Genomic DNA, 72,089 nt, shown 5'->3' on the forward strand with positions numbered 1-72,089 from the left:
CAACAATAAGCCAAATAAAAAATACAATGGAGAGCATCAACAACAGACTAGATCACTTGGAAGACAGAACCTCAGAAAATAAAGAAAAAATATACAATCTTGGAAAAATGGCCTCACAGTGAAGATGGTAAAAAAAAAAAAAAACATGAACAGAATACTCAAGAATTATGAGATACCATCAAAAGACCAAATTTAAGATTTATTGAGATAGAGGAAGGTTCAGAGATTCAAATCAAAGGAATTCACAATCTCTTCAATGAAATAATAGCAGAAAATTTCCCAAGCATAAAAATGAATTGGAAAATCAAATACAAGAGGCCAAATGTACAAAATTATAATATATCTACACCAAGAAACATTACAATGAAAATGCCCAGCCTACAGAATAAGGATAGAATTTTAGAGGCCACAAGAGAAAAAAAAATCAAATTACATATAAGGAAGACCAATTCAGATCACAGCAGATTTTTCAACCCAGATCCTCAAAGGCAGGATATCCTGGAACAACATATTATCAGTTTTTAACTTGATTTAGTTTCTCCTTTGATTGGCTTTTTCTTTAGTGTATTTCTGCCCTATGCTGGTTTTCACTTTTTTTTATTTCATCTTCATGGAATATTTTGCTGAGAATGTTCTGTATTGCAGGCTTTCTAGTTGTGTATTATTTTAACTTTTGTTTATCATGGGCAGTTTTTATTTTATCTTCACATCTGAAGCTTAATTGTTTTGTATATAAGATTCTTGCTGGCATCCATTTTCTTTTGGAGTTGGTATATGTTGTTCCAGGAGCTCCTAGCATTGAGGGTGTGGGTTGAGAAATCAAATGAGATCCAAAATAGTTTCCCCATAGGTAATCTCATAATTTTCTCTTGCGGCTATTAAAATTTTATCCTAATTCTCTGTGTTAGGCATTTGTGCATTCATGTAGGTCTCTTGTAATTTTGTTAATTTGGGGATCCTCAAAGACTCTTGTATTTTACTTTCCATTTCATTTCTCAGTTTGAGGAAATTTTCTGTATTATTTCACTGAAAAGATCATGCATTCCTTTGACTTGTATATATGTGCCTTCTTCTATACTGATAAATCTTACATTTTGTTTTTTTCATATTGTCCCATAATTCTTGGAATTTCGGTTTGTGGTTTCTTACCATCATCTCTTTGTGGTCAACTTTATTTTCAAGTGCTGCAGTCTGGCTGGGCACAAAATAACCAAGCCGCCACAATGCACTTGTAGGTTCAAAACAGGAACTCCTTTATTGCCCAAACACCCACAAACGCCACCCACAGGGTCCTTCCAGGAACACCACCAACCGGAAATCCCTCCTCCGGAACTTCTTCAACCAACGTGAACTCCCCAGGCATCCCTGCAAGAACTCCAAAGTAGCTTGGTGCCAGAGGTGAAGAGCAGGGGTCTAATATACAATTGAATACGCAGCTTACCATAACCATCATCATCTCAATGGCTCGCTACCATCACCTCTCAACCACTCCCTTCTGGCAAAAATACCATGCGTCATTCCAACTAGGCTGTGGCTCTCGGCATTCAAGATTATAGAATTTCTGTTTGATTTCATTTCATAATCTGTCTTTATTGAAGTTATATTTTACCTCCTGAAATTTGTCTCTGATTTCACTCTTTCCATAATACTTTATGTGGCAGATCAGCTTAACTACACACATTCTGAACTTCTCTGATATTTCTTCCACTGTTTTGTCAATGTATTCTGTTGTTCTAGCATCTTTCTTTCTCTGGGGTACTTTGTTCCCTTGTTTTTTCATGTTGTTCATGTGGCTTCTCATACTGTGGATCTGAGGCAGCACAGTTTCTACCCTATAGACTTCTATTGTCCCCTAAAGTCTTCAGTATCTCACCTAAGAAGGAGATCAATATTAACAGCACCCAATGCAAACAATATATACCCTTAAACTTAATAGCTCTTACTAAACGTCAACAGTTTTGTCACAATAAACAGAAATGGTGTGATCAATTGTAGTTTAACATATAAATAGTATGTTTGCAAAAGGGTTTACACCTCTTTTGCAGAGAGATTCCATTTAGGAGACTGTGTGCATGTCATTAATAAGCTTCCTTTTTGATTCAAATCCTCCACTATTTGCTTTTCCTTCGGTTCACCCACTTTCCCAGCTGTCTCAGCCAAGCATCCTGTACCTCTTGGTTCCTCAGGGTGTAGATGAGAGGGTTCAACAAGGGTATGACCACAGTGTAGAAGAAGGTGAAAAACTTGCCATTCTTTGAAGCAAAGTTGCTCTTAGGGTCAGTGTACACCATGGCCACTGTCCCATAAAACATGAAGACCACGAGGAGGTGGGAGGAGCAGGTGGAAATGGCTTTCTTCCTTCCTTCCTCTGACTTCATGCTCCTCACAACCTGAGCTATGCAGCCATAGGAAGCCAGGATCAGCCCCATAGGGACCATGGTGAAGATGACAGCTGTGATGGTCATCTGCCACTCATTGGCAGTGGTGTCTCCACAGGCAAGGTGCATGAGGACAGGCACCTCACACAGAAAGCCATCCAGGAGGTGATGGGGGCAGAAGGGCAACTGGAAGATGGTGGAAGATTGGAACAGAGACACTATTAGACCAGACAGCCAGGCTAGGAAAACCAGCTTCCAACAGAGTGGACGGTGCATGAGGACAGTGTAGCGCAGGGGCTGGCAGACAGCAATGTAGCGGTCAAAGGCCATCTCCACTAGCAGTATACCTTCTGTGGCTCCAACACAGAGGAACACACTCAGTTGGATTACACACCCTGTGTAGGTGATGCTCTTGTCTGGCCCCCACAGGTGGGACAACATCTGGGGCACAGAGGCAGTGGTTAAGCAGAGATCCAAGAAGGAAAGATTGCCAAGAAAGAAGTACATGGGGGTGTGGAGATGGGGGTCCATGCAGGACAGCAGGACGATGCTGGAGTTGCTGAGGATGGTCACGGTGAACAAGAGGATCATAACCCAGAAGAGCATCCTTTCCAGCTGAGGCCACTCAGAGATCCCGAGCAGGACGAAGCCCACAGGGAAGCTCTGGTTGGTCCTCCCTGTGGTTTTTGGCATCAGGGCTCGAACATAATGGTAAGCAAGATTTTGTGTATAAAATTTGGAGAAAGACTCTACTGCCATTTATTTGGAGAGGAAAATTGGATGCAATGACTTTCTTATAAATGTCTGTTTAAACCAAGGTGGTTTTGCAACACCTCTTGTAACTGTTCTGTAAAATCTGCAGCCCCTGCATTCCCAGATGAAAACTTTACATGATCACCTTAGAATACTTACACGCTCCTTCCAGATTATACACTCAGCCATGTTTATACATGGAATTAAAGTGGAAAAAGTTTAACTTTCATTTATCTATGTTTTCCTCCAAAAGAAGCAGATATTATTTACCATTATTTGGTGATATTAATAGAAATGCATGGGCTATAGATTATCCCAGAACCAATAGTCCTGTTCCCCCAGTGTAATCTTCAGTACCGTTCTCTGAGTGATTGAATCAGTACCTGGGCATAGAAGAGATACCAATGTTTAAGGAGTGTAAAGTGGGTTGGGCACCACTTCCTTGGCCTTAAGTAACTTAAATTAAAGAACCAAGCATAGCAACCCCATCACTGTTCTTACCTGATGAATGGCTACAACAACCATTGCCATAGAGGATTCTGTTCCAGAAGAAAGGGGGTGACAGGGTCCTTCCAGAAACAATACTGACATTCCCAGAGCTGGTGAAACTGAAATCACTATAACTGCTGCTTGATTCTACCCTATATATGTTTATCATTGTAATCCTCAAAAACCAACTAGGGATAAAGTATAAATATCAAGAAATTACTATTCCTGAAAAATAGAGATAGACCGGGTGCAGGGACACATGCCTATAATCCCAGAGCTCAAGTCAGTGAGTCCCTGTCTCCAAACAAAAAACAAAAAAGGGCTGGGTATGTGGTTCAGTGGTTAAGTGCCCTTGGGTCCAATCCCCAGTACCAAAACAGAGAGAGAGAGAGAGAGAGAGAGAGATGAATGGGGAGACGGGGATAGAAAGACAGGGGGTGCACCAAGTGAGATGTTTATGAAATTGGTATTATTTAAACATTTTCTACTTGGCAAGGAGGAAAAGGTTTGGCAGAGGCATTGGTTAAATAAACTAACTGGGACACAGAACTTAGCACCAGAATACTGTTTTTTTTTTTTTTTTTTGTCTTCCCAGAAATGTAGAAATCTTCCAAAGAAATCAGAAACGTGAGAGGCAGAGGACATAAAACTTGTGTTAGGTGAAATGGAATTGGAGTTGTTCATTTGGAAATTAGCCTTTGAATGCGGCCAAATAGTGTAAAATCTTATGGAACATTCTAGAAACCTATCACTGTTCTTCAGTAATTGATTCTCATGAGCCAGGTGCTTTGCTCAGATCTGTGGACATACTGTGAACAAGAGATGAAATTCTTGCTTTGGTGCAGCTCAGAAGTCCATGGAGAAAGTACATCAATGAACAAATAAATCATAAGGGCCCCATTTTTTGAAACAATGTTTTCTACAAAAGCAAACAAGGCTGGCTGTCATAACTGCAGAAGGCGGTGAAGGAGGCTAGAAGCGGAGATGGCTGCTACCATAAGGAATGGAAGCCAAGCGCTGAGCAGGGCACAGCCTGAGAGCCCAGCAGGGAGGGCAAGGGGACAGGAGCAGAGGCCCCAGGCCCGCAGCTGAACTCGCCCCTCTCCTGGGGTGCCCACCACGTCCCAGGACTGACCTGCACTGTGTTGTGTTAGGAGTTCCCCCTCCTCCAGGTGCCCCATCCCACGAGTCTCACGTGACCACTTACTTATGCTGACTCTGGCACTGGACTAGAGCTTGCAGGTTATGCACTGGGATTTGACTTTTGAAATGACTCCAACAGGTTCTGGTTCTTCATACAAAAGAGAAAAGTAAGTTGAGGTCAGTGATATTATGTGTTTATTTTTAAAAAAATTGTATTGAATTATATTTGTAAAAGATTATATGCTTTCTTTATAAATGAATTTTGTGACTACTACAAATAAAGATACATTAAAAAGAAGCAATAAAATCAACTGTAATCCCACTGTAACTTCAATAAAATATTTACTATAGAGGTTTGAGTTCTTATTTTCATAATACATTTTATTAGATGTGATGTGAAAATATATGTCACTGTTTTTCATAAAGGATGCCAGATATGGATTAGAATCCCAAGTCCAGGATCTTTACAGTTGTGCATGCAGCCTCACGTCTTTAAACTCCTTCATAAGTGTCAATCCTTGAGTGTGATTCAGAGCTTCATACTACTTGACCTTAGTGCCAGACTTTTTGTAATGATTTTAATCATATTTTGGATGTATTTTCTATTCATGTTTTTCTTATCTAAACACTGAGAAAAATGTCTGTGTAAATAATTCCTCCATTCTTGCCATGAGTGCATTTTTTATGAGAGCAACCCAACTCTTTCCAAACTCTATAATGACAGAGCTTCCAAACGGGGATGGGGGATGCCCTCCCCCTGCCCCACATGCAGGGCTGATTTTTACCTAACTCATCACACCACCAGTAAATAACCTCTGTATCTCCTCTCTGTAATTCAGAACTAAGATGGTAAGGCCCTAATGGGCATGTGATTTACATTTTCATTACAAATCTATTATTTTGTATTCAGGATCATCTGGGAATTCTTCCTCACTAAAATAAAATATTTATGATTCTATTTAAATTTATGTAGTTTATTTTTCTAAAGAGTACATAAGTTAATAGTACTCATTCCCTGATAATAGGAATTAACCTTTAAGCTTATACATGTATATAAATATGCTTTAGCTTATTTGATATTTTAGCCTTCATGCTTAGCCTTGGGTTATTATATGAACAACACAAATCCCCAATTAAAAGCATTTAATATTGTTTACCATCCTTTCTTCTTCTGTGTGATTTTTTTCTTTCTTCATTTTTATTGGTATTTCATTCATTGCCTTTTTTATAGTTTAGGTAAATTTTTACCAAGACATTTGTGTCCTTGTTTTCTAATATCATTCTCTGCACCTAAAGTTTAAATCAATTGGATTTTGAAATGCTGAAAATGAAATGTAAATGCAATTCCTAACTTATTAAATATTCAGAGTACTTCACTGAGACCCCTCTTTCATCTCACTGAAACAATGGCCATTTTGCACTGGTATTTTCCAAAAGCCACCATCATCCAGGTTAAGGCCCCAAACTACCTCATCTGCTGAGGGAGAATCTGCCCTGCTCCTGCCTCCCTCTGGAATTATCACATTTGGGCTCAAGAACACCTCAGCTGTTACATCAAGTTATCTTACAAAAAGAAACGTGCATTTCAATTCTAACTAGCTATAGTTTTACTATGACTGATTGTGATTCTTACGAGCACATGTAAAGTGAAGAAATGTGTGATGATTAATCACTAGGCTTGCTTGACAGTGACGCTTCACTAAATAATCCTCCACCTCACTTCACACCTCTCAATATGAGGTGTTTTAAGTTCATTGCTGTGGTGTGGAAATGAAAATGTGCTAAGATATTTCTGCAACAGTAGTGAAAACAGGTGTGTGTGTGAGTGTGTGTGTGTGTGTGTGTGTGCTGTAGCATGAAAAGTCTACAACACAAACATGATATTCTTGAGGTTGATAATTTGTGTGTTTTTAATATATTCTGCTCCACAGTTACACATAGCTTCAATCCCCTTCAAGTCTGAGACCTGTTATGCCTTCTGAGCCTTTTCTAGTTTTATTTATTCTATTTTCATATCTACTTTCTATCTCAGAAAGTCAGCAGCTTACCAGTTAGGAAGCAGATCAGCAACAGAGCTGGGCAAAGCAGGGTCCAGGTGAGGCGTCACCTGCAGACCTACCTGTCTTGGGACTTTTCTCAGCCCTGAGTATCTCTGTATTTAAATACAAGGAGGGCACAGATAATAGCAGCTGGGAAGAAAAAGGGCAACAACTTTTTTTCCATAAAGAAAAAAAAGTGATTAGAAGAAATTGTCTCTAGGGCATCGTTCCTCACAGTAATTAGTGGGCAGTCCCAATATGTGGCAAAGTTGAAAGAACAAAAATAAAATAAAATGAATTAAATGTTTCCCTTGTCTTCAGTGAATAAATTCCCTACTCCTTTAACTGTTTCACTTGACTATTTAAATTCATTGCCATGAACACTGATCAATTGGTTTAATGATTATATGTTCTAAAGGTTGCAAGAGGGGATGGTTTATTACTCTTGACATCAAGTTCAATGAGTGCCTGATGCAACCCACCCTGCATCAGCTGTGAAGACAGAACAGAGACAGGAGAAAGACAAAAAAGGCCAAACAGCTCTGTTGCCTGTCTGACCTCAATTGCAAGTATTATTCCAAAACTAAAAACAGAGATATTGGACAATTCAAAGAAAAGTTACATCAGACAGAAACACATTGTAATATGAGGGTTGGGATGCTTAATGACAAAGTAGAAGATAAAGACAAAGAGGTTCATCCCAGACAACCTAAGCAGACAGTTAAATTTATTTTTAGATATCTTTTAAAGCCATTAAAATATATTGACTTCTTGATTTGTTTTGTAGCAATTTTGCTTTTAGTCTATAGAGATAAGTGTTTTGTGTATTTATTTTGTATCCTATTAATTCTTGAATTTGTTTATTATTTCTAACAGTTTTGGGTGGAGTCCATCAATTATCCCAGGAATCATCCATAACATACCAGGTGTAGGAGGCACAAACTCATCTCAAAAAAAATTCTGAATATAGACCTTGATGGCTTGGAATAAAAACATTCTTCTTTTAAGTGTAAGATACTTCAGTGTAGGAAACATCATAATCAAATGTAAAAAAAAAATGAAGGAAATGTGAGAAGAAAGTCAACAACAGCATGATTGTGGGAGACCAACCTTGCATGTTACTGAGTCACTTTCTGGCTGAGTGATTGAGGTGTTTGGCAGCAGCCATGCCAGACTGCCCTGCCCTTCCTGGGTTCCAAGGACATTGTCTTGCTACATCCCCATGGGTGGAGCTATGCTCACCTGTTCCTTTGTAATATAACCCCTTGCCCTATTTAGGATAGAGGGTTCCATGGAAATGCCTTTTTGTGTCCCCTTATCTTACTGTGCCCTTGGGTGTGGCCTACCAGGTGTCAGTCAACCTGCTGACAGTGGGCATCATGAAGCTAGACTCAGCCCTCTGAAACCTGACCCCTTGCCTCATTTGAATAGCTTCTTCTCAATAAAAGTGGTCAGAGCATGCTCTCTCTCTCTCTCTCTCTCTCTCCTTCTGAGGACCCTTAAAGTCAGAGGAGCTGTCACAGCAACCCCAATGAAAAAGGTATTTGTGTCTCTTGTGTGGTTATTTTGAACAGCCCAGTTAGCCCAGTTCCCCTGGAGTGACCCATGAGTGTTTTAGTCATGAACAAAACCCAGCAATTGGCATCCCTGGGTGGACAAAAAGATCTAAGTGCTTAAGCCCCTGGGGAAAAAGCCTCACATGATAGAAAATTACAATCAGAATTGATGATAAAAATAATTTTCTTTAAAGAAAAATGTAATATTAGGTGATGCTATTGTGAAATAGAACTCAAATATTATGTATGAGGTATCCAAGGAGAAATATAAAACAAAAATTGAAGCTAACATTGTAAGTCAGCAAACTTGGGATTTCAAATAAAACAGAAAAAAATAAAATTATGTCAAGAATAACTTAAATATAGAAACTGCTGCAGATGTTTAATAATTTGAAAAAGACTACTTAAAATCTTGAGCAAAATAAGAAAAAATTCAAAATATTAAAAGAGAAATAACTAATTTGGAAGACAAAAAAATAAGAAAATATAATTAATAAATTTGAAAATATAAACGAATAGAAAGAGAAATTCAAACAAAAGTATTATTCAAAATTCTAAACCACATTGCTTGCCTCAGGATACACCGACAGGCCACAGTTTGTGTGCTCACATTGGAGTTCTTTGTAGTAAACCATGCCAAACTGAATGAAATTCTTACTGAATCTTGGTTTGGATTTCATTGAGATTTGGGACATTTAGAAGATGTCTATCACTCTTTGGCTTTGGATCCTGCCAGAGGTCCTGGGGCACAAGAACAGCTCCCCTAGGTACTATGGACCTCCTGCCACTGGTATTCTTGAGACAGGGTCTTGCTAAGTTGCTCAGGTCCATGCTTAGTTGCACAGATTTGCCATGAACTTGTGATCCTCCTGCCTCAGCCTCACACTGAAATTACAGGCGCATGCCAACCTGCCCAGCCTTTCCCCCATTTTCAAGTGGAACAGTCTCAGGAACAAGCAGGTAAAGGATGCTGTGGGGACAGAAATGCAATGACAGTAGTTCTCAGGGAAATTATAAAGCTGCCTGTCAGAATTTGCCTAACTTTACTGTTAAGATTTATGATTAGATGAAGGTCTTCAAATCTGGGCTTTACAAGTTACACTGCCTACCCTGGTATCACTTAATTAAGACCCATGAAAGTTTTAATATAATAATTTTGTGACTTACACTATTATTTCTATCCATCCCTGAGCACAGGCCTCCCACCTCCACAGAGGCCATCATGACTAGGAGGAGCAGGCCCCCAACTCACTTGCCCCACTCTGGAGAGTGCTTGATGAATGTTGTGTTCATGAGGAGTCTGCGACTGGCTCTGGACTGAATGATGCTGCTGGCCTCTCTGAGGTCCTGAGGGATGGGAAAAAAAAAACAATTCCAGTAGTCCAGGGACAGTCCAAGGCCAATAAGGACAGGATTGCATGGCAGGTCATAGTGCTCCTCTCCCTCCATGGCCTGCAGGGAGGTGAGCACGATGACTCCCGGACCCCTCTGGGGCTCCAAGAAGCAGATTCCTCTTATTTATTATTCTTAACTTTCTTTCCTGATTTCTTAATAATTCCTTCTTATAAATATAAAAACAGAGGAGTCCTTTTTATCTGGGATCCCTCACTTGTGGAACACTGCTGATGGATTGAAGAGAAGGTGTCCATCCACATAATTTTTTCTCCATTAAACTTTTTTCTAGGCATCTGACTTAGTATTCTTTTATAATGCTTTTTGCATTTTGTACTTTCTTCCTAGACATAGGGAAGGTTATACTAGAAATGATAGTTAACCTGTGAAAGCTAGACCGATCACCAGTACACCTGAGATTGTTCTTATTTTAGAAACTACATTGTTCTGATGACCAACACCAGGTCCTGCTCACTATGTCTCACATGAAATGTCCATAAAGGAGTGGAGGCTGCTGGCCTTGGCCCAGGGTCTGCTGAAGATCATGAATGAGACAAGGAGATGATGCTCACGGGTCATTCTGTGACAGTCCTTCATTAGGCTTCCCTCTGTGGCTCATCATAATCAGTGTTCCTTCCCTGTGCTGGGCTCTGGGCCTTAGTTTGGTCTGTACCAATACAAGTACAAAAGGTTAAAGATTCCTTTGTAACTTTTGAATTTTCAGGAATGTAGGATCACCCTTTAGCTATACAATACTGACCAAGTCAAATACTGAATCCTGTCTCGGACATTTCCCTTCTTTTCATTGTCCATGGGACTCAAAGTCAAATAAGGTGTATAGACATAATAAGTAATGTTGTCTCTACTGCAGATGAAGTCACTTACATTGTACTCTTTTCCTAGCCTCGGAGCCTCCTGGGACCATACAGTAACATGCCTGCTTATTGGGTCTTTCAATCTCACAGACCTAGTGGCCTAAAGACCAAGGTGGCCATCATTCCTATGGCTATAGATACAGGGTCTTTGTTCTCTCTTTTTCTGGATCAACACAGATTTATTTTCTTCCTTATTTTTCCTTTAGGACAGGCACAAGATGGGGGATGAGTAGTTAAAGACAATATGGAAAATGGCAGCACAATGTGGGGTCAAATGCATGGAGTTCTGCATTCAAGGCATACGTTAAGAGCATCTGAGTGGCAAACCATCCCCCATGCTAGGCATGTGAGTGGCAAACCTCTTAACCCATAGGCACAGACCTGGGCATGAGGCCCTGTGTTGCACTCCCTGTTCTTACTCCAAGGCCCGCTCCTCGATTGGTCACTGCAACGACAGTTGGCCAAAAATTGTAATGGTGGAGGCATGTAATCTGCTTGACTAGTGCCTGAGTATATATACATGGTAACTGCAAATAAAATCAGACCCGCTTCCTGCTTGGTCTCTGGAGGTCTTCAATAGTGACTCCACAGCCATATTCTCCTCTACCCCGTTCTGTGGACCTCCTCACTGGAGAAGAGAGCGACCACAAAGTACAAGAAAAGAAGATTACATAATAATTGCTTTGATCAGAATATAGACTAACATTCTCAATAAAACCTAGCAAAAAGTCCAGCAACACATCAGATGGATTATAGACCACATTCATGTGTACTTTCTCCCAGGATGCAAAGAAGCCCCTATAGAAGATCACTATCAAATCCCACATTGTGTTAAAAGAGAAAAGGGAAAAACATCTATCAGTGGACATGGATTTTTTAAATGCTGGTGTATATATATAATGGACTCTTATCCATTGACTTAAAGAAATGAAATAGTGGTAAATGCTAAAATGTGGACTAATTTTGAAAACACCAGGCAGAGTTAAGACATAAAAGCAACACATATTGAATTATTCTAGTCAAACAAAAAGTCTAGGACATATAAATTAAAAACTGGAGATTATACACAGTGGTTTCCAGTGACTGTAATTAATGATAAGCAGATATAGTGTGTGTAATATATTAGATGGTTCATTTGAAGAAATAGAAATATTTGGTAACAAGATATAGTTGGATGTTGTGCAATTTTGAAATATAGTATATAACACTGAATTGATAACCATGGACTGTTACCAATGTTAACTTTATGTTATGTGGATTTCATCTCAAGGATAAATAATGATGCTGCTGACCTGGAGATACTGTTAGGGGTTTCCCATTTACAGGTGGGTGGGTGAGAGAGAGTTGCCTACCACCCTTAATGTTAACTGATCCCTTGTAAATATATCCCCTCACTCACACTGAGGTAAAGGAGGGCAGAGACTAAAACTCACAATGAGCACCATCAGTCTCTCCTCAGTGTTACTTGATTTCCAATAATGACTTAGGGCTATGCTCAGCAGAGGAGTTCCACTGTGATATCCACTGCCCACCCTGTCACATGGCCAGGTCCTCTCTCTTGGGCTCTGGAGGTGCTGCTGCCTGGTGATGTGCTCAGGCCTCCTGCTGTCTCAGCAGACTGAGCTCTGGACTCCCAGGGGCCCTGCTCCCACTGGCCAGGCACCAGGTTCACATAAAGCAGAGATGACTGAGCTCCCCAAATCCCACATGGTACAGAGCTGGCTGGACTGACCCATCTGGCTGCAGACACAGTGGATGGGAGATGCTAAGGAGAGACAGAGTTCTGCTCCAAGGTCGAAAACAGGCGAAACTCAGGAGTGAGTACTTGGCAATTAGAGTCCAAACTCATTTGAGCCTCATTTTGATGCTGCTCAGCAAATTTCCATCTCATTCATATTGTGAGGTATCCCAGGAAATGCTTGGTTAATTGTGCAAGAATAACAGTCACAGAGAAGTCTTGTAAACAGTGTAGTATTTGCTGTACTTTCTACTGCTATATCTATAGAATATAGAATGTAAGCTGTTCCCACTTACAGAGGGAAGCACTTGGAGCAGTCTCTCTACATACATCTGGCATTAAACATTTGCTATCATTTCCTTGTACTTATTTTTTGAACCCTCAAAATATCTGGTCCTTGTTTTTTCCTCTTTTTTTGTCCCCAACTTTTGAGTTTTTCAAGGGAATTTCAATAAGAATTTTTCACCCATTAAAGGAGAATGTAGTTCTGAACACTCTAAAAATATGGAGGTCAAACTACAAAAATTAAAGCCTATTTGTTATTTCTCAAAATCTAGGTTCATAAAGTAATAATGTTTTGAAGATCTTCAGAAAACTCTGAGGACCTATGAAAGTTAGGTGGTGATTCATATATTTACTCTATCACATATATAGTCTGAAGTTTTCTAGGAGACTCACCCATGAGAAAATTAAGTTAAATTTAGAGAAGTTTTCAAGTTGTAGTTAAACCACATAAGCAAAGAAGGACATCAAATAAGTTGATATAATGCAAAATACTTACTAGAGAAATTACTAAATTCTGTTGCAAAAACAAAAACAGTAAATGGTTTAGTATAAAAAAAGTGAAACAAAGAAAATGTCTCAAGTGGTTCTATGTCAGCTTCCAAATCCTAACAGATAGTTGATTTTCCAACTAATATTTGTCACAAATGCCTGGAGTTGGTCAGCAATCACCCATGAAGTACCCAGAAGTTAGCATAGAAGGGGGCAAAGCTGCTGTTTTTTTAACATGGAATTATCACATCACCTATCACATTCTCAATTTGTCATATATATTTACACCTTAGGTATTGTGTTATTATATTTGTCCTCTAATGGTAATCAATTTATTTTGAAATACCAATATTTTTTCTCTTTTCAAATCCTCAAGGTCTGAAATACCTGTCACCATATTTATGTCCTTAGTAATATTTGTTGGGTGAGTACTGCTTTAAAGACATCTCGATTTGCAAGTGCACTTGACCTCACACCACCCTGCACTGTGTGTGCTACAGCAGTGCAGAAGGGGCAGAGCCTGCTTGGGAGCCCTTCACCTGTAAATCAGGAGCATAAAGAAAGCCAGTCTAAGTGAGTGGTCTGAACAATGAACCAGGTGCTAGGTTATTAACCATTGCACAGGAAGTCATGCACTGCTACAAGATCCCAAATCAAGGAATTTGCACCAGTGACTTGGGATGATGAATATATATTGATGGGCTGAAAGGTTTTATACCATGGTGATTTCTAACACTCAACAAAATTGGAAAAAAAAAATAGAGATTATGAAGGTTTCAGAGGAAAGATTCCAGTGTAGTCTCCTTTAAAGCCCAATATCAACTAAAGGGAAAAGGAAATTAATACATCGCAGTAAAAAAAGTCAGCAGTGAACAAGAGGGTCCCTCAGGCTGAATGTCAGGTGTGTGTCAGGAGGAACAGATTGCAGGTAGACTGACCCATTGAACTTCACACTCACAACCAAATTAACAGCAACCTACCTGAGTCTGACCACTCACCTATTACCCTGGAAGACACACAGACTTCCAGAGGAGCTCAGGCAGGATGAGAAGGAAGGTCTTTTTTCTAAGAGCATGTATGGCTAACCTGGCAAGGGGCTGAGGAGGACCCCGGTTTGCAGAGGGCTGAAAAGATGAAGATGCAGGTGACTAAGGAGTGAACTGGTCTGAACTGCTGCAGAAGTGTTGAAACTATGAGCAAAACCTTCCTTTTAGGGTTTACAGCCAGTTTCAGTTTGTGGGATTATGATGTGGATAAGAAATCAATATAATAGAAGGTGTCACCAAGACTAAGGCAAATTATGTGTTGGACAAAAGAAGCTTCAACTTCATGGTGCTGAACATGAAATAAAAATAGAACAAAGTAAAAGTAGAAGTTTAAGTCAATGCCAGCTGGGCTGGAGCCTAGAAGTTGAAAACTCCTTATGCTGCTCAGTTGGAGAGGAAAGAGCCTCAGTGGGGGCTGGGACTGGTCTGGCTGAGGTCCTGTGGCCATAACGCAGCACCATGCATGTCCTGGGGGAGCAGCAGTAAGAGTGGGAGACTGCAGGCAAGTCCAAGTGCAGTCAGGTCACCTCAGTTTTCACAACACTGGACCTGTGAGCCTGGGTGGGGAAGTGAATTCTTGAGATGCTCTCCAAATGAGCCGAATTTTTTCGTGTTCATGGAGATATATTCTCCACCATTATAAATAGTTTCCTATACATTAAAAAAGTAGAAAGTAATTATTATTTGAATTATTAAGGGTGAATACAATGGCACAATAATGTGGAAATTATATTCATGGAATAAATTAAAGGTAAATAAATCTGAGAATATTAAAGAATGCACTGTCAGACAGGTGGTCATGCAGGAGAAGAGGGGAAAACCACTGGAAATGCTCCACTTGGGTGTCTCATTAGGTCAGGGAGGTCTGATGGGGAGCTTAGGACAAGCCCTGTAGGTCACACCCAGACCCCGTTCTTTTTTTTTCTTCCTCTCTCTTCTCCCTTTATCTTCCCAGACAACCAGAATTTCCAGCAAATGGCCAATGTCACCATGGTAACTGAATTTCTCCTCCTGGGCTCTCCTGATGGCTGGGATCTGAGTTTCCTCTATTTCACAGTATTCCCAATGACCTACCTGGGCACCTTGTTAGGAAACCTTCTCATTGTCACTGTCACCACTGCTGACCAGTACCTGCACACACCCATGTACTTCTTCCTCAGGAACCTGTCCATCTTGGACATGTGCTACATTTCCATCACTGTCCCCAATGCCTGTGTCAACTCTCTCACTGGCAACAGAGCCATTTCAGTGGCTGGCTGTGCAACACAGATCTTCTTGGTCATTTTCTGTGCATGTGTTGAACTTCTGTTTCTCACCATCATGGCCTGGGACCGCTATGTGGCCATCTGCCAGCCCCTCCAGTACCCCCTCATCATGAACCCTCAGATTTGTGTCCACATGACACTGGCTTCCCTGATCAGTGGTCTGCTGTGTGCAGGTGTGCACACAGGGAACATATTCCGGCTGTCGTTCTGCCAGTCAAATGTGGTCCACCAGTTCTTCTGTGACGTCCCCTCTCTGCTGAGGCTCTCCTGCTCTGACACCACCAGCAACATGGTCCTCCTTCTTGTCTCTGCTGTGGCAATTGGTGGGGGATCCTTTGGTATAACAATCATGTCATATTTTCACATATTTTCTGCTGTGCTGAAATTTCCCACCAGAGCCCCAGGGAAGGCCTTCTCCACCTGCACACCTCACATCCTCGTGTTTTCCCTATTCCTCAGTTCTGGCACAGCTGTGTACCTGAGGTCCTCAGCAACCTCTGACACCCTCCAGGACATGGTTCTCTCTGCCTTCTATACAATGGTTCCTCCCTTCCTGAATCCTCTCATCTACAGTCTCAGGAACAAACAGGTAAAGGATGCTGTGGGGAGAGTAATGGGACACAGTTGTTCTCAGGGAAATGATAAAGATGTGCTACCATAGTATCACTGAGTGGAGTTCAATGAGATTAAGGGATCTCCTATGTGGGCTTTACAGGTTACACTGCCTACACTAAAGTCACCTTATTTTAAGCTAGGTTATTTCATAAATTCATTTTTTATGATTTAACATATCATTTCCATGGATCCTTCATGAAATGTGTAATTTTATTAATGCATTTAAAATATGTGTTTTCTGAAATCATTTGTAAATATATACATTAAAGTTTCATTATATATAAACAGTACCTGTTTCAGTTGCTGTCACAGAGGAAACCTTTACAAATAAAACATGGAGATAACACATAGTCAAATAGTCTGCTCTTGCAGAGAGAAATGGAAAGCATATTTTAAGCACTGTGATACATAATTGTGTCAGTTTAATATGAAAATAAAGGAAAGTCAAATCCTAAAGAACATTTTACCAAATACTTAGAGATAATCACAATAATATTTCTCTCCATCTTGAATACGAAAAAGGAAGACACTCTTTGTCCATGAAGTAAACAGAGAGTGATGGTTACCACCCCCTTTGTCCACAGTCAAATATGTCCACTGGGGAAGAGCACCTGCCTTCCTCAGGCACATTGGCTGCCAGGATTTTAGTATGTCCATGAGTGACCCAGTGTCAGGGAGCTAATTTGGGGGTTGAGTTGAGGTCAGCCTTCTGATCATTCCTCCCCCAATGTTTACTTCTGTAATGTCTATGGGGATGTGTCCTGCCTGAAATGACCAAAGATGGAATGTAAGTGTCTGACCAAAGAATGTGTCTTCCATCGACTCCAAAATTCCCCCCAGTTTCATGGAATTCGGAAAGCAATCCTGTATCTGTCTTGTGGCTGTCTTTATGTTGTTGCTGCTGTTGTTTTCAGCAGGGTTGAACCCAAGGGCCCAGCCCCAGTCCTTTTTCTGTTTAATCACAGAAAACAGGGTCTGGCTAAATTGTTCAGGTACATTCTAAATTGCTGAGGCTGGCTTAGAACCTGAGATTCTCATTCCTCAGAGTCCTGAGCCACTGGGATTGCAGGTGTACACCCCTGAGTCCACTTGTGGCAACACATCATCTCACACAGATATTCCTCTACAAACATTTTAGTGTCCTCCCTGGCATATGTTTTGCTAATCATTAATTATAACTGACATAGGCTCAAGTCAAGTTACCTAGGAATGCTTATATAACAAAATGAGAACAATCGTTTATGCAATATCACAATCAATATATTAAATTCCAAATTTTAAAAAACAATTTTGTACACTAATAGGATAAAAGTGGAGAAAAGCATAAGTGTATTTATTACCAAGGAAATAAAAAATCTTCAATATGTGTGATTAATTATCTAAGGCATTACTTAAAGTCTGCCAACAAGGGAATACTTGTAATAGGGACCAGTGAAATGCCCAGCACTGGCTGATGCAGGTAATCTTGATCTGCTGTAACATATCCAACCAGAACACAAGCTCCACCCACACACTGTGTCCCAAAGCTTCTGGTTCTCACTGCTCCAATGTTCTCTTCTAGAACAGAAGGACCTTCAGGGAACCCAAGATGAATTCTGCCAACTCCATCTTTACATGCATTTTCTCTGCAACAAAACTAACTGAATCTTAATTCATGAGTTTTTCATGAGCTGAGGTGGCCATGAAAATGAAGTTTAAATTTAATGGATAAAGTTGGAAAGACATTGAATTGCAACCACCAGTCTTATTGAGAGGTGTCCATTTGATACACACCTTTGGGCATTTAATTATGTTTTATATTGAAAGGCTGATGGTAAAGGAGATGGATAAAGGAAATATTGATATAAGGATTCCATGATATCTCACATCTTATATCAAATAATGCAAAACCCTCTAAGTGTGTGGATGTGGTATGGAAATTCTGCAGAATTTGGCAAAAGCATTTACTTTGGGTACTAGTTGTGAATCCAGGAAACAATTTTTATAGTAATATTAATTATGTCAAAGATATATTTTGGTAAGCCAGGTTTTCTGAAATATCATGTCTCCCCTTATAAGGACACTATATTTAGGAGTCCTTGGTAGAGCCTTTTTTTGTGTTTCTGTTTGTCAGTGCTTTATAGAATCAAAACTACGGAAGACAAAGACTTATCACAGCCAATAGTTAGAAATCTTTTGAGAGTTTAGCTACCAAAAATACATAGTAACTTAATTTAAAGAGTGTTTTAAGGTAGTATCCAAGACTGAGAATATTTTGCCAGAAGCAATAGACTTTTCCAACTTTTATAAAGGCTTTAGAATGTTTATATCAATACTATAGACATACAGCATTTTAAGAAAGAATTTGTTTATATTAATAAAGTTAGATACCAGATTTGATCAGAATTTTAAAGTGGTCATTTAAAAACTAATGCCAAGGAAGGTGTAGTTGTAAAGAGATGGCAGTCCCTTACAGATGGTAAATATTTCACAAGGACACTAGGAAAGAAACTGAAGGAATGTAAGGAATTTGCAAGACCACACACCTTGCAGACTCAAAGATATATAAGGGAAAATTCCCTTGAGAAGTGTCTTAGGGGCACCCTGCTTGCACAGGGGGCCCAGGAAATTATCTTTCCATGCTCAGCAAGGAAGATATCAGAGACCACCTTGGTAGTAATTTCAGGGACCCAACAATGGTGTGATCTGGCAGCAGGCTTTATCATCATTTGTGTGGTGCTTGCTCTGCAGGAATGCAGGGTGCTCAAGGTAAAATGTTCTGGAGGCTTCCACCATCATTTCAAAAAAGTTTCTGAGAAGCCAGGCAAACTATAACAGGGCATGAGGTCCTACAGGCTGCCCCTAACAGGGTAATAAGTGAAGTTGTGAAGGTGAAGCCAAAGTTGGAATAATACCCAGAAATTAACAGATGCAGTACAAAGAACTCTCAGCCAAGAAAAACTGCTATCTGAAAAGATGGTCAAAGCCAAAGAGAGCCCTTGGGCTCTGCAACTGGGAATTTTAAAAAGGCAGGAATTTGCAAGTGAAAAGCCGGCCTCTACCTGAGAGCAAAGACTGTCCAAGGAAGGGGGCACAACCTTGGAAAGATCTGCAGAGCACCCCTAGGCCAATATCCACCCTGCTGATTTTTTATCTACAAATAACAGGAGAGATCTGCTGTGCCAGGTTTCTGATTCAGTCAGGCTAGGTGGGAACCCATAGCAACCCCCTAGCAGCCACCAATCAGCATGAGACAGGGAAATACCTGGGATGCCAGATGACCCCCAGTAGTTTATGGTGGGGTGTTGGGAAACCATGTAGTTCAGCACATACTCTGGGCTTGGGGCCTCTCAGTGTCACCAGTTGCTGTGTGCACATGCTAGCTTGCAATAAACACCTCTTCGCTGCTTACATCGATCTTGGTCTCTGGTGGTCTTTTGGGGGTCCCGAATTCGAGCATAACATAAGCCCTTTGAATTTGCCTTCAGTTTCAGGTGAGATTGTGGACTTGGAATTTGGAGCAGCACTGTAATTGACCCTTGGAGGTGGACTAAGTTGATTTTGTGTTGTGAAATGGACATGAGATTAAAGGACCAGCAGTGAATGTTATGGGTGGAATGTGAGGGTGTTTCACAAATGTTCCGGAGTTGAGGCAGGAAATTTCAAAGGTCAAATAATGGGTGATGAGGGCTACAAGCTATTTAGTCTATTCTGGTTTGCATAATGTGACTGTGTAGTAGCTTCAGATATGTGGTAACATTGCTGGAGGAGATAGGACACTGGGGTTAGCCCTGGAACTATTCATCTTCCTGCATCACCTTTCCCTTTCCTTGTCTTTGCTTCCATGAAGCCATAAATTGAGCAGCTTCCATCTGCTGTGTCCTTCCCCAACATGCCCTCACCATGGGCACAAAGCCATGGAATTGGCCAATTATGGAATAAAACTCTGAACCCATGAGCTGAAATATGCTTTGGCTCATCATATGTGGTATTTGTTTATTGTGGGTTTTTTTCTTTTTCTTTTTTTTCTTTTTTTTTTTTTTATGAAGGCATTTTGGTCACCACAATGCAAAGCTGATTGACACAATTATTCAACATCATCATAGAGAATGCAGAATGTGAACCAGAAATATCAAGGATAGCAAAACATATGAGAACCAATAAATCAGTCACATTATGTTAAGAGAAAGAAGAAGGATATGTCCACAAATGGATATGCTGATTAAAATATTTCTGCCATATACATATAATAGTGTTACCACTGTTGACCAGTGATGAGTTCTTGCTTCCCCAATGTTGAAGAATAACACCAGAGAAGCACACTGAGGCAAGGTCAGAGTGGAAAGTAGAAGTTTATTAAAGGACAGCAGAAAAAACTTATCCCAGAGGAAGAAGGGGACCCAAGAGATGGAATAGGTTGAAGGGCGAATGTGTTCCACTTTTTATAGTTTTCAGTGATGGAATGTAGGTGGGAAGGCCCCAGGTGGGCCAAAGAAGTAATCTTAGCAGGAAGGACTTCTGAGTCAGCATCTTCAAGTTTGCTGGGGGCTGTTCATTAACACTTCTTTGGGATGGGCTCTTGTCCTGGGCTTTTCCAGGACTTCATTAACATTCCAAGAGTTGTTCAACTTTTCCCGGAATTCATTCTCAACATACCTCCATTTTAGATCTTACTCGATATTAGACCTGATTTACCTAACTACATTGACTACCTAACTTTAAACCTGGCTTCATTCCCCCCTCTAATTTTGGGAACTCCTTACTGCTGTAAGGAAAGGGAGTGAAGATTGTTCTGGCTTCTCCAGGCTGAAAGGGGACGGTGTTGGGCAAGCAGTTTGGAGTCCCCTTTTAAAAATCGGGTCTATCGAGTGGTCCATGATAGAAGTCCAATTGAGAAGTAGTAGGCTGGAAGGCCATTTGAGTGATGGGTGGTCTATAAGAGAAACAAGAATTCATTAGTATTGGAACCATATTGATGCAGCAATAAATGCCACAGCACAGGAATATGCCAATGAGTATGATGACAAAGACAGAGACTAACAATGTCTTCCACCAGGAAGTATCAGAGAACCAGGAGACCCATGACAAGGTTGGTGAGAACATGGCTTCTATCTGAGCATGTAAATCTTTAAGGATATTTGTCACATTGCCAGAATTGTCAAGGATGTAAACACAACATTCAGTTTTAATAATGGCACCAGTACCACCCTGAGCTGCAGTGAGGACATCTAAAGCCATCCGGTTTTGTAAGATGGCCTTCCTCATAAGTGTTATTTCAGTATTAAGGAGAGAGATACTCTCCTCAACATCATGGAGGGCAGTTTGAGTATAATTGTTTAAAGTCTCTACATGCCACATTACATCTTCTAAACCAATTTGTGGGATAAACAGAGAAGCTAGATAATCATACCAAAGAAACACAGATCATCCCCATCTGTGTTTGAGATTGGGGAGGTTTACTGGCTGTGTTATATTTGGGGTTCATCTCCCCTGCATTCAGGGGTACCCAATAGTACATCTTCCTATCCAGCCTGGGGAAAGCCAGGGCCATAGGTTAGTTCCACATATCCACTGAGTCCCATTGGGTGCTGGCCAAATAGTTTTAGGTCTAGAGAGCCAATTTGTTCCAAACCAATCATTGGCTTGTAAAACTATAATTTGTTGGCATTGTGACTCTGGGGTCCATCCTAATTCTTGAGTAGCATTAGGCCATGTGTCATAGGTATGGTTTTGTTGTTCCCAATAGATTGTGGCTTTTTAGTTTAAATGCCTAATAGTGGGAGTGAGCCATAAATCTCCATCCCAAATCTGACAGAAAATTTATATCTGTGACATATTGATGGTGCAGGTTGTGGAAGGAGAGAATTAGATGGGCCTATATTGGATTTAACAGTGGTGGAAATCTGAAGGTTGGTCTAATTTAAAATGAAAATCTTTCCATGACCAGGTTGTGATAAAGTTTCATTTATAGGCCATAAATTAACATCTGCACGAGAGGCATTTTATAAATAGGGTCTTTCTTTATTTTGTTGTAACATTAAGGATTGTAAATTTATCCAGTCATTTCCTTGTAAGGGGGATACCCACCAAGGTAGTCCAGAAGTGCTGGAAATGGGTAATAGTCCACATATCCAGCAATTATCTATCTGTAACCTAGTGGCATATTGTTGAGCCCACATTAGAAAAGAGTTAGCCTCAGTTGATCTGTTTATGGTAGCAAAGAAAGAGAAGGAAAAGTTTGAAGATCACCATTTTCTCTGCAGAAGAGATATCTTAGGTTCTCTACTGGAGTGCAGGAGTATTGTTCCTCAGTTTCTTGGGAAGAAGAAGTCTCTTTGGGTATCGGCTCAGAGTGTCAGGCTTTGATCCGAGAGTGGTGGATCCAATTCTCCTGTCCCAGCACATTTACTGCAGAAGGGGTGGATAAGATTACAGAAAAAGGTTCTTTACAAATAGGGTCTAGGTTTGGAGAGTTTGAAGGTATGGTCTTAATCATAACTAGATCTCCAGGCTCATATAGAGGTGGAAAAGTAACTGGCTCAGATATAGGATATTTGTGAGTTTCAGATTGAAATTTGGTCAACTTTGTGATATGAATCACTAGATCTGCAGTTTCTTGGTCTTTAAGGATATCATTTCTTAGGAATGGTCTCCTGTGTAAGAGCTCAAATGGGCTGAACCCTAATGTTTTGGGGGTGTTCCAGATTCTGAGCAATGCTAAAGGAAGCCATGGGTAGTGGGTTTCTTGAGTGAGTTTCCTTAGATGTCTTTTTAAAATATCATTAGTTTTTTCTACCTTTCCTTAGCATTGAGGTCTCCATGCACAATGGAAATGATATTTGATGCCTAAGGCTTTGGCTATCCCCTGAATGACAGCTGCCTTAAAGGCTGCTCCATTGTCACTCTGCAAACTTCAAGGCAACCCAAATCATCGGATTATTTCCTGTAATAATGCCTTGACTACCTCTCCTGCTTGTTCAGTTCGGGAGGGGTAGGCTTCAGTCCATCCAGTAAAAGTGTCTATCATAACTAATAAATATTGAAATCCATTACTCTTAGGCATATGGGTAAAATCAAGTTGCCAGTCTTCCCCAGGGAACTGTCCCGTCCTTTGTAATCCTGGGGGCTTTTTGGCAGAATTAAGTGGATTATTTCTTTGGCATGTGTCACAGGCTTTGACTATTTGGTGGATAGTCTTTGAAAGATCCTTTCCTTCAAATATCTCTCGGGTTGATTTGAGAGTATTTTCTTCTCCTAGGTGGAAAGATTGATGTAAGGTATGTAAAATCTTCCACTGGGAATTAGCAGGTAAATAAAGTTTGTCATCTTCCATTTGAATCCACCCAGAGGGTAAAAGAATACCTCCTTTGGATAGTGCCTTTTTAGTTTCCTCCTGGGTGTACTGAGGTCTTATCTCTGGGGGAGGGCCTGTCCATATCAAAGGGGCTAATGTAGTTATCTGTGAATTTCCCTTAGCAGCCTCTTTGGCTTGTTGGTCTGCTAGTCTGTTCCCATCTGCTATCTCATCTATCCCTTTCTGATGTCCTTGGCAATGAATTACTGCTACCTCTTTGGGTAAATGGACAGCCTCTAGCATTCTTAAGATTTGCTCATAGTTCTTAAATAGACGTTCCCCCAGTCGTTTGAAATCCTCTTTCCTTCCAAATTGCTGCATGTGCATGCAGGATTAGGTAGGCATATTTAGAGTCAGTATAAATATTAATTCTCTGTTGTTTCCCTATTTCCAATGCTCTTATTAGGGCTATCAATTCAACTAGTTGTGAGCTTGTGCCTAGGGGCAAAGATTGTGCCTCTATGGTGTCATGTAAGGTCACCACAGCATATCCAGCTTTGCATTCTCCATATTCCATAAAGGAACTCCCATCTGTGAACATGGTGAGGTCTGGATTGGATAGAAGAAGGTTTTGAAGATTCTTTTGAGCTGAGTAATTTATAGCTAGGACTTGTTGGCAGTTATGTTCAGGATTTCTCTGGGAGGAAGGTAGCTGGGTTTAAATTAGAACAAGTCCTTATTTGAGTTATAGGTCCTTCTAAAAGTAGGGTTTGATATTTTAGAAGGTGATTATCTGAGAGCCATAGTTCACCTTTTGTATTTAAAATTCCTGAGAGATCATGGGAGGTGTAGACTATAAAGTCTCTTCCCAGGGTGATTTTAATTGCCTCAGGGACTAGCAAGGCCACAGCTGCTACTACCCTCAAACAATGAGGCCATTCTTGAGACACTAGATCAAGCTCCTTACTGAGATAAGCTACTGGCTGTTAAACTGGTCCTTTCTTTTGTGTGACCACTCCTAGGGCTATTCCTCCTCTTTCAGTAACAAATAGGTTGAATTTTTGTTCAGTGGGTATGCTGAGGGCAGGGGCTTGGAGTAAGGCCCCTTTCAATGCCTTAAAGGCTTTAATTTGTTCTGGTTCCCATATGAGGGAAGTCATTCCTTGGCATAGTGTCTCTTTGAGGAGGCTATAGAGAGGTTTAGCTATTTCCCCATATCCAGGGATCCAAAGCCTACAGTATCCAGTTATCCCTAGGAAGCCTCTAAGTTGTCTTATGATTTGAGGTAGAGGATATTGTCCTATTCTTTCTGGTCTTAGCTTGCAAGTTCCTTGAGACAGCTGTAATCCTAAATATTGAACTTATTCTTAGCATAATTGAGCTTTTTTTCTTTGAAACTTTATAACCCTTATCAGCTAAGAAGTTTAAAAGCTTTTTAGTAGCCTTTTGACATTCCTTTTCAGTAGTGGCACACAAAAGTATGTCATCTACATATTTTAGGACAGTCAGAGATGTCTTATCTCTGAACTCTGTTAAATCCTTAGCTAGGGTTTGGCCAAACAAATGAGGACTATCTCTAAAACCTTGGAGTAATACAGTCCAAGTTAGTTGAGATCCACTATCTGGTTCTTCAAAGGCAAACAGATATTGTGATTGGGAGTCTAAGGGTATACAAAAAAAGGCATCCTTTAAATCTAACACTGTAAACCAAGCAGCAGCTGCTGGAATCTCAGATAACAGAGTATATGGATTAGGAACCATAGGGTGGAGAGGAACAACTGCTTCATTAATTATTCTCAGGTCCTGAACTAGTCGCCATTCCCCATTGGGTTTTTTAATTCCTAAAATGCGTGTGTTACATGGGCTATTGCAGGGCACTAAAAGTTTCTGTCTTTTGAGGTTCTGAATGATCTTCAATAAGCCCTTTTTTGCCTCTGGGCATAGGGAATATTGTCTCTGATGTGGAAAGACAGAAGGGTCCTTTAAGACTATTTTGATTGGAACTGCAATTTTTGCCCTTCCAATTTTGCCTTCAGTAGCCCACACTTCAGGGTTTATATCACATTCTAATAAAGGCAAACATAACGGTCCTCTCAGTCCTAAATTCATTGTAATGGATGTCTGAAGTTTTGAAAGTAAGTCCCTTCCCAATAAAGGGGTAGGACATTCTGGGATTATCAGAAATGCATGAGAAAACATCACCCCGTCCCACTCACAACTCAATGGGGGAGTAAACCTTCTGGTAATAGGCCATCCATGCACCCCTTGTAAGGTTACAGTATTAGAGGAAAGGGGTCCGGGATAAGAGTTGAACACAGAATAACTGGTGCCAGTATCTAAGATGAAGTTGACCTTTCGGCTCCCTACGGAGAAGCATACCTGGGGCTCACATGCGGTGATAGGAGTTATGGGAGCCAGAATAGAGCCGGGCCCCATCATGCCTGTGTGGAGGAGTCTGGCTTCAAGGACCTATGCCTCTGAGGACAGTCACTCTTCCAGTGATTTCCTTGACATTTAGGGCAGGGCCTTTGAGGTGGATGCTTGACTTTTGGACAATCCTGTTTGAAATGTCCTTCTTCTCCGCAATGAAAACAAGTCCCTTTTGTGGGTTGAGGAGCATTTCATCTTCCTCCTTCACCCTGGGAGCTTACTCCTCTAAGAGCTTCAGTTCTTTTTCTGTCTCTGAGCTCTTTCTCCTTTTTCCCCTCTATATCTCTATTATAAAAAACCAAAGTAGCAAGTCGGAAGATGTTATCTAAAGATTGATCAGGGCCATATGCCAATTTTTGTAACTTCCTCCGGATGTCTGGGGCTGACTGAGTGATAAATTTGTCCTTTAAAAGTAATTGGCCCTCTGTGGATTCAGGATCCACAGTGGTGTGTTTTCTCATTGCCTCTCTGAGTTTCTCCATGAAAATAGCAGGGCTTTCTTGGGGTCTTGCTGGGAGCCATTAGCCAAGTAGGTATGACAATTTCCTTGCCAGCGTACCCCATGTTGCTTAGTGGAAGGACTCGTGGAAATAGGACATTTTGCAGTGACATTGAATGTAGGTGACCTTGCTCAAGGACCAGGGCGGATTAGGGTGTTCCCGTTTTAGGATAATTGGGTTTAGGGCGTTCCAGTTTAGGGCGTTCCAGGTTTAAGATTATTCCTCCTGGGAATAGGGCGTATCCTGCTGCCTGAGTTCCCCTTGAGTTCTCACGGGATTCAGACAGTATATTTTGGGAGATAGAAGCCCAGTGGAGGTGGATTTGGGCAGAGAACGTGGATTTCCCCAGAACGTGTTTGTAGATGGCTGGTGTGAGTTCGGGAATAAAGAGTTGCTGTTCGAATCTACAAGCTGTGTGGTGGCTCGTGATTGTGTGCCCAGCCAGACTGCAGCATTTGTGCCCAGCCAGACTGCGGCAGGGTCTCTGAATAATTTCTGAAATCTTAGAATAGTTAATGGGCTTTTGCTTGATTCTCCTAAGGGCCTCAAGGATCAACACTTGGAAATGGCTAATTTTCCAAGCATCTTGCTAGTCATTTGGGTCCCACTCAGGATCATTTCTGGGAACTGCCTGTGCTCCAGGTGGGTAATTAGGTTTGCTCCTAGTCTGTTCTGCTGGGGAAGGAGCGAGGTGTAGTTCATCCCCAAATTCCTCAGCTGCTCTCAGAGTTGCTTCTTTCTCATTGAAAGTCAAGGTCTGGTTGAGTAATAGCATAATATCTTTCCAGGTGAGGTCAAATACCTGGCATAAGTTTTGAAATACCTCAATATATTTATCTGGGTCCTCTGAAAATCTCCCCAAGTCAGTTTTTATCTGCCTTAGGTCTTGAAGGGAGAGGGGGTATGTACTTTGGCCCAAATTCTCCTCCTGGCATCTCCTGGAGAGGTAGTATATTTGGTTTGCCTGTTGGGGCAGACATAGGGAGGTCAGGATATGGAGGACAGGAAGGCTGTTGTTGTGCACCAACAGGAGATGGAGATTTTATGGGTTCTCCTGATTCTTTCTCCTCAGTAGGTAAGTCCCCAAGATTTTCTCTCTTCATTGCAGATATCATGGCTAAGTCTACTTTACATTGTTGGCATAATTTAGGATTTTCCCTTAGAGCAAAGAAAACCTGAACATACAGCACCTCACACCATTTCCTTTCCTTTTTGCAAAAGTTATCAAGCTGTAAAATTGTATTAAAATTGATACTTCCCTCTGGTGGCCAGGTTTCTCCATCAGGGAGTAGGTATTGAGGCCAGGCCTGGTGGCAGAAGAAAATGAGGTGCTTTTTCTTGAGCGTCTGAGGGTCAAATCTATTCCAATTTTTCAATATGCAGGTAAGTGGTGTACCTGGCATATTGGAGAGTGAAGCTCCCATCTGAGTGAGAAGAGAAAAAAAAAAACAGGACTCAGGCACCTGCGCCAGAGAAAATTGTTCATCTCCCTAAGCTTGAGCTTCCTAAATGGTCCAGAAAACCTGTCTCTCACCTTGCTTTGCCAAGGGGGTTTCTGGTCCCCTTTGGCAAAGTGCTAGGGTCTCAGTTTGCCCTGTGCCAGAGACCCTGGGAGGATTCAGACTTAAGGGCATTACTGCTTATCCTCCCGGCCACTAAAAATCCATTGCAAAAGAGAATCATGCGCTCTTTTGTTGCCTTTGCTCTGTAGACTAAAGGAACCGCCTGCCTAAGGGTGAGTGATATCTACTGGTTGTAAGGTAGCACTTTCTATCAGAGAGATTACAGGAGGAATGGATTCTAAAAATGCCTCTCTAGCAGCTTAAAGAGAACACAACACATTTTAAACATTGGGGCGGTAAAACAGACTAGTGAAAGTTACCTATGCACCTTAGGGAACCTGGGCAGATTTTACTAATTATCCCATGCTTTTCTGTCAGTCCTACAACCTGAAACATCAATGTAATTGGTGCTATTAATGTGTTCATATCTTCCAGGTATACAAGTCTGTAAGGTAGAGCTTTAGAAAAAGCATTACATCAAGCTGTGTTCTAAAGTTGTATGGTAATTTTAGGCTTAAAAAAGAAAAACATGTTGGAGATTTATTTATATCATTTGTGTTCTATAACTGGACTTGTTATCAATAAGATATGTAAAGTTCTATGTTACTTTTTACACTGAGATACAATTTAAATGTATTTTTAAGTTAATGAGAGCCTAATCTGTGTGAAGGTTTTATTGCAAAACACAAAAGTACATTACTACTTTTCTACAAAAGGTTAAAAGCTTTCAGCTTTTCTTTAATTCATGTTTTAGGTGTGATATTATATTGTGTTAGCTAATATTCATGTGAACTTGAGCAACAATTTATGTAGGCTTTTTAAAATATTGTTTAAAAAAGCAAATATCAGTTTCAGAACTACAGTACTTAAGATTTATGAAGAACCCCGCCTTACCTGAGATAAGGCTTTCTCTCTGTCCCATCTCATTACATGTGAAAGTGACTATGGAAGAAGTAGGCCAGATTTCAGTACATTTAAAGTTGTGTCCAAAAGTTGGTTTTTGCCAAGATTACTAGGAACTCAAACAGGGGATTATAATGTATAACTCCGCCAAAATTCAAGGTAGCTATTACATGAACTAAATATGTTTTTACTCTTGATAATTTTATTTTGTAGTTTTCTTATAAATGATCTAAAAATTGCCTGTTAATGTTTTGCAGAGGTGCTGATTTAAGAACACACAACCTGGGTTAATTTAAGATAAGGAGTTATCACCTACAGGAGAGAGAGATAGACATTAAAGCCCAGTACTCTTAATATAAGGCTGTTGAAACTTATTTGCTGGATGTTTAAGATTAAGTTTTAAAATTAGTTAAATTAAAAGGGCCAAGAAAACCAATATTTGGCTCTTGCCCTCTGAGTCAGTCTGAATCAGGGAATAGGGGACTTCTCCAAAGAGCTTTGCAACTCTGGGCCACATAACCTCCTGATCAGGGAGATTAATGAGACCAGTGGAGGACAGAAAGCCAATCAGTGCATTTGCTGTGAAGAGGAGGGTCATCAGAAAAGGGAGACATCCCTGATTCTTCCAAGGGAAGCCACATGGTCAAGCAAGGCCTGAACACATCCTAGCGCAAATGGCACTAGCAGAACTGAGAAGCTGCCGTAAGTTCCCAGAGGACTCCCAGGGAAATTCAGCTGACTGTTAACAATAGATAGAAACAAAAGTCAGTTTGACTTGCTTCATCTTAAACACTTAGCAAAGACAGTCAAAACCAAAAGAGCTATTCCTGGGCATTTTAAATGATAATAATAGTTATTCCATAAATAAGTAAACTGGAGGCTGAAAAAGAGATTCTCAGACAGGAATGCCTGATAACTATCAAAAGGAACTGCCGGAGTAGTTTTTAGTTTAAGGCCTTTATTTCTAACCAACACAGGTAGGCTTAATGTTTGCTAGTATGGTTATCCAGCCCTAAGTAACAGAATTAAAGATTTCTCTATTAGACACAGAGGTCATACTAGTAAAAGGATTTTGCAAGATCAGATGACATTAAATTATTAAACTGTATCTTAAGGAAAAGGACATCTGTAACCCTAAAAGTTAAATGTTGTGTTTACATCCCTGACATTTCTGGCAATGTGACAAATGTCCTTAAAGATTTACATGCTCAGATAGAAGCCATGTCCTCAGCAACTTTGTCATGGAAACAATATCTTAGCTCCTGGTTCTTGGTACTTCCTGGTGGAAAACATTGTTAGTCTTTGTCTTTTGTCATCATACTCATTGGCATATTCCTGTGCTGTGACATTTATTGCTGCATCAATCTGGTTCCAGTACTAATAAATTCTTGTTTCTCTTATAGACCACCCATCACTCAAATGGCCCTCCAGCCTATTACTTCTCAATTGGACTTCTATCATGGACCACTGATAGACCCAATTTTTAAAGGGGGACTCCAAACTGCTTGCCCCACACCGTCCCTTTTCAGCCTGAAGAAGCCAGAAAGATCCTCTTTGCCCCCCTTCCTTACAGCAGTAAGGAGTTCCCAAATTAGAGGGGGGATTGAAGCCAGATTTAAAGTTAGGTAGTCAGTGTAGTTAGATAAATCGGGTCTAATACCGAGTGAAATCTAAAATGGAGGCCATGCTGAGAATGATTCCAGGAAACAACTCATGGACTGTTAATGAAGTCCTGAAAAGGCCCTAGGCCAAAGTCCATCCCAAAGAAGTGTTAATGAAGTCCTTCCTGCTCAGACTACTTCTTTTGCCCACCTGTGTCCCACCCCTCGGGCCTTCCAACCTACATTCCATCACCAAAACTATAAAAAGGGGAAACAACCGCACTTCCATGGATTCCACCTCTTTCTGACCAACAAAGGAAGGGGAGCATCCAGGAGGGAAGGGATGCGAGGTTGGGAGTGTTGCATGGCCCATATGGAGGCAAATGTGATTGGGGCTTTCCCTCAGTGCCATTCATCTACCGATCACCCTAGATACCCCTGAGGGCTGTCGGGAGGGGGCTCAAGAGAAAGGAACCTTAGGAATCATCTGAGTGTAGCCCAGACCAGAATCCTGCAGTTGTTCCAAACTCCTTCCTCCACCTCCACGCATCCGCGGCAGATCGGGATTTGGGACCCTGTGTACTCACGCCAATTGCTCTCCGGGCCCAGACAGAAAGGTTGGAAGTGGCTTTGGCAGAACCCAACATGCCTGCTCTGTATTGAACAGGTGATTGAGAGCTGCCTAGGCCTGGAAACCTCTCACCCGAGTCTTGAAGAGTGGCAGCTGCACTAATTGCGTTTAAGTAGCCGTCGGGTGCCCACCTTACCCTCCAGAAAGAAAGAGAGAAAGATGCACTTCAAACAGACATGGGGTGCGTGCACTTACCTCGGTGTAGAATCTCGGTCTGGGACCTCCAATATGTTACCGCTGTTGGCCTGTGACGAGTCCTTGCTTCCCCAATGTTGAAGAATAACACCAGAGAAGCACGCCGAGGCAAGGTCAGAGTAGAAATTAGAAGTTTATTAAAGGACAGCAGAAAAGACTTCTCCCGGAGGAAGAAGGGGACCCAAGAGGTGGAATCCGTGGAAGTGCGGTTGTTTCCCCTTTTTATAGTTTTGGTGATGGAATGTAGGTTGGAAGGCCCGAGGGGTGGGACACAGGTGGGCCAAAGAAGTAGTCTGAGCAGGAAGGACTTAATTAACACTTCTTTGGGATGGACTTTGGCCTAGGGCCTTTTCAGGACTTCATTAACATTCCATGAGTTGTTTCCTGGAATCATTCTCAGCATGGCCTCCATTTTAGATTTCACTCGGTATTAGACCCGATTTATCTAACTACACTGACTACCTAACTTTAAATCTGACTTCAATAGTGTCAAAAGCTGTGCAGTTGTGAAGTGTGGTAAATAACACTGAATGATAACCGTGAACTGTTACAAACGTTAATTTTGTGTCATGTGGATTTCATCTCAGAGTAAGAGATTTTGCTGCTGAACTTCAGACAGACTTAGATGTTTCCCACTTACATGTTGGGGAGTGTGAGAGTTGCCCACTACCCTCAGTGTTAACAGATCCCCATAAGCACCCCTAACTCACACTGAGGTGAAGGAGGACAGAGATGAAAACACACAGTGGGCACCATCAGTTTCTCCTCAGTGTTACTCAATTTTCAATAACGACTTAGGGTGATGCCCAGCAGAGGAGTTCCACTGGGTCATCCACTGTCCATGCTGGCATGTGGCCAGGTCCTCTCTCCTGGGCTCTGGAGGTGTTGCTGCATGGTGATGTGCTCAGGCCTCCTGCTGTCTCTGCAGGCTGAGCTCTGGGCTCCCTGGGACCCTGCTCCCACTGGCCAGGCACCAGGTTCACACAAAGCAGAGATGACTGAGGTTCCCACATCACTCATGGCACTGTGCTGGCTGGACAGATCCATACTGGCTGCAGACACAGTTGATGGGAGACACCAAGGAGAGACAAGATTGTGCTCCCATGTAGAGAACTGGTGACACTCAGGAGTGAATATTTGGCAGAGTCCAAATGCATCTGAACCTCATTTTCATTTTGCTCAGCAATTGCAATATCATCCAGAGAATCATCTAGCCCAGGGAAGGAATTAAGAGTTAAATCTGTGTTGAATAGCAGGCACAGACAAGTCTTGTAAACATTGTAGTGTCTGCTAGGATTTCAGGTACTTGAGTAGAAATACCTCTCAAGTATGATGAGTGTCTGCACAGTGTTTGCACACGTCATGCTGCCTCTTATGGGTTTGAAATTCTTCTTTTCAAATTTCTTTTACTTACCAGAAACTTAGAAAATGTACAGAATTTTCTGCACAGATTAGAGAGGTGACAAAGAAATATATTCTGATTAAGGAAACATGGAGTCAGAATGCCAAATATTTTGCAGGTGACAGGTAGATAGATGAAAATTCATTGATGCAAATGACATACATTTATAATTTTCAGTAGCTGTGGGAAATAAAAACATTTGACATTCTACACAGTTTTTTTAAGAGAGAGAGAGAGAGAGAGAATTTTTAATATTTATTTTCTAGTTTTCGGTGGACACAACATCTTTGTACATGGTGCTGAGGATCAAACCCGGGCTGCACGCATGCCAGGAGAGCGTGCTACTGCTTGAGCCACATCCCCAGCCCCTCTACACAGTTTTTATTGAAGCTTTTAAAATTCATCAATCTCAACCTTTTGAATTTATCAATCTCAGCTTTTACTGATCAAAGTTATGTCCTCCTTTTTAATAATTTTTTTACATTTTATATTAAAGGTATATCAGGTGTGATGAGGATGTGTGTACAGTGGTAAATATATATCAAAAAAAGAGTGGTGTAGTCTTTGGAAGCACATTGTGAAAGCCAGGATGTGATGAGTGCCTCTCAGCATTCCTCAGTGACTGATCAACAGAGCTAAGCCATAATTGCTAATACAGCAAAATAAGATTTAGAAAATGATTAATTCCTGTCTCTTACAACCCAAGCAATGCTTTGCATTTTTACTTGTAATCTGTTTCCCATACAGTTCCTTATTTTAAGCACTACCAAGAGAAGTACCCAAAGGGAAAAATCTTTCAAACAGGTGGTCATGTAGGAGAGGAGGTGGGCAACCCTGGAAATGCTCTGCATGGAGTCTCAGGAAGTCTGGGGAGGCCTGATGGGGAGCTGAGGACAAGTCCTGCAGGTAACATTCAGACCCTGGGCTGCAGACCTCCACACCTGCACTAGGAGGTACACTCTGTTCAGAAATGAGTAAACATATCAGAAAACCAAGAGTGACCTTTCTTCTGCAGGGAAAGTACAGCAAAATATAAGAAAACACTCTGGAAAAGAGTATGTAAAGTAATTGTATTAATTATTCTTTGCTTTCTTTCTCTTATCTCTTTATCGTCTCAGGAAAATGATAATTTCCAGTAAATGGGCAATTTCACTAGGGTAATTGAATTTGTCCTTTTCTGTCCTCCTTATGGTTAGAATCTGAGATTCCTCTATTTCACAGTATTCCCCATGACCTACCTGGGTACCATGTTAGGAAAATTTCTCATAACCACTCTCACCACTGCTTACCAGAACCTGCAAATGCCTATGTAAGGATAGTATAAGGAGTTAAATCAAAGGACATATACAGGAGGTGAAAGATCACTTCAATAAAAACTTAGAGATTGTGAAAAAAAAAGCAAAAATCCTTGAAATGAAGGAATCAATAAACCTAATTATAAACACAATAGAAAGCATCACCAACAGACTAGACCATTTGGAAGTAGAGTTGACCATGCAGAGAAGATGGCAAGAAACCATGAACAGGACATCCAGGAATTATGGGATAACATGAAAAGACCAAAAGTAAGAGTTATCAGAATAGATGAAGAAGCAGTAATACAAACCAAAGAATGCACATTCTTTTCAATGATATAGTAGCAGAAATTTTCAAACCTAAAGAATGGAATAGAAAATCAAATACAAAAAGCTCACAAGACCCCAAATACACAAAATTACAGCAGATCCTCACCAAGACACATTATAATGAGAATGATTAACACAGAGAATAAAGATAAAATCTTAAAGTCCATGAGAGGGAAAAAAATTATATATAGGGGGAAACCAATTCAAATCTCAACTGATTTCTCAACCCAGACCCTCAAAGCTAGGACATCCTGTAATAATATATTTCAAGCTCTGAAAGATATTAGATGCCAATCAAGAATTTTATTTCCAGCAAAATTAGGTTTCAGATTTAAAGATGAAATTAAAACCTTCCATGAAAAATAAAAATTAAAAGAATTCACAACTAGAAAGCATAAACTATAGAATATTCTCAACAAAATATTCCATGAGGATGAAGTGAAAACCCATAAAGGGAGGATCTACACTAAAGGAATATTCGACCAAAGGAGAAACTAAGTCAAATTATAAACCAGAAATAAGTCAAAATTACAGGGAAAACAAATCATATCTCAATAATAACCTTGAATCTTAACAGTCTAAACTCAGCAATCAAAAGACATAGAGTGGCAGATTGGATTAAAAAGCAAGAACCAACAATATGCTGTCTTCAAGAGAGTCACCTCATGGGCAAAGACATCCACAGGCTGAAAGTGAAAGGATGGAAAAAACTTATCATCATATGGATTGCAACAAACAACTAGGAGTTTCCATTCTCATCTCAGAAAAAGTAGACTTCAAACCAAAGCTAGTCAGAAGAGACAAATAAGGAAAGTCCATACTTGTCAAGGGAAGTGTTATGCCTTCAGCAAAACATAACACTTATAAATATTTATGCCCCAAACAATGGAGCATCTACATACATCAAACAAACCCTTCTCAATTTCAAGAATCAAATAGACCATAACACAATAACACTGGGTGACTTTAATGCACCTCTCACTACTGGACAGATCTTCCAAACAAAAACTAAATAAAGAAACTATAAAATTATATAATACAATTGTTGGGGTTTGAGTGTGCAGAATTTAGCTCCCTCAGGCCTGACATTTTGCAAGAGCTGTGGTTGTGATTTAGGTCAGCTGAGGCAAACCTCAGTTAGGAGGAGGAAAAGTTCTCTTCCCCTTATTGCAAGTCACAAGTTCTGCGTGGTTTGGCCAAGAGGAAGAAGCTTCCTGCATACTTATCCTGGGAACAGTACATTCTAAAGAAACAAATGCATCCTCAGGGGATTAGATAATGTCTACAAAGAACTTTAAGAGGGTACTTATCAAATAAACAGGAACAATCTGAATTTAGCTCTGTGTATCCGCTGAGGCATGATATTTGGGCAATGTGGGTAACGTGATATTGAAGAATTGCTTGCTTTGTTAGAAGAAGTAGATAAAAGGAACTTGCAAATAAACCTCAGCATGCAGTTGCAATTGCTGCCTTTGCTCTGCATCCCCTGTGTCCTGGTTATTTCGCGACCCTTACCCAGGGACCCGAACGCTCTAGACATTCACATACAATCAATAATTTAGACTTAACAGACATATATAGAATATTTCATCCATCAACAGGCAAATATACTTTCTTCTCAGCAACACATGGCTCCTACTCTAAAATAGACCATATCTTATGCCACAAAGCAACTCTTAGTAAATACAAAACAACAACAATAAAAATAACAGAGATAATACCTTGAATTCTATCAGATCACAATAGAATTAAATGAGAAATAAATGATAAAGTAAAAAAATAAAAGTTTCTTTAACAAATGGAGACTAAATAATATAAAATTGAATGATGAATGGATAGTAGAAGAAATCAAGGATGAAATTAAAATATTCTTGGAGGTAAATGAGAACACTGATATAACATAACAAAATCTCTGGGGCACTATGAAGGCAGTATTAAGAGAAAATTTTATTGCATTGAGCTCATTAATTAAAAGAATAAAAATTCAACAAATAAATGACCTAACATTACACCTCAAATCCCTAGAAAAATAAGAGCTAATCAACACCAAAAGCAAAGGAAGACAGGAAATAATTAAAATTATAGCTGAAATCAATGAAATCGAAACAAAAGAAACAATTGAAAAAATTGGCAAAACAAAAAATTGGTTCCTTGAAAAAAAATAGATAAAACCCTAGCCATGCTAATGAAGAGAAAAGGAGAGAAAACTCAAATTACTAAAATACAAGATGAAGAAGGAAATATCACAACAGACATGTCTGAAATACAGAAGATAATTAGAAACTATTTTGAAAATTTATAATCCAATAAAATAGAAAATGTAGAAGAAATCAACAAATTTCTAGAGACATATGACCTACCCAAACTGAAGGAGGAGGTCACACACAATATAAAGAGATCAATTTTAAGTAATGAAATAGAAAATGCCACCAAAAACCTACCAACCTAGAAAAGCCCTGGACCAGAGAGATTCTTAGCTGAATTCTACAAGACCTTCAAAGAAGAATTAACACCAATACTCCTCAAATTATTTTATGAAATAGAAAAAGAGGGAACACTTCCAAACTCATTCTATGAAGCCAACATCACCCTGATTCCAAAACCAGACAAAAACACGCCAAGGAAAGAAAACTTTAGAACAATATCTCTAATAACATATATGTAAAAATTCTCAATAAAATTCTGGCAAATCAAATAAAAAATATATTAAAAAGATAGTGCACCATGATGAAATGGGGTTTGTCCCAGGAATACAAAATTGGTTCAACATATGGGAATCAATAAATGTAATTACATCAATATGATCATCTCAATAGATGTAGAAAAAGCATTTGACAACTATAGCACCCCTTCATGTTCAAAACTCAAAAGATTTCTAACTATTGGATGTCTTTGTCTTCCATAATTTTGATTCTACAAAGCACTGACAAACAGAAACACAAAAAAGGCTCTACCAAGGACTCTTAAATATAGAGTCCTTATAAGGGGAGACTTGATATTTCAGAAAACCTGTCTTACCAAAATATATCTTTGACATAATTAATATTACTATAAAAAATTGGTTCCTGGATTCACAACTAGTACCCAAAGTAAATGGTTTTGCCAAATTCTGCAGAATTTCCATACCACATCGACACACTTAGAGGGTTTTGCATTATTTAATGTAATATGTGAGATATCATGGTATCATTATATCAATATTTTCTTTTTCATCTCCTTTACCACCAGCCTTTCAATATGAAACATATTTAAATATCTAAAAGTGTGTTTCAAATGGACACCTCTCAATAGGACTGGTGGTTGCAATTCAATGTCTTTCCAACTTTATCCATTAAATTTAAACTTCAATTACATGGCCACCTCAACTCATGAAAAACTCATGAATTAAGATTCAGTAAGCTTTTGTTGTAGAGAAAATGTGTGTAAAGGTGGAGTTCGCAGATATAATTGTGTGCATATATAATTGTGTGTAGAATTCATCTGGGGTACTCCTTTTACTCTAGCAGGGAACACTGGAGCACTGAGGACCTGAAGATATGGACACAGTGTGTGGACAGAGCTTGTGAGGATCATGTTACAGCAGATCAAGGCTTCCTGCATTAGCCATTGCTGGGGTGCTCACTGGTTCCCATTACAAGTACTCCCTTGTCTGCACACTTTAAGAAATGCTTTAGATAATTAATTGCACTTATTTAAGCTTTTTTTATTTTATTCAGTAATAAATGCATTATCACTTTTCTCCACTTTTTTCCTACTAGTGTACTTGTAAACAAAATTGTTTTTTAAAATTTGGAATTCAATATAATGATTGTGATATTGCATAAGCAATTTGGACCATTTTGTTATATAAGCATTCCTAGGTAACTTGACATTGAGCCTATGTCAGTTATAATTAATGGTTAGCAAAGCATATGCCAGGGAAGACACTAAAATGTTTGTAGAGGAATATCTGTGTGAGATGATGTGTTGCCACAAGTGGACTCAGGGGTGTACACCTGCAATCCCAGTGGCTCAGGACTCTGAGGAATGAGGATCTCAGGTTCTAAGCCAGCCTCAGCAACTTAGAATGTACCTGAACAACTTAGCCAGACCCTGTTTTCTGTGATTAAACAGAAAAAGGGCTGGGGCTGGGCCCTAGGGTTCAACCCTGCTGAAAACAACAGCAACAAAAACTTAAAGATGGCCACAAGACAGATACAGGTTTGCTTTCCAAATTCCAGGAAACTGGGGGGAATTTTGGAGTCAACAGAAGACACACTCTAGGTCAGACACTTGAACATTCCGTCTTTGGTCATTATCAGGCATGATGCATCACCATAGACATTACAGAATAAACCCTGGGGGAGGAACAATCAGAAGGCTGACCTCAACTCAATCCCCAAATTAGCTCCCTGACACTGGGTCACTCATGGACATACTAAAATCCTGGCAGCCAACATGCCTGAGGAAGGCAAGTGCTCTTCCCCAGCGGACATATTTCACTGTGGGATAAAGTGGGTGGTAACCATCACTCTCTGTTTACTTCACAGACAAAGAGTGTCTTCCTTTTTCATATTCCAGATGGAGAAAAATATTATTGTAATTATCTCTAAGTATTTGGTAAAAAGTTCTTTAGGATTTGACTTTCATATGTTTTCAAATTAAACTGACACAATTATGTATTGTTATAGTTAAAGCTTCGTCCTAGGGTTTCTTAAACTGACTTCCAGACCACTCACGTATAATTGAATCAAGCCTTTATTGAAGCACACTGGTGGTGGCTGACCAGAACATAAAGCTGTTCCCCTGATCAGCCCCGAACAATTGCAAGGGCACTCCTTATAACCCTGAAAACTGCAAAAGGAATGTTCAGAGGGTCTAGCCAATGCAAGTAAGCCAGGTTACAGAAGCGGGACAGTGCAGTCAAGCGGAGGGAAGCCTAACCAATCACAGTTAGCCCAGTCACCCCAGTTACAGAAACAGAGCCCCATTACCCTAGTTACAGAAACAATACCCCATTAGGTAGTTCCATGTTCTTAAAGGTTTCTATAGCAAAAGGAAAAGAACATCTTGCCCCAGTCATGACTCTTCTACTTGGCATGGTTGTTTTACAGGATGAAGTCATAAAACAAAATGGAGTCACATTTGCTCCTACTATCACAGTATCACCGTGGTTAAAATCTGCTTTACATTTCTCTGTGCAAGAACAGACTATTGATTATATGTTATCTCCATGTTTTATTTGTAAAGCTTTCCTCTGTGACAGCATCTGAAACAGGTACTTTTTATATATATAATGAAAGTTTAATGCATATATTTACAAATGATTTCAGAAAACACAGTGAATTATATTTATATTTTAAATGCATTAATAAAGTTACACATTTTATGAAGGATCCATGGAAATGATATGGTAAATCACAAAAAGTATACCTTATAAAATAACTCCCATTCTAATGATGTAATAGAAAGGTATACAGTGTAATTGTAAAGCTCAAATATGAAGAGTATTGTATCTAATTAAGAACCATGATCAATGAAATTAGGATGATTCTGAAATGCAACTTTATCATTTCCCTGAGAACAACTGTCTTGGCATTACTCTCCTCACAGCTTCCTTTACCTGTTTGTTCCTGAAACTGTAGATGAGAGGATTCAAGAAGGGAGGTACCATGGTATAAAAGGCAGAAAGAAGCAGGTCCTGGAGTGTGTCAGAGGTTGATGAAGGCTTCAGGTACACACCTGAACCAGAACTGAGGAATAGGGAAAACACAAGGATGTGAGGGGTTCAGGTGGAGAAGGCCTTCCCTGGGGCTCTGGTGGGAAATTTCAGCACAGCAGCAAATATGCGAAAATATGACATGGCAATCAAAGTAAAGCAACCACCACCAACTGCCACAGCCAAGACAAAAAGAATGACCATGTTGCTGGTGGTGTCAGAGCAGGAGAGCCTCAGCAGAGAGGGGACATCACAGAAGAACTGATGGACCACATTTGACTGGCAGAAGGACAGCCAGAATGTGTTCCCAGTGTGCACACCTGCATACAGCAGACCACTGAGCAGGGAAGCCAGGTTCATGTGGACACAAATCTGAGGGTTCATGATGAGGGGATAATGGAGGGGCTGGCAGATGGCCACATAGCGGTCCTAGGCCATGATGGAGAGAAACAGAAGTTCAACACATGCACAGAAAATAACCAGGAAAATCTGTGTTGCACAGCCAGCCACTGAAATGGCCCTGTTGCCAGTGAGAGAGTTGACACAGGCATTGGGGACAGTGATGGAAATGTAGCACATGTCCAAGATGGACAGGTTCCTGAGGAAGAAGTACATGGGTGTGTGTAGGTGCTTGTCAGCAGTGGTGACAGTGACAATGAGAAGGTTTCCTAACAAGGTACCCAGGTAGGTCATTGGGAATACTGTGAAATAGAGGAAACTCAGATCCCAGCCATCAGGAGAGCCCAGGAGGAGAAATTCAGTTACCATGGTGACATTGGCCATTTGCTGGAAATTCTGGTTGTCTGGGAAGATAAATAGATGAGAGATAGAAAGGAAAAAATAAAAACATGATTAATACAATTGCTTGGGACTGGGGTTGTTGCTCAGTCAGACAGTACTTGTCTAGCATATGTTAAAAAACATACATTGACAATGACAATTATTTGAAAAAAATGAAATTATTTTATATATTCTTGTTCAAAGTATTTCTTCTATTTCTGTTGCTTTCCTGCAGAGGAATGTCACTCTTGGTTTTCTGATATGTTTACTCATTTCTGAGCAGAGTACACCTCCCAGGGCAGGTGTGAAGGTCTGCAGCCCAGAGTCTGGGCGTGACCTGCAGGGCATGTCCTCAGCTCTCCATCAGGTCTTCCCTGACACCTGAGACTCACATGTGGAGCATTTCCAGGGTTTTTCCCCTCTTCTCCTGCATGGCCACCTGTCTGACAGTGCATTCTTTAATATTCTCAGATTTATTTACCTTTAATTTATTCCTTGAATATAATTTCCACATTATTTTGCCATTATATCCACAATTAATAATTGAATAATTACTTTTTAACTTTTCTAATATAAAGGAAAATATTCATAATGGTGGAGAACATATCTCCATAAACACACACACAAAAAAAAAAAAAAAAAAAAAAAAAAAAACTGGGCTCATTTGGAAAGTGTCTCAAGAATTCACTTCCCCACCCAGGCTCACAGGTCCAGTGTTGTGAAAACTGAGGTGACCTGACTGCACTTGGACTTGCCTGCAGTCCCCCACTCTCACTGCTGCTCCCCAGGACAAGCATGATGCTGTCTTATGGCCACAGTACCTCAGCCAGACCAGTCCCAGCCCCCACTGAGGCTCTTTCCTCTCCAACTGAGCAGCATAAGGTCTTTTCAACCTCCTGGTCCCAGCCCAGCTGACATTGACCTAACTTCTACTTTTACCTTGTTCTATTTTTATTTCATGTTCAGCACCATGAAGTTGAAGCTTCTTTTGTCCAACACATAATTTGCCTTAGTCTTGGTGACACCTTCTATTATATTGATTTCTTATCCACATCATAATCCCACAAACTGAAACTGGCTGTAAACCCTAAAAGGAAGGTTTTGCTCATAGTTTCAACACTTCTGCAGCAGTTCAGACCAGTTCACTCCTGAGTCACCTGCATCTTCATTGTATTATCCATCATTTTACCTTTCAGTAGCAGTGCATGACTTCCTGTGCAGTGGTTAATAACCTAGCGCCTGGTTCATTGTTCAGACCACTCACTTAGACTGGCTTTCTTTATGCCCCTGATTTATAGGTGAAGAGCTCCCAAGCAGGCTCTGCCCCTTCTGCACTGCTGTAGCACACACAGTGCAGGGTGGTGTGAGGTCAAGTGCACTTGCAAATTGAGATGTCATTAAAGTAGTACTCGCCCAAAAAATATTACAAAGGAAATAAATATGGTGACAGGTATTTCAGACCTTGAGGATTTGAAAAGATAAAAAAGTTGGTATTTTAAAATAAATTGATTACCATTAGAGGACAAATATAATAACACAATATATCTAAGGTGTAAATATATATGACAAATTGATAATGTGATGAGTGATGAGATAATTCTATATTAAAAGCCTAGCAGCCTTTCCCCCTTCTATACTAACTTCTGGGCACTTCATGGGTGATTGCTGACTAACCCCAGGCATTTGTGACAAACATAGTTGTCATAGTTGGAAAATCAACTATCTGTTAGGATTTGGAAGCTGGCAAAGAACCACTTGAGACATTTTCATCGTTTCATTTTTTTATACTAAACCATTTACTGTCTTTGTTTTTGCAACAGAATTTAGAAATTTCTCTAGTAAGTAGTTTGAATTATATCAACTTAATTGATGTCCGTCTTTGCTTATGTGGTTTAACTACAACTTGAAAACTTCTCTAAATTTAACTTAATTTTCTCATGGATGAGTCTCCTAGAAAACTTCAGACTATGGATGTGATACAGTAAATACATGAAACACCACCTAACTTTCATAGGTTCTCAGAGTATTCCTGCAGATCTTGAAAATATGAATACTTTATGAGCCTATATTTTGAGAAATAACAAATAGGCTTTAATTTTTGTAGTTTGACCTCCATAATTTTAGAGTGTTCAGAACTACATTCTCCTTTTTGGGTGAAAAAGGCTTGTTGAAACTTCCCTTAGAAAACCCAAAAGGTGGGAGCATAAAGAAAACCAAGATCAAATATCTTGAGGGTCAGAAAAATAAGTAAAAGGTAATATTTGCATATGTTTAATGCTAGAAGTATGTAGAGAGACTGCTCCAAGTGCTTCCCTCTGTAAGTGGGGACAGCTGACATTTTTCCCTTTGGGTATTTCTCTTGATAGTGCTTAAAATAAAGAAGTGTATGGGAAATGGATTGCAAGTAAAAATGCAAAGCATTGCTTGGGTTGTAAGAGATAGGAATTGATCATTTTCTAAATTACATTTTTCTGTATTAGCAATTATGAATTAATGCTGTTGATCAGCCATTGGGGAACGCTGAGAAGCACTTATCACATCCTGAGCTTGATAATGTGCTTTCAAAGGCTGCACCACTGTATTTTTATATTTTTACCTCTGTACACACAATCCTTGCCGCAGTCTGGCTGGGCACAATTAGGAGCCACTTGTCAAAAGAAACTAACTTTATTTTTAGAACCACACATGCCAAACAAAACAGCCTCTCAGGAAAAACCCTCAGAGCCTCAACTGCCACCACCGGCTTTCCACAAGCCTCTCTCTCCCACACAAGCTTCTCTCCACCTCCCACAATCCTCCTGCTCTTGAGGCCGATTGGCTGGGTCATGTGGGTGGAGCCAAAAAAGTCCCCCAATGAGCAGCTCCGTGGTCTGAAAGGGCAGGGAAACAGCCCAATGAGCATCACCGCAGAGGAGCCAATCAGCTAGATGTTGCTGGGGCCGAGGAGCCAATCAGCTAGATGTTGCTGGGGCCGCTGTGAGCCAATCATCAGCCAGCAGCTGGAAGTTTGCTGGCAGCTGGAAGTTTGCTGGGGCCCCTTTGGCTGTGGCTCTCAACATCTCCCCCTCTCTGTTTAAACAACAAGCATGTGGCTTAGGGACCGTGCCTGTTAGGCAGTCCAATTCAACATATGGTCCTTACCCGTCATCGGATGAACTGACCTCTAGGCGTCAGCCTCCTGTCTTAGGTTGGTACCACTGCAATTGGATCATACCCGTCACTGACTACCGGTCCAGCATACAGCCATACTTGTGGATAGGCCTTTGCACCTGTGGGGGGGTGAGGTTCTTTGCCTCACCTCTGTTGGCCCCCAAATTTTAGACCATCACTAGTAGAGGAGGATGCAAAATGCCATGACATTAAGCCAATTGAGGGCTCCTTTGAAAAATTGTACCACCGGTGACACCATCAGCAAAAATACTCCAGCACTACCACAATTCGCTGTACCAACAGATAGTTCACAATGCATACAGGTGAGCTCACAATGTGTCCAGGCAAGTTCTGCAAGCAGTTCAGTGATGGCTATTGTAGAAGCTGTAGATTGGTTTTATCTTTGACTTCACCAGCACTGGGATGAAGATAGGAATTCTGGCAATAATGGCTAAAGAAAAAATTATGTAACATTACAGAAGGCACTAAAAGAAAACAATTTTCTTAACAATTTACATTATCTTTAAGAGAATTATTAAATATAATGAAAAGGAAAGGTGAAAGTAAACAAACAGATCTGTTAACCTTCTTTTTTGTTTACATATTAAAACAATCCTCAACAGTTGTTTACCCAATTTAAATTAAACCATATAAATCATGTGAAAAAAAATATTTGGATCCATTTTATCATGAGCACTCATCATATATGATATATGGACATATGTACATTCAAACGTATAACACAAAACACAAGTGTGCACACATAATATAATACATACAACACATAACATTATAGTAAAGGCCTTATAACTTTTTACAGGTGAAATCTCCATTGCAATGTTTAAAAACTCTATAGTCAAAAAATAGAACTGATCAGCAAAACATTAACCTAGGTCTGTATGAGCTCAAAAAACAAAATAGAACTTCATGATATGGCAAAGGGCAATAATAAAATAGATATTGAAAAAAGCATCCTGGTTCTGTTGCAGATGTAAGAATAGCCAAACTGGAGTTTTGGATATCAGTTGTTATGGATTTGAGCCAAATCATCTTCTTTTTGGTCTGTAGAAATCGCTTTAGTTAATCTTTCTGGAATCCAAATCGGCTGCTATTCTCCCTGTGGAAACACATAAACAGACCCCCGACTCCAGACAATCACTGGGTCAGGACCTTAGTTAATCTCTCTGGAATCCAAATCGGCTGCTGTTCTCCCTGTGGAAACACACAAACAGAACCCCGACTCCAGACAATTACTGGGTCAGGACCTTTCCATTGTCCTGTTAGAATATCCTTCCAAAGTACCTTGGGCTTATGTACATTTTTTGGACACATATGCCTTTCCGCAGCACTAAGTCCTGATGAATCCAAATTTTAAAAGTTTAGAGTAAAAAGGGTTATTTTAAGTTTATCTTTGGGGAATATATACCCCTTCCCAATTCCTTCTTTTTGCTTTAATAAGTACATTTTAATAGTTTGATGAGCTCTTTCAACTATGCCTTGTCCCTGTGGATTGTATGGGATTCTTGTTATATGAGTAATGCCAAATGTTGAGCAAAATTGTTTAAAAGAGGTAGAGGTATAACCAAGGGCATTATCTGTTTTTAACTGTTTTGGAACACCCACAGTGGCAAAATTTTGTAAGCAATGAGCTATAACATCTTTAGTTTTTTCTCCGGCATGAAGGGAGCCCATCAAAAATCCTGAAGAAGTATCAACTGTAACATGCAAATATTTTAATTTTCCAAATTCTGGCAAGTGTGTGACGTCCATCTGCCAAATATGGTTAGGTATCAATCCTCTAGGATTGACTCCAAGATTAACTTGTGGTAAAAAGGTCACACAATTTTGACATTGTTTTATTATTTGTCTAGCTTGTTCCTTAGTTATTTTAAAACGCTTTTGTAAAGTATTAGCATTGACATGGAACTTTTTATGAAAATTTATAGCTTCTTCTAGTGTAGAGAAAATATGTATGTCATGTGTAGTTTTATCTGCTAAATCATTGCCCAAACTAAGGGCTCCAGGCAATCCTGTATGTGCCCTGATATGTCCTATAAAGAATGGATCTTTTCTGTCCCAGATTAGACTTTGTATAGTGGAAAGCAAAGAGAAAACAGTAGAAGAAGGGGAAATCCTACCAGCATCTTCAAGAGATACTATAGCATTAACTACATACTGACTATCAGAAAATAAATTAAATACAGAATCTTTAAACATCACAAAAGCTTGTAAAACTGCATTAAGCTCTACCTTTTGAGCTGATTGTTTGGGTACTAAAAATGTAAAAGTTTGATCAGGGGTAACTACTGCTGCTGTACCATTATTTGACCCATCAGTGAATATATTTGGAGCATTCATGATAGGTGTTTTTCTTGTCATTTTTGGAAAAATTACAGGATGCAATGACCAAAAAGACAATAAAGGATTAGATGGTAAGTGGTTATCAAATGAAACATTAGATTTGCACATGATTATTGCCCAAGTATTTAACTCATTAGCTAACTCATCAATTTGATTCATAGTATATGGAGTAATAATTTTATTGGGAGAAATTCCAAACACTCCCTTTGCTGCTTTTATTCCTTTGAGTATTAATTGTCCTACAGCCTCAGGATACCTAGTAAGAATAGTGTTAGGAGAATAAGATAAATGTATCCATAATAATGGACCTTCTTGCCAAAATACTCCTGTAGGAATATTTTTTGTTGGTAGTACAATAAATAATAAAGGCAAACTTATATCAATTCTATCCAAATGCATATTTTCCATATATGTTTCAATGATTTTTAATGCCATTCTTGCTTCAGGCGTTAACATTCGGGGTGAATTTGGATCTGATGGACCTTTTAGGATATCAAATAAAGGTCCCAACTCTCCTGTTGGTATACCTAAATAAGGCCTTATCCAATTTATGTCTCCTAATAACTTTTGAAAGTCATTAAGTGATTTGAGTTGATCTACTCGTATTTGAATTTTTGGTGGACGGACCATGGTTGAGGATAATAGAACTCCTAAATAATTAATTGGAAAATTTAATTGTACTTTATCTATTGCTATCTCTAGATTATAATTTTTTAATAAGTTTGTAAGTGTGGCATAACATTCTAGCAATGTGTTTTTATCTTTGTGTGCTAATAATACATCATCCATATAGTGAAATATTTGTAGTTCAGGATTTTGATTTCTAAGTGGCTGGATTACTTTGTTAACATAAATTTGACACATAGTTGGGCTGTTAGCCATCCCTTGAGGGAGTACTTTCCATTCATATCTCTGATCAGGACCTTCATGATTCAGTGTAGGGATCGTAAATGCAAAACGTGGACTATCCTCAGGATGAATTGGAATTGAAAAAAAACAATCTTTAATATCTATAACTAAAACATACCAGGTTTTTGGCAAAGCAGACAACTGAGGAATCCGTGATTGAGCAGGTCCCATAATAACCATCTCATTATTAATGGCTCTTAAATCTTGCAATAATCTCCATTTACCAGATTTCTTTTTGATGACAAAAATGGGAGTATTATGGGGAGATACAGAAGGTTGTATATGTCCTTCTGCTAATTGTTGTTTGACCAGGTCATGGGCTGCTTGTATCTTTTCTTTAGTAAGGGGCCACTGAGGAACCCATACTGGTCTTTCTGATTTCCAAGTAATTTTTATTGTCTCAGTGGCCCTTTCTGAAAATCCAACTCATGTCTGTCTGCTCCTTGATCTATTTGTATTGGTGCTGCTATATCTTGTTCTTGTTTTTCTAATCTTTTTCCTTTCCTAAAACCTTGTCTAGTCATAATAGTGGGTGCATTTTGGTTGATGATATTTGGTAATGTCAAACCTAATTGATCTAGGACATCTCATCCCCATAAATTTATAGGAAGATGATCCAATACATATGGCTGTATAGTTCCTTCACATCCTTCAGGATCCTTCCAATCTAATACCATTGCACTTCTATGGGGATTAGTTGCCACTCCTAGGCCTCGAAGCATTTGAGTGGCTTGTTGTAATGGCCAATGTTTTGGCCATTCCTGACGAGAGATGATGCTAAGGTCTGCACCTGTATCCAGTATCCCATTAAATTCATGTCCTTGAATATTTAGTTTTAGCATGGGGCGAGAATCTAAATTTAAAGAAAGCATAGCCCAATCTACACCTGTGGTGCCTAATCCCTTGGAACCTCTTTCTACAGTACGACTGGAAAATTTATCATGTAGGCTGGGTATTATTAGTAACTGTGCTATTCTATCTCCTGGTGAAATTACTGATATACCCTTTGGAGAACTGGCTATAATTTTTATTTCACCTTCATAATCGGGATCAATTACCCCAGGACTTATCATAAGTCCTTTTAGAGTAGAAGAGCTGCGTCCCAATAATAAGCCTACTGTTCCTTTGGGAAGAGGTCCTTTCACCCCTGTGGAAATGATTTGAACTCCCATCTCTGGAGTTAGTACTGCTCTGGCAGAGGCGCAGATGTCCAACCCTGCGCTCCCTCTGGTTTGTCTGATGAGGGATCTGATGGACAATGTGTCCTGGGCACTACCCTGATGGGGTTGCTGGGTTCCTCCAGTGCTCCGTATATTTGCGGTTTTGGGCCCCGGAGCATTGGGCCCCCCTGTCCCTTTTTTGGCAATGGAGCCCGATGCCTTTCTCCACGATATTGTGGATAAACACCTGGTCCTTGTTCATTTTTTGATAATGGAGTACCCTCTATGGTGGTTTGAGAACGGCATTCATTAGCCCAATGTCTCCCTCTACGACATCGTGGGCAAATACCTGGTATTCTACTCCTTTGATACCTAGTTTTGTTAAACCCTCCTCCAATGGGGCAATTCCGTTTAAAAATGTCCTGTTTGTTCACAATTGTAGCATGTTCTTGGCCTGGCATCTAAAGCCTGTTTTACTGCAGCTGCCACGACTTGCTCTTGTTCATTAATGTCTCTACATAATTTAATATATGTGTTTAAATCTTCATGTTTCCATGGTCTAATGATATCTCTGCACCAACGATTCGCTTGCTCATAAGCCAGGTGTTTTAGTAATGGCATTGATTGTTCTGTATTCCCAAAAACTCTGGTAGCTGTTTGAATAAGCCTATCTACAAATTCAGCATAAGGTTCATTAGCTCCTTGTATTACCTTAGATAATTGACCTTGTAAACCTCCATGTCCTTGTAAAGTCTTCCATGCCTTAATTGCATCTGCAGCAATTTGTGCGTATACGCCAGGATCATATGCAATTTGTTGCTGCTGATCCTCATAAGGTCCCTTTCCTAACAACATATCTAGACTTATCTGAGGATAACCAGCTGCTGCATTTCGCCTAGCCGTCTCCTTGCAAAATTCCTCATTGGCAACCTTCCATAACAGGTATTGTCCTCCATTTAGCACAGCTTTACACATATTAGCCCAATCTGCTGGCGTCATGTTCAAGTTGTTAATGGATTCGACCATGCTTACAGTGAAGGGTGCTTGAGGACCATAGGTTGTTACAGCCTCTTTTAGCTGCTTCATTGTTTTGAAATTTAAAACTTGGTAAAATCGCTGCCCTCCTGCCTCAAATACAGGGCATGTTAATATTTGAGATCTTGTCTCAGCATCCCAACTATCAACTGCGGGGGTTGGGGGCCTCCCAGCATATGGAGGTGGCGCTGTTGGTTGGACACTTACGCCCTCTGGTGATAGAAAGGTGTTAGTAGCAGTCTCCTGTAGAGGTGGTGCTGTTAGTTGGACACTTACACCCTCTGGTGATAGAAAGGTGTTAGTAGCAGTCTCCTGTTGTAACTTTCCCCCTGATGGCTTTTTCTGTTTTACACTTTCTTTCTCTGTCTGACTAGCTTGAGAGGCCTTCTCTTTTACTTGAATCTTTTCCTCTGTCTGACTAACTTGACAGACCTTCTCTTTTACTTGAATCATTATGTCTTCTCCTTCCTCTACCATTGTCTGAACTGAAGGCTTTGGACTAAGCAAACAAGATATGAACGTCGACAATGGCAATGTGCCATCTGGCAGAGTCCCTGGGCTTTTCTTTTCTATTCTTTTTAAATCTTCACCATGATGGTTCCATTGTGATATATTTAACAACTCCTCCTTAAAAAGCCATGGGCTACATTTTTGTATTGTATCAACATATGCCCTGATTGTTCTTGATTTTACTGAGATGCCTCCTTCCTCTAACAATTTACTTAACACTCTTTCAGTTTGTTTTTTACTAATTTCTGATCCCGTATTTCTACTATAATACAATCCAACAAGATGACGCCAAACAAAACCGAGACAGAATGAAATAAAAAGGGAACAACAAAAAGTCATTATAGCCTTTCTATCCTCCTGACATGTGCATCCGTCCTTTCTCCCTATCTGTTCCTCAGACGTAAATAGTTTTTCCTCAGATGTGAGCGGTTTTTCTTCCGTCTCACTCATCTCCAGGGACAGGCAACTTAAAACAAAAGTGAAGCAAAATAAAAGAGGAATCTTAAAATGGCTACTCATCCTCTCGCCCTGCCCTCAGGGGCGAGCAGTTTCACTTACCCTCAGTCACTCCCTGTGCGAGCCACCAAATGCCGCAGTCTGGCTGGGCACAATCAGGAGCCACTTGTCAAAAGAAACTAACTTTATTTTTAGAACCACACACGCCAAACAAAACAGCCTCTCAGGAAAAACCCTCAGAGCCTCAACTGCCACCACCGGCTTTCCACAAGCCTCTCTCTCCCACACAAGCTTCTCTCCACCTCCCACAATCCTCCTGCTCTTGAGGCCGATTGGCTGGGTCACGTGGGTGGAGCCAAAAAAGTCCCCCAATGAGCAGCTCCGTGGTCTGAAAGGGCAGGGAAACAGCCCAATGAGCATCACCGCAGAGGAGCCAATCAGCTAGATGTTGCTGGGGCCGAGGAGCCAATCAGCTAGATGTTGCTGGGGCCGCTATGAGCCAATCATCAGCCAGCAGCTGGAAGTTTGCTGGCAGCTGGAAGTTTGCTGGGGCCCCTTTGGCTGTGGCTCTCAACAAATCCTCATCACACCTGATATACCTTTAGTATAAAATGAGAAAAAATATTGAAAAGGAGATCATAATTGTCATTATGACAGAAAGGTGAAGTTGGTGAATTCAAAATGCTTCAATGACAATTTTATAGGATATTAGAAGTTTTATTTTCAATGCTACTGAAAAATAAGAAAATCATTTGCTAAATGAATTCAACTATTTGGCAATTTTCTTTCTGTCATGATATGAATGTATTCCTGGCCACCTCTCTTATCTGTGCAGATAATTTTGTGCATTTTCTAAGTGTGTGGTCAGTAAAATAATTTGAAAAGTATAATTTTAAATCAAAAAGAGGCAGCATGAAGAGAGATCACATTATATACTTGCAAAAAGTGTTCATACGTCTACAGTACTTCAGTTACACTAATATGTAAACATTAGAAAACACAGAAAATACTACACTGTTTACAAGACTTCTCTGTTCCTGTTATTCTTGCAGAATTGACCAAGCATTTCCTGGGATACCTCACAATATGAATGAGATGGCAATTTGCTTAGCAAAATCAAAATGAGGCTCAGATGAGCTTGGACTCCAACTGCCAAGTACTCACTCCTGAGTGTCGCCTGTTCTCCACCTGGGAGCAGAACTCTGTCTCTCCTTGGAATCTCCCATCCACTGTGTCTGCAGCCAGATGGGTCAGTCCAGCCAGCTCTGCACCATGTGGGATGTGGGAACCTCAGTCATCTCTGCTTTATGTGAACCTGGTGCCTGGCCAGTGGGAGCAGGGCCCCTGGGAGCCCAAAGCTCAGTCTGCAGAGACAGCAGGAGGCTTGAGCACACCACCAAGCAGCAGCACCTTCAGAGCCCAGGAGAGAGGACCTGGCCATGTGCCAGGGTGGACAGTGGATGGCACAGTGGAACTCCACTGCTGGGTATTGCCGTAAGTCATTATTGAAAGTCAAGTAACACTGAGGAGAGACTGATGGTGCTCACTGTGTGTGTTTTTATCTCTGCCCTCCTTCACCTCAGTGTGAGTGAGCAGTGTTTACAGGGATCAGTTAACATTAAGGGTGGTGAGCAACTCTCACTCACTCACCAATCTGTAAGTGGGAAACCTCTAACAGTATCTACAGGTCAGCAGCAACATTTCTTATCCTTGAGATGAAATCCACATGATATAAAGTTAACATTGGTAACTTCCATAGTTATCAATTCAGTGTTATATACTATATTTCAAAATTGCACAGCATCCAACTACATCTTGTTACCAAATATTTGTATTTCTTCAAACGAACCGTCTAATTCATTAAAAACACTCTCTCTGCTTATCATTAATTACAGTCACTGGAAACATCTGTGTATAATCTCCATTTTTAAAATTTATATGTCCCAGGCATTTTGTTTGACTAGAATAATTCAATATGTGTTGTTTTATGACATGATTCAGCCTGATGTTTTCAAAATTATTTCACATTGTAGCATTTACCACTATATCATTTTTTAAGGGATGAATAACTGTCCATTATATGTATACACCAGCACTTTAAAAATCCATGCATCTACTGATGGATGTTTTGCCCTTTGCTGTGTTAAGATGACGTGGGATTTGTTGGTGATCTTCTGTAGGGGCTTCTTTGTATCCTGGGAGAGATTCCACATGAATGTGTTCTATAATCCATCTGAAGTGCTGCTGGATTTGCTTTGCCAGATTTTGTAGAGAATGTTGGCCTGTATTCTGATCAGAGCTATTATCCTGTGGTCTTCATTTCAATATGGCCTTTTCCAAGTTGTCTTTAGCTAGTCATCCCCCAACTTGTGCTTGTCCTAAAGGAAAAATAAGGTAGAAAATAAATCTGTGTTGATCCAGAAAAAGAGAGAACAAACAAAGACCCTGTATCTACAGCCATGAGTAATGATGGGCACCTTGGTCTTTAGGCCACTAGGTCTGTGAGATTAAAGGACTCAATAGGCAGGCATGTCACCACATGGTCCCAGGGGCTCACATGCTAGGAAAAGAGTACAATGTAAGTGACTTCATCTGCAGTAGAGACAACATTATTTATTATGTCTATGCACCTTATTTGACTTTGAGTCCCATGGACAATGAAAGGAAGAAAAATGTCCAAGAACAGGACTCAGTATTTGACTTGGTCACCATTATATAGCTATCGGGTGATCCTATATTCCTCAAAATTCAAAAGTTACAAAGGGATCTTTAACCTTTTGTACTCATATTGGTACAGACCAAACTAAGGCACAGAGCTGAGCACAGGGAAGGAACACTATTATGATGAGCCACAGAGGGAAGCCTAATGAAGGACAGTCTCAGAGTGACCCATGAGCATCGTCCCCTTGTCTCACTCATGATCTTCAGCAGACACTGGCCAAGGCCAGCAGCCTCCACTCCACTATGGACATTTTACCTGAGACGTACTGAGCAGGACTTGGCGTTAGTCATCAGAATTATGTAGCTTCTAAAATAAGTCCAATCTTAGGTGTACTGGTGATCGGTCTAGTTTTCACAGGTTAACTATCATTTCTAGTATAAACTTCCCTATGTCTAGGAAGAAAGTACAGAATATGAAAAGCAGTATTAAAGAATACCAAGTCAGATGCCTAGAAACAAGTTTAATGGAGAAAGAATGATGTGGGTGGACACCTTCTCTCAATCCGTCAGCAGTGTTCCACAAGTGAGGGATCCCAGATGAAAAGGACTCCTCTGTTTTTATATTTATGAAGGAATGATTAAGAAATCAGGAAAGAAAGATAAGAATAATGAGGAAGAGGAATCTGCTTCTTGGAGCCCCAGAGGAGTCCAGGGATCACAGTGCTGATCTCCATGCAGGCCATGGAGGGAGAGGAGCACTATGACCTGCCATGGAATCCTGTCCATCTTGGCCTTGGACTGTCCCTGGACTACTGGAATTGTTTTTCCTCCCATCCCTCAGGACCTCAGAGAGGCCAGCAGCATCATTCAGGGCAGAGCCAGCCGCAGACTCCTCATGAACACAACATTCATCAAGCACTCTCAGGGTGGGGCAAGTGAGGTGGGGGCCTGCCCCTCCTAGTCATGATGGCTTCTGTGGAGGTGGGAGGCCTGTGCTTAGGGCTGGAGCAAATTCAGTTGTCCTGTGGGCTGTTTCCTTGGAGGGATGCATTGAGTTTCTTGGCTACAGCAAGCACAGTGTGAAAATAGGGTTTTCTACAGCAGAAGCTGGAGCCATACTGATCCTGGCAGCCAACAGAGCATGCTCAGAGTCTTCTCCACCATGCACTGAAGGCATGGTCAGTGGTTTCTGTGTCAAGTTTCTTCAATACAAACCTTGAGAGACCTCCTGGCTGCTCTCCTTAGAGCGTCCATTTGAATTAATACCCTTGTACCCTCTCACATGCAGAGGGACACAGAGAAAAAACACCTTTAACTCAGAATTGTCTTTATTATTCATGTTTGTGACTGAATAAAATGTATTATTGCCAAAATGTGGACATTGTTTCATAGCTCAGCAGGTAGTCTCATATATGGAGTAAGTCTTAAATGTGTTACTGCTTTCTCTTTTTCTATAGTTTAACCTAATGTCATTTTATGAAGGATTAATAGAAATAATAGTGTAAATCACAAAATTATTATATTAAAACTTTCATGGGTCTTAATTAAGTGATACCAGAGTAGGCAGTGTAACTTTTAAAGCCCAGGTTTGAAGACCTTCATCTAATTATAAATCTTAACAGTAAAATTAGGCTAATGCTGAAATGCATCTTTATCTTTTCCCTGAGAACAACTGTGTTCCTATTACTCTCCCCACAGCTTCCTTTACCTGCTTGTTCCTGAGACTGTAGATAAAAGGATTCAGGAAGGGAGGAATCATGGTATAAAAGGCAGAGAGAACCATGTCCTGGAGTGTGTCAGAGGTTGCTGAGGCCTCAGGTACACACCTGTGCCAGAACTGAGGAAGACGGACACCACGAGGATGTGAGGGGTACAGGTGGAGAAGGCCTTCCCTGGGGCTCTGGTGGGAAATTTCAGCACAGCAAAAAACATGAAAATGTATGACATGATTATTATAGCAAAGCAGCCACCACCAACTTTTATAGTAAAGATAAGAAGAAGGACGTTGCTGCTTATGGTGTCAGAGCAGGAGAGCCTCAGCAGAGAGGTGAAGAACTGAGGGACCACGTTTGATGGCAGAAGGACAGCCAGAATGTGTTCCCAGTGTGCACACCTGCATTCAGCAGACCACTGAGGGTCATGCGGACACAAAACTGAGGTTCATGAGGAGCATGTACTGGAGGGGCTGGCAGATGGCCACATTTGCTCTCTTGTATCATTCTTTAATGCACAGAACATTTAATTATGTACATCCTGAACTCCATCTCTGTCGTTTCTTCTGCTGTGCTGGCACTGGATTCTAATAATTTAGTATCTTGGTTTGTTTGGGGCACTTTCTTCCCTTTTTTTTCATGGTGTTTGGGTGTCTTCCCTTCTATCACTGTGGATCTGAGGTGTTACACTTTTTACCCTGTAGGCTTATGGTGTTCCTGCAGGATTCCAATACCTCTCCTTTAGTGGGGAGAACAATATTAACACATTGCGATACAAACAACATATAGCTTTAAACCAAATAGCTGCTATTAAGATGTTTATGGTTTTGTCACAATATACAGAAATGGTGAGTTCAATCATTATCTTCAATACAAACAGGAAGTTTGCAAAAGGATCTATAGTTTCTGATGGTGGACAATGAGAGAACCAGGGTTGAGGTGTAGCATGAAGTGTTAAGGAGGTAGGAGGTGAGGATATAGATTTATTGGCTCTTAGGAAGTGTGGAAAGGAATCTGGTTATTTTATTTTCCTTGGTGCACAGTCACCCTGGTAGAAGACTGTAGGTCTTTCCCAGATGGCTGGCAACAGTTAACAGTTCCTGTACAGCATTGGCAGCGCAGCAACGGCCTTTCCCAGCAGAATCCAGCCTAAGATTCACAGGGGTTAAGGTTTGCATCCTGGCTCAGGTGAGGAATGTGCTGGGTAGCTGGGACTCTGGGTGTTCATGGTTCCATGGAGACTTGTTCCCTCGGTCAGGGCTCATGATTGTGAGTTGGTACTGATGAGCGAATACTGACACAAGGTCAGCAGGAGCCAACCCAAGACAGGGCAGTGTTTCTGAGGTCAGGGTGTGTTGGGTGCAGCATGTGAGTGAAGGTGGGCTCATTGACACAGCCTCCTGCTTCCCTGTGAGGCTGCTGCCCAGGTGCATGGAGACATGAGGGTGGTTGGTATTTCTCCTGCTATGGCCACAAGCTTGGCCACAGGTTTCCTGAAGTGACATGGAAAGTGGAACAGAGAGACTTCTGCATCCACTGTTCAGTACAGCGCTCATCCTTTTTTTTTTTTTTTTAACTTGCTCATAGAGAAAGAGGAGCACCAAAGAGAAGAGATACAAACCACGTGAGTGGGTATTAGACCGTAAGGAGCTCAGACATGATGGTTTTGAACCTTCTTGACAATGACGAATGCTCCCCACAGGTAAGAGACTGCAATCTCAGAAGAGGCTGCAGAAAAACGTGGACTTTGGGTCCATTTGAAAAGAGCCTTCATCAATTGTGGTTAGCTAGTGTGTCAGTGAGATCCTGATAGTGGGCCCTGTGGACTCCTCCTTCAGACGTAAACCTAAGCAGTCATCCTAGAAATGACTACAGGCTGCCAAAGCAGGTGAACTCAATCTGGACTCTAAAGGACATTGCAGAGCCAGTGTTCACTGTCATGCAGAGGGAAGCCTTCCCAGGGTCCTGAGACACCAGGAAGGTCCCCTTCCCAGCTGAAGTTGCCTATCATGGTTCCTTGGCTGAGTGCTCTTTCTCATGTCTGAGCTCTTTGCTTTGCTTTCCTCCTCTTTAAGATTTTGGATGCATTATGGTATTTTTACCAATTAGAGCTCTTCTTTCCTGTCACTCTTGTCATCTTGTTCTTAATGTTCCTACTTTCTCCATGAAAAAGACACATGTGGTTTGATTTGACTCAGGATCTGCCTAAAACTGTCAAGCCAATGTTGTGCTTGTCCATATTTCTGTTTGAGTTCCATCAAGACCCATTTGTTACCAGGACCTTGGGGGGAATTATTTATTTCCCTCCATAACTCCGTTCAAACATGAAACAGCATTTTAGATGAAAATGCCCCCGGTGGAAGTGACCACAATTCTGTAAGGCCCAGTAAGTAAAAGCCAGAATGGAGTGTGATATCTGAAATAACACATGGGCCTTTTGTAGACTTTAGCCCCTTCTCCAGATTTTCACAAAAATGGGGCTTAGGGAAGGACTCTGGATGTCAGTGTACAAAATTCAAATCTTCCATCTGGGAACCTCACAATAAACTCCTTAGTTGGGGTTTCCTGCATATCTGTAGTTCAGTTTGTTGATCTTTCTACTTGAAGTCTCTCCACCTAGTAAAATACCAGCTCTGAGAAGTGAGGCCCACACTGTGCTATTAGACAATTCCAAAGGGGTATTTTGCCAAAAATAAATTACTTGCATTTCTACAGGGACTGGTATGTGGTCCAGCCACTGAGCAAATGTTGCTTCCTGATCCTAGGCCAGGCAGTGGTAGTTCCCAGGGATTGCTTCTTACATTCACATCAACCCTTAAAACATCCAGGACTGATACTGGCCTTGCATATTCCACTTTCATCATAAAAGAGGTGACTCTGGGAGGAGAAAAGTCACTCCCAGGTTAAACACCACCAAAAGTTTAATTTCTGAAAGGAAGTTTTGCACCGCATCTTATACCTTAAATCATATTCAATTCCAACATAAATAAGGCATACTACATTAAAAAAAGTGCTACATGCCATGATTTAGAGTTCTGATGTCCCAAGACTATAAAGCTTACACCCTGATGAGTAGACAGAGCTGAACACAGGCTCACTTGACAGACCAAACTCTGGACATGATGCCTGACTCCTAGGGTGGAAGAGCATCCTGTCTTGGGGGAATCTTCTACAGAAGTCTGTGGTCTTTCATGCTATTACATTGGACCAAAAAGTGTGTCTCCACTTTTTTTAAAATGTTGAACAATTGTATCATCATCCATAGAATCACAAAAATTAGAAGAAAATTTTTGAATTGACCTTCATGTAAATATCGATCCGCACACATGATTCAGCGAACAGTGGTGCACATCTAATTGGGCTGCTTCTATCCCTGGGCACATTCTATACTCCAGCTTCACATCACTAGCTGCACTAACAAATCGTGGGGTCCTGTAAGTTCTTACTCAGAAAGCAGAACCAAAAAACTAGAGTAACTTGACTATTGGCTCAGGAAACTCATTTGATCCAGTAAGTCGGGGCCCATGGTAAGGTCACCTGCTGTCAGCCTGCTCCTAGGAACTGGCTCATCCAGCCATGCTGCAGAGACTTGTCCCTTGCAACCAAGAGTACAAACTCAGAAGCTGTGCCTTCACATAGTCACAATGACATTAATGTTTTAAAACATTTAACTGTAGGTCCCCCAAATTCATACTCTTAGTAAAATCTTCCATATCCTTGTCTGTGAAGGTGATATTGTCTCTTGATGCAGAGAATTTATATGTGAAAAAAAAAATCCTTTTTTTTTTTTTGATACCAGGGATTGAACTCAAGGGCACTTGACCACTGAGCTATATCTCCAGCCCTATTTTTTTATTTTATTTAGAGACAGGGACTCAATGAGTTGAAGAGCTCCTTACTGATGCTAAGACTGGCTTTGAACTCACGATCCTCCTGCCTCCCAAGTCCCTGGGATTACAGGTGTGCATCACCAAACCTGGCTAGCAATATCTTTATATTTGCTGCTATATTCTGTTTTTAACTGAAGGTCGCTTTCTTTGTCTAGAGGGCCTTGACATGGGAACAACTTCTGAGCTCCTACCTCCTAGTAAAGAGTTACTAGTTCCTATCATCTTAATGATATTCATGATCATGTTCCAGATTCTGCAACATTTATTTTGTACCAATCTCATTCCAGTTCTCATGTGTTCTTGTTTCTCTCATAGAAGCACCCACACCCAGATGGTTTTATAACCTGTTCCCTCTGAACCAAAAATTACCCACAGACCCCTTGACTGTCCCATGGCTTCTGGTTATCAGTGTTCCAAAGTTCCCTGCTAGATCAAAGGACACTCAGAGGACCCCAGAAGAATTCTGCAAACTCCACCTTCACACGCATTTCCTCCCCAGCTATAGCTCACTGAATCCTAATGGATGGTATTGAAGTTTTACGTGATGCAGGTGGCTAGATAACTTAATTTTAAATTTAATGTAAAAGCTGGAAAGTAATTAAATAATAAACACCATTTTTTGTATAGATTATATTTTTATTTGTTCTAATTAGTTATACATGACAACTCAATGCATCTTGACACATTTTACACAAATGGAGCACAACTTCTCATTGCTCTGGCTATACAAGATGCAGAGTCACATGATTCATGCAATCATACATGTATCTAGAATAATAATGTTCATATCATTCCATCACCCTTCACATCCCACATCCCCTCTCCTCCTCTTACTCCTTTCTGTGCAATTCAAAGTTCCTCCATTCTTCCCTAGCCCTACCACCATTATGGATCAGCATCTGCATATCAGAGAAAATATTTGGCCTTTGTTTTTTTGGAATTGAGTTATTTTGATTAGAATGATATTCTGCAGCTCCATCTATTTACGTTCATATACCAAGATTTCATTCTTCTTTAAGGCTAAGTGATATTCCATTGTGTATATATGTTATATTTTCTTTATCCATTCATCTGTTGAAGGGCATTTATGTTGGTTCCTAGTTTAGCTATTGTGAATTGAGCTGCTTATAAACATTGACGTGGCTGTGTCACTGTAGTGTGCTGATTTTAAGTCCTCTGGGTATAAACCAAGGAGTGGAACAGCTGGGTCAAATGGTGATTCTATTCCAAATTTTCTGAAGTATCTCCATACTGCTTTCCAGAGTGGTTACACCAGTTTGCAGTCTCACTAGCAATGTACGAGTATACCATTTTACTCACATCCTTGCCAAAACTCATCATTTCTTGTATTCTTGATAATTGACATTCTGACTAGAGTGAGATAAAATCTTAGAATAGTTTTGATTTGCATTTCTCTAATTGCTAGAGATGTTGAAAATTTTTTCATATATTTGTTGATTAATTCTATTTCTTCTTCTGTGAAGTATCTGTTCAGTTCTTTAGTCCCTATACTGATTAGATTATTATTATGATGATGATGATTGGTGTTAAGTTTTTTGAGTTCTTTATATATCCTAGAGATCAGTGCTCTATCTGAGGTGCATGTGGCAAAGATTTTCTCCAATTCTGAAGGCTGCCACTACATTTTTTGTTTGTTTCTTTTACAAAGAAGAAGTTTTTAGTTTGACTCTATCCCAAAAGCAGGCCCAAATCTTCTTCCTGTTGGCTTGGGACCTGATTTCCTTAAAAAGACTCCTAAAGTGCAAAAAGTAAAATCAAGAATCAACGAGCGTGGTGGATTCAAACCTAAATGCAAACACCAGTTCTACTGAGGGGGTGTCCTTTTGATGAAAGCTTTGTATATTAAATGTGTGTTTTAAGAGGTTTTATATCAAGAAAACAGGTGGCAAAGGATATGAAACAGGAAACATTGACATAAGGACTTTATGATATCTCAAATCTTGTGTCAAATAATGTAAAACCCTGCAGGTGAGAGGGTAGTATAGTATTTCTGCAGAATTTAGCAAAAAACATTTTCTTTGTAAAGATTAATACACAAAGAAAATGTGTATTAGATTTTTATACTAATATAAATTGGAAAGATATCTATTGGAAAAGGAGCTCTTCTGAAATATTAGGTCTACCCTTTTATGGAAACTGCATTTAAGAGTACTTGTTAGAGCCTTTTGGTGATTATGTTTTTTCAGTGTGTTGTAGAACTGAAATTGTAGAAGACAAAATACTTAGGACACCCCATAGTTAGAAATTTGATGAGAGTTTAGCAACCAACAAAAAGTGTAGTAACTTCTTCTTTTTTTTATTCATTTTATTTGTATATGTCAAAATACATTTTTATTTCCAATATAGTGAGTTTTGCAACTAGTTTCATGTTGAAACAAGGCCTGCTCAATACTACCAATAAAATCAATATAGCACAGTAGCTATTCAATTTTAAATACAAAGAATAAATAACCTAAATATAAAACACTAAAATATTAGAAACATGTATTTAATCATTCTTCACAGGCATCCAACTTCACAAATATAAACCACAGCTTGCCTAACTGTTGTGCAACCAGAGCATGTTACAGTCTCTCAAACTCATCAACTACTGTATATTTTACCTCCACATTAGACCATGATCATGAAAATTCTCTGTATTCAGACCCACCATTCATACAGTTCAAACATAACCAAAAATAAAATTCTACAATTATCCTTGTACCTTCAAAATCAAGAATTTATTTCTTATATGAATACTTTAAAGTCAATTGAGATCAGGTCTTTTAAGTCCTATTTTCTGCCTTCATTGGTCACTTTTTGTTTTTGTTTTTTATCGTAGTATGTTAGATTCTGTAACCTCCACATTCATTTTGGCAGGTAATGAGTGATGCTGAAAATATAAATAAGTGTATTGTTTTTATTTTTAGAACACCACATGTGCTGCTTGACTATTTTCTTATTTCAAATGTCTGTTAATGCAAACTAGGCTACTCCATGATAGTGTTAAAAACAAAATGTACTAACAATGTGATATAAAGACTTTAAAAGTTAGGCATTATGCGGAGCCCTATCTTTACAGAAGTTTTGTACTGTTAAGTGCTTTTACTTTTATTTTCAGCTTTCATTTTCTAGTATTCCACCATAATTAAAATTGCATAAGATAATTGCTTCACATTTCACATACATATATTTACCTGTAGTAACTTCTTTTATAGCATGTTTTAAGGTACTATTCTTGACAGAGAATATTATGCCAGAACATTCAGACTTTTCCAAGTTTTGTAAAATTTTTAGAAGATTTGTATCAATACCAGAGAAACATAGCATTCTAAGAAAGAAGATGTTTATATTAAAGTCAAAAAACAGATTGGATCAGAGTTTTAAAGGGATTGTTTAAAAAAAAGAAAAAAACAGGGACTAGGAAGGTGTGGTTGTAAGAGATAGCAGCACCTAAAAAGACTTTAAGCATTTCACACAGAGACATTTGAAAATGAGCTGAGGGCATCTAAAGAATTTGCAAGACCACAGCCATGACATGTTTAAAAATGTAGAAGGGAAAATTCCCTTGAGAAGGCTTATGGGGCACCCTGCTTGCAAACAGGGCCCAGGAAGTTGCTTTACCACACTCAACCAGAAAGACATTCAGAAACCACCAGGGCAGTAATTCCAGGGACCCAGCTACGTGTGAGTTGGCAGCAGACTTTGGCATCATCTCTGTGGTGCTGGCTCTTTAGGAATGTAGGGTGCTTATGTTAGGGGTCACAGAAGTTTCCACTGTCATTGTTAGAAAGGCCTGGGAGGTCAGGCAAACTGTCCCTGCAGGCTGCCCCTGAGAGGGTGATATGTGAAGCTGTGAAAGTGAAGCCAAAGTTGGAATGGAATCCCCAGAATTTAATGGATGCAAGTAGCATAAACTCCACCAAGGAATCCTGCTGGCTGCAGAGAAAGCCAAAGGAAAAGAGAGCCCTGTGCTCTGCCCGACACCACCCCCCCCCCCCCGCAAGGGGGAAAAGGCAGGCATTGTCAATCCCTCTGGAAATAACATCTTGCAGTCAAAGGTCCTAGATGTTCTACGTGAAATTACATGTGGAGTTATGGTTGCTCAGCTGGGTTTGCATTTCCTTTGGCCCATCCATTCTTTCCATAGCCTTGTTATTTCCTTTTTGAATGGGAAGATTTACATTCTACCAGTGGATATTGGATGTATATAATTTGCTTTTGACTTTTACAAGGGCTCACAGCCAAGAGTTTACCTTCAGTTTCAGGTGATATTTTGGACTTGGATTTCAGGGCAAAGACTATGGGACCCTTGGAGATGGACTAAATTCATTTTGAATTGTGAAATGGACGTGAGTTTTGGAGGTCTGGGGTTGAAATGTTATGGATGGGATGTGAAGTGTCTCCCAAAAGTTCCTGAGTTGAGGCCAGAATTTGCAAATGTAAAATAATTGGATTGTGAGACCTCCAACCTAATTAGTCTCTCCTAGTTTGAATGAATTGACTGGGTGGTAGCTTTAGGCTTTGGGTCTATTGCTGGAGGAGGTGAGCCATGGAATTAAGCCCTGGAAACAGTCACCTTCCTTGGATTTCCTTTCCCCTTCCCAGTCTTTGCTTCCTGGCAGCCACATCCTGAGCAGCTTCCCTCTGCAGTATCGTTCCTCAATGTGCCCACACCACGGACACAAAGCCATGGAATTGGCCAATGATTAAACTGAAACTCTGAACCTAGGAGCCAAAAATGTGCTTTCCCTCATCCGAGTTGTTTTTTGGGTTTTTTTGTTTGTTTGTTTTGTTTTGGTTTGTTTTTTTTGGACCAGAGATTGAACTTGGGCACTCAACCACTGAGCCACATCCCCAGCCATATTTTGTAATTCATTTAGAGACAGAGTCTCACTGAGTGCCTCACTGTTGCTGAGGCTGGCTTTGAACTCACAATCCTCCTGCCTCAGCCTCATGAGCTCTAGGATTATTGGCATGCACTACTGTGCCTGGCTGGTTTTTGGTTTTGATCAGGTATTTTTGTCACAGCAATGCAAAGCTCACTGACACAATTACTCAGCACAATCATAGAGAGTTTAAAGTGTTTACAAGAGATGTCAAATATGGAAAAACATACGATAATCAATAAATCAGTCACATTATATTAGCAGAATGAAAAATACATGTCTACAAATGGATGTGTCGATTAAATATTTCTGGTATATACATATAATGGTATGTCATTCATCCTTAAAGAATGAACAAGTGATACATGCAACAAGGTAGCTTAATTTCAATGATGTTAGGGTAACTTCAGCCAGAACACAGATCATATATTGAATGATTACATTTATTTCACAAATATGTAAATTCAAAGATACAGAATAAATTTAGTATTTTCCAGTGACTGCAATTAGCATAATATGGAAAATGTGTGTAATGGATTAGATGGTTCATTTGAAGTAAAACAAGTATTTGGGGACAAGATGTAGTGGGAAGTTGTGCAATGGAGCAGTGTGGTAAATAAGCCTAAGCCAATAACCATGAACTGTTGCAAAGCTTAACTTTATGTCACATAGATTACATCTCATTGATAAGAAATTTTGGTGCTGAACTGCAGACAGCCTTAGAGGTTTCCCACTTACAGGTTGGGGAGTGAGTGAGAGTTGTCCACCACCCTCAGTGTTAACTGATCCCCATAAACACCCCTAACACACTGAGGTGAAGGAGGGCACAGATGGAAACACACAGTGAGCACCATCAGTCTATCCTCAGTGTTACCCGATTCTCAATAACGACTCAGGGCGATGCCCAGCAGAGGAGTTCCTCTGTGCCATCCACTGTCCACATTGGCACATGCCCAGGTCCTCTCTCCTGGGCTCTGGAGAGGGAAAGAAAGAAGTGGGGTAAGGCTGCAGTAGTTATGGAGGAGCTGAAGACAACAATGAATCTTCATGGTACCAACAACTCCATAATGAATCACTATGGCTCTCGTTTATTTTATAATTCATGTTAGATCAAGCAGCTAGCTCCTTGTATGCTTATCAATTAACCCAAATCATATACTCTTGGAAATACAAAGATCAATAGGTACTTCCTAAGTAGAACCCCTTTGCACGTTGTTCTCCAGAGTGGCAAACAGATAAACAAAACACTTGTTAAAAAACAAGAGAACAAGAAAAAAAAAAAACATAAACTCCCCCATGACACCAGCAATGCGACCACAAGTGCAGTGACCCCAAGGTCCCGGTGATGTTGGGATGATGCACAGTGCTGCCGCTCACTTGAGCAGCTTTGCTCCTTTTATTACTTAGTTTAATCACATCAATCTCTGACCTACATTCTAACCACCTCTAAATATAAGCCCCTCTTTCTTAACAGATGACCCTTTTTTCCTCAATTGAGGCAAATTCCCCTGATACCCTACAGGAGTGATGGTCAGTCAGAAGCACAGTGTGGCTGCCAGCCCTGGTGATGTGCCCCTGGCCTGGGAGACCCGGCTTACCTTCTTTGATGGTAAATAAAGTGAGGCAAGTGTGCCACCTGGCATGACAGATGACTTCAGGACTCCTGTCACCTTCTTGCCTGTTGGCCACAGATGATGTATGTCTTCCCACCTCCTTGCATTCCAGAAGCACTGGACATGTAGATTGTATCAGTTTTGAAAGTAATCATGATCTTGTGCTGGTAGACACACAGATATGTCCTTGACAGCCTGACACCTGGCAGGGGACACACAGCCTAGTTGTAAGTCCAAAATCATCTTATTGGCTTCCCCAATTTCAAAGAAAAAAGCTTGGTTTGGGAGGCTGAGGCCAAAGAGTCGGATCATAGGTTTGTGGCCAGTCTCAGCACCTTAGCAAGGCTCTACACACTTAGTGAAACCCTCCCTCAAAATTTAAAATAAAAAGGGCTGGGAAGTGGCTCTGTGGTTAAGCATCCCTGTGTTCAGTCCCTGACATAGAAAGAAAGAAAGAAAGAAAGAAAGAAAGAAAGAAAGAAAGAAAGAAAGAAAGAAAGAAAGAAAGAAAGAAAGGAAAGAAAGAAAGACGGAAGGAAGGAAGGAAGGAAGGAAGGAAGGAAGGAAGGAAGGAAAGAAAATTGTAGAGAAGTGTAAATTTCCCAAATTCCATCCTCCTCCAAGACACTTTTTATATTCAATGTAAATACAGTACACATTTTCTACAGTAGTATAAATTCCAAAGAATTATAGAATTATATGTGGAAGCACTTTTATTTACATCCTGTAAAATTAGAAGAACCTATGATCTCCCTGGACTTCAATATTAATGACATTTTGTCTCAGTAGTTTAAAACCACTGTGTTTACACTATCAAGCTCACTTATTTTTTTTAATTTGTTCTTTTTAGGTATACATGACAGTAGAGTGCATTTTGACATATTATACATACACAGAGTATAACTTTTCCTCTAATTAGGACCCCATTATTGTAGTCGTACATGATGTGGAGAATCACAGCTCACTTTTAACATTGTGAAAACTGTGCTCCCCTGTCCTTACTGAGGCACCGTATCAGGCTGCTGGGCACCTGTGGCTGTCACAGGTCAATGGTGGCTTACAGGGTAGCGAGAGTGAGGGAGCAGCCAGCGTCCCTTCCAGGGCTCTACAAGGTCTGAAGTCTGCACAGTGAGTCTCTGCTAGGGTTAAGGCTGGCCCCTAGGTCACAGGACATGCCCTGTGAACCCAGGATGGAGACAGGTGAGTAAAAGTCACTAGGTCAGCTACTGAGACACAGTTAAATGATGTCAAGAAGTGAAATGCACTGAGAAAACAGGATGAATAGCAGCATAGAGGAGAAGCTCCAGACAGGAGTGGGACTATGGGAGGGCTCCTTGTTGGCTCTGGATCCTGAGGACAGCTGAGAGGAGAGATGGGGAGGAGGAGGGAGGGGAAGAGGCAGGCTCACTCCCAGGTACTCCCTCTCAGAACCCTCGGGAGGGGCCTCCTTGACTGCAGCAGGCTCCTTAGAGCCGCAGTGACATCTCTGTTGCGCAGGCTGTAGATGAGGGGGTTCAGCACAGGGGTGAGGATGGTATAGAAGGCCGACACCATCACATCCTGCTGCGCTGTGTGGTAGGAGCCGGGGAGCATGTAAGTGTAGATGGCCGCACCAAAGAAGAGTAGCACCACTGTCATGTGGGAAGAGCAGGTGGCCAGTGCCTTCCTGCGGCCCTCGGCTGAGCTGGTGCTGTGGATGAGGAGCAGGATGAGGGTGTAGGAGCTGGAGATGACCACGGTGGGCACGAGGAGCATGAGGACACAGCACAGGTACATGAGCATCTTGTAGAGGGAGACATCCGAGCAGGAGAGCCTCAGCAGGGCAGGGGCCTCGCAGAAGAAGCTCAGGATCTTCCTGGACTTGCAGAAGGGGAAGCTCATGGTGATGGGCGTGAGCAACAAGCCATCCAGTGCTCCCAGGAGCCAGGAGCCGGACACCAGCAGCCGGCAGACCCTCTGGTTCATCAGCAGTGGGTAATGCAGAGGTCTGCAGATGGCAGCATACCGGTCATAGGCCATGGCCGACAGAAGGAAAAACTCAGCCCCTGCCAGGGTCAGGTAGAAGAACATCTGGATCCCACAGCCTGCAGGGGAGATTGTATGGTCTCCTGTGACCTGGCCCACCAGCATCTTGGGCACAGTCACAGAGATGTACAGGAGATCCATGAGAGAGAGCTGGCTGATGAAGGAATACATGGGGGTCCAGAGGCGGGGCTCTGAGTAGATGAGAAGAATGAGGAGGGCATTCCCAGCTATGGCCATCAAGAAAATGATGAAGGTCAAAGTGTAGAGGAGGGTAGTGTGGGTGGTGTTCCCAAAGAGTCCCACGAGGAGGAAACTGGTGCTTAAGTTTGATTCCATGAAGTTTCCTTCCCCACATGCATATCTAGCAGGTAGTTTCACCTACGAAGAGTGAGGGTTGTCACTCTCCCTCCATCATGCCTACGTGACTGTCCCAGTCTGCTTGGGTAAGATATGCACATGGAGCTATTTCCCCACACACTGGGTTAAACCGAGGTGTAATCGTAAATTCAAATCTCAGGGAAGTGAAGCTGTAGGCAGCCCCAGGAGCAGATTAAGCTGCTCCAGAATCTCGGGACCTGCGGGCTCATCCGGGTCTCACTGCTGGAAGTCAGAGTGAGGCAGCTGTCGAGGTTGATAATGTCAGTGGAGCTAAAAATCACACCTCACATCCTCTGAAAACCACGGTCTCCTCCAGTATCCTCTCCTCCTATATCTGCATCATGTGGACCCTGTGCAGGGCAAGGAGCAGCAGTGGCTGGCCACCCCTACAAGGGATTTAATCCACTAACCATCCTGCAGGAACATGATATGTACAAGAAATGGCAGAAATAAAAGTTGGAGATGCTCTAAATATCAACTATTTAGTTTAAAAACAAATCAAGCACTTATTTTTCCTTCTGAGGGTGCTGTTTCTCCCCTAAAACAGTGCCTGGGAGCTCAACATTCCGTGTGCCGTGATGGGGGAATGGAGTTGAAGGGCCATGGGAGCAGTTGTATTAAGACTCGGTGCTGCAGCCCCTGCCCATCTTTGGATCCTTCCAGCCCTGAAGTCCACTTAGAAAACCAGTAGAGTCATCCCTTAGGATCCACAGCTTTGCTCAGGAACAGCTCCACCTGAGATGCACCTGCAGGTTTTCAGCTGACTGGTGTGAGTCACACTGGGCATGAGGAAAATCGTCCTGCACTCAAAGTTAAGGAGACGTCAGGCTGCAGACTACTGAGGAGTGGGAATTCTGTGCTGTCAGTCTGGTTGTCCCGGGGCTGCTGCACTCATGGTAGAACAGCATGCAGAGGAAAAGTCACACAGCAGCTGAGTCCCAGGTACACACAAAGCAAAGCGCAGTGAACCATGGGCAGGCAGAAAAGGCGAACCTTCAGGAAAGCTGAAGTGGGACTCGTGCAGGAGACAGCAGCAAGGATCAGCAGCTAATGTTCCCTGGCCTCCCCTCCTTCCTGGTACAGAGTCCAGCAGACCTGGGAGAGCAAAGCCTTGTGCTTCGCTTCTCTGTTCCCCAGCGAGTGAATCTGCACCACAGCAGCCCAGCAAAGTTGTCCCCGTCCTAAAGATGGGCGATGGGTACACTGGGGAGGCAAGTAGGGAGTTTCATCAGCAGGTTCTTGGCCTGAGGGAACTGAGACACACACCTGCTGTGTGACCTCCATGCTGCTGATGAAGCCTGGACCAGCTCCCCAGGGGAACCTAGGAACCTAGGAACCTAGGAACTGCAGCCACCACTTGTCATCTATCCATCTTCCCCACGCTTGGCCTGCACTCAGGACGGGACGCCTGCTGTCCTAAGCCTCTCCAGAAGTCCACCTTCTGGTTTCTGTTGCTGTCCTGCTCTTGATTTTTTTCCCATTTGGTTTTCCAAGTATATTGTAACTTTCCACTTACAACAAACATGGCAGTTGTACATATTTGCCAATTTGATGGGGTAAAGCTATAAAAATCTCCATCTTTTTCAGTAGGACAGGCATATTGTTTTTTAAATTATTTTCCCAGCTTAAAATCATGTTTTCATATTTGGTATTCATTGTCTCTCTCAATGAAATAAATCTGAATTTCAGAAAGGCAGGATTGTGCAGAACACACATAGTCAGACTATGAACCCAGACAGGATTGAAGGTCCCAGCTCTCTTCTCCTCAGTCTGTAATTGTTCTGTGCACCACCCAATGACCGCTTCAAGTCCTCTTCAACACAACCAAGCATTGCCCTTCAGTACCCTAATCAAGCAAGGATAGGGGCCATGTAGGCACTCTCCTGGCAGACTTGTAAGCCCATAGTAGGTCCACAAGAAACCTACTCACAGTTCAGCTATTTCCTAGTTGTGTCCAAGTTCACTCCATAGCCCCAAAGTTCAAAGGAATTCATGCCTGACATGTTATCACCAGAACAGCTTCCCACTGTCCCTTCTGTTTCTGTGGAAGTGCCCGGCCCCATAGACTCGGAGCCATGTGGAGGCCGCCAGGGGAAGGCAAAGACTACAACTGAAACGGGCATCAGCTAAAGCTGCAGTCCAGCTGCCCTGCTGGCTTCAGACTGCGTGATCTCAGTGGAGACCCTAAAATCCCTGTGGCTTCTCAGAATCCAGTCAAGCAGCACATGTACTCTTGTGTCTGTGAATCGCAAGACACATTCAATTCCAACACCCGGCTTGGTCTAGGCCTTCTTTGGGGCAGGGTAAGCCTCCTTTCTCATTGCCCTCTGCCTCCAGGCCCAGAGACCTCCCTTGAAGGTCTATCTCTTTGTTACCTAACTTAAATGGAAAAGCATGGGACGCCAATCTTGAGCACCCTTGCGCACTTCCCAGCACAGGGAGGCACAGGCATTGACTGGGCTTGTGTCTGTTCACACCAACTGACTCCGGGACTGAGACCCAGCCCATCTCCACCTTGACTCTGAGGTCTGTCTGCTTCCCCCCGGTTCCACCTACCTCCAAACTCCACGCCTCTGCCTTTGCGCCTTTGTGCCTTTGCATCTTTGTGCCTTTGCATTTTGAGACTCCCCCAGGCTGTTCCGTGCCTGGTCTTACTCAATCAAGCTGTCTGAATTCCAGCACCCTACCCACTGCACTGCCAGCTCCTGCAAGGGTCTTCTGTACCCTAAAGGAGCTGACACCTTTAAGGGGACCCAGAGCTTTGACAGTGCCATTCCCAGAGGCCTCTGTCACCTACTGCTGATTTCATTGCCTCTTTTCAGATTCCAACAAAAATTCTGCATGAATGTCATGTATATCTATAATTAAAATGGAAGGTATTTTAAAAGGGTACCTGTTGTATAAGTATGAAAGTTAAAAAATATGAACTTTTAAAAAATTATAGGTGGAGGATGAATGTATTTGAAAACATAAAACCACAAAATTCTCCCTACATAAATTTTATAGTGTAAAAGCACCCATGAGCTGTACACTGATAATATGAATGTTTTACTCACGTATATCACACTTCAGTTAATAATTTATAAAGGGGCTGGGGATATAGCTCAGTTGGTAGAGTGCTTACCTCACATGCACAAGGACCTGGGTTCGATCCCTAGCACCACCAAAAAGGAAAAAAAAATAGTTTTATAAGGTTAATCTAGAAAACACATAAACAGATTCAAGAGTACAAAGAGAAATCAATAATGAAGCTCTCCATGGCCCTGGATCCTAGAGACTGAACCAGGGGATGCCCAGTGCCACCAACAGACTCCAGGTGCTCACGGCAACACGGGGTGCACTTGGCATCACCTCAAGCAGTCGCAGGGGTCGCTGCCTCTCAACCCTGCCCACTCGGAGGGACCCAGGTCTGAACCTAGAGCAACACTCCTTCCTCGCCTCCTGCTCATGTGGCGTGAGGAGGTCACATGTTCTAACCATTCACTGTTTGTTTGTGCTAGGAGGTACAGTGCTTGTTTCCTTCCCCATGTCCCCTAGCAATACCATCATACCTGGCACATAGGAAAAATTAATTAGCATCTGTTAAGTGAATAAATAACTGGAGAAGGCAAATTTATGTTCAAAAATTAAATTAGTGCCACCCCTTTGGGAGTGAATTAGTAATGGCTTTTAACTTAAAGAAGTTCTTCCCCTACACCTTAGGCATTCCAAGGAAATGTACAAAAATATGAACCTTGAAAGAAAGTGGGAAACCTAAATACTTCTCTATGGAAAAATGCATGCATAAATAACAACATTAATGTCAATTCATTGAAACTTTTCAAAAAAACAGGGCTGAAAGAAAAGAGGTCAAAAAATGATCAGTGTGACACCATTTAACAAAACACCACCCTGCAAAATCTTGACATATTAACATTTTAAATATGAGTACACATATTTGCTGCGGTCATTAAAAACTGATAAGCAAGATACACACCCACTGCAAGGGAAGAGCTTTTTCTGAGAACAGTGAAGCAGGGACCCAAAGGGACACAGGCAGGGCTCCAATGTGTCTATAACTTATTTTAAGAGTTGATATTTCTTTCAAATTTTTGGAGTGGAATTTGAGCAAGGTGAACACTACATTAATTTATATGTATATGTGTGTATATATATGTATATGCATACTCAGCTATGAAATATTTTAAATAAATTATACAAAATAAGTTATTTCCATTCAAAAGGCAAAACACACTATTTCTTAGTGGTATAGGTTATTAACTGTCATTAGCCTTTGCCCGTATTAGAGGACAATGCTCACAGTAGACAATATTATATGTAAATCATTAGATTTGGTAAATGTTCAGATGTCAGTCTCAAAAACAAAATGAAAAGATAGAATACATCAGTAGTTATTCCCTCCTGTAGGAAACCATTCATAAGCCGTCAGAGAAATAATGTGTCAGTTAAATTTCAAAGCTCTGTGTCATGCAAAAATGTTTCAATCCTGTTTTCATACCTGTGACCGTGGCTTTATGCTGACGCTCCACCTATTCTGGGTAAACATCATAGGCCTTACAAGTTAATGTTTAAAGGTAACTACTTTAACTAATGGAAAGTTTTCATTGCCATTGCAATTTGAATTATTCTAAAAATGAAATCACAAGCCAGGTATGTTGACTTGCACAGTTTCAATTA

The 72,089-nt window shown here is 40.9% G+C and overlaps 3 protein-coding genes and 1 pseudogene across 3 annotated transcripts; 1 reads left to right on the top strand and 3 right to left on the bottom strand.

Moving 5' to 3' along the window:
* Positions 1-2,111: 2,111 nt before the first annotated feature.
* Positions 2,112-3,071, bottom strand: LOC124093829 (olfactory receptor 2H1-like). Its single transcript, XM_046446365.1, has one exon. The coding sequence runs from the start codon at positions 3,069-3,071 to the stop codon at positions 2,112-2,114; it is 960 nt and encodes a 319-aa protein (XP_046302321.1).
* Positions 3,072-15,158: 12,087 nt separating this feature from the next.
* On the top strand, positions 15,159-16,109 carry LOC124093830 (olfactory receptor 14C36-like). The gene has a single exon (XM_046446366.1). The coding sequence runs from the start codon at positions 15,159-15,161 to the stop codon at positions 16,107-16,109; it is 951 nt and encodes a 316-aa protein (XP_046302322.1).
* A 20,625-nt stretch (positions 16,110-36,734) lies between these two features.
* On the bottom strand, positions 36,735-40,666 carry LOC124093839 (olfactory receptor 14C36-like; annotated as a pseudogene).
* A 25,747-nt stretch (positions 40,667-66,413) lies between these two features.
* On the bottom strand, positions 66,414-67,370 carry LOC124093831 (olfactory receptor 2T3-like). The gene has a single exon (XM_046446367.1). It carries the CDS (start codon positions 67,368-67,370, stop codon positions 66,414-66,416), a length of 957 nt encoding a protein of 318 aa, XP_046302323.1.
* Positions 67,371-72,089: the final 4,719 nt, after the last annotated feature.

The sequence above is a fragment of the Marmota monax genome, unplaced genomic scaffold (genome assembly GCF_021218885.2).
Source record: "Marmota monax isolate L192 unplaced genomic scaffold, Marmota_monax_Labrador192_F-V1.1 WCK01_AAM20220418_F8-fsc00376, whole genome shotgun sequence".
Classification (NCBI taxonomy): domain Eukaryota; kingdom Metazoa; phylum Chordata; class Mammalia; order Rodentia; family Sciuridae; genus Marmota; species Marmota monax.

Bases quoted from the DNA above. Each gene is read 5' to 3' on its own strand.
- LOC124093830 (XM_046446366.1), top strand. From the start codon at position 15,159: ATGGCCAATGTCACCATGGTAACTGAATTTCTCCTCCTGGGCTCTCCT.
- LOC124093829 (XM_046446365.1), bottom strand. From the start codon at position 3,071: ATGCCAAAAACCACAGGGAGGACCAACCAGAGCTTCCCTGTGGGCTTC.
- LOC124093831 (XM_046446367.1), bottom strand. From the start codon at position 67,370: ATGGAATCAAACTTAAGCACCAGTTTCCTCCTCGTGGGACTCTTTGGG.